Source organism: Lactuca sativa, chromosome 5 (assembly GCF_002870075.4).
Source record: "Lactuca sativa cultivar Salinas chromosome 5, Lsat_Salinas_v11, whole genome shotgun sequence".
NCBI lineage: Eukaryota > Viridiplantae > Streptophyta > Magnoliopsida > Asterales > Asteraceae > Lactuca > Lactuca sativa.
In genome coordinates, this window is record NC_056627.2 from 329587211 (window position 1) to 329659299 (window position 72089).

At 31.7% G+C, this 72089-nt stretch overlaps 2 long non-coding RNA genes across 3 annotated transcripts; both read right to left on the reverse strand.

The window, feature by feature from the left end:
* Positions 1 to 27890: 27890 nt before the first annotated feature.
* LOC128125974 (uncharacterized) lies at positions 27891 to 38822 on the reverse strand. 2 transcript variants are annotated; one of them, XR_008223464.1, is made up of 4 exons: positions 38525 to 38822; positions 35619 to 38429; positions 32223 to 33623; positions 27891 to 28197 (listed from the first exon to the last, which is right to left on the reverse strand). It is a non-coding gene; the product is annotated as an uncharacterized LOC128125974 (long non-coding RNA). The 2 variants fall into 2 exon arrangements; XR_008223463.1 differs by lacking the exon at positions 27891 to 28197 and having other exon boundaries at positions 30456 to 33623.
* Positions 38823 to 39973: 1151 nt separating this feature from the next.
* LOC111889583 (uncharacterized) lies at positions 39974 to 49885 on the reverse strand. The gene is made up of 10 exons (XR_008223465.1): positions 49723 to 49885; positions 48970 to 49064; positions 45332 to 48104; positions 44910 to 44947; positions 44754 to 44784; positions 44044 to 44135; positions 43710 to 43740; positions 43117 to 43259; positions 41779 to 41878; positions 39974 to 40981 (listed from the first exon to the last, which is right to left on the reverse strand). It is a non-coding gene; the product is annotated as an uncharacterized LOC111889583 (long non-coding RNA).
* Positions 49886 to 72089: the final 22204 nt, after the last annotated feature.

The window sequence follows — 72089 nt, forward strand, 5'->3', positions numbered from 1 at the left end:
CAGCCAAGATGCAGGAACTATCCAGTCAATTAAACAAACTGCTGAGCAAAGGGTTCATCAGACCGAGCTTCTCACCATGGGGAGCGCCAGTCCTATTCGTGAAAAAGAAGGACGGATCCTTTCGCATGTGCATCGATTATCGGGAACTGAACAAACTCACGATCAAGAACCGATATCCCTTACCGCGCATAGACGATCTCTTCGACCAACTACAGGGAGCAAGCTACTTCTCAAAGATCGATCTAAGATCTGGTTATCACCAACTGCGAGTACTGGAGGGAGACATCCCCAAAACGGCTTTCCGAACACGTTATGGTCACTACGAATTTGTAGTAATGCCCTTCGGATTGACGAATGCTCCAGCAGTGTTCATGGACTTGATGAACCGAGTATGTCGTCCCTTCCTGGATAAATTCGTGATCGTATTCATAGATGATATACTCATCTATTCAAGAAGCCAGGAAGAACACAGCAAACATCTCTGCCAAGTACTGGAAACATTAAGGGCAGAGAAACTTTACGCAAAATTTTCCAAATGCGAATTTTGGATTAGGGAAGTGGATTTCCTAGGACATGTTGTAAGCAAAGAAGGAATACACGTAGACCCTTCCAAGATAAAGGCAATAGATAATTGGACTACTCCAAGAACCCCTACAGAAATCCGGCAATTTTTGGGACTCGTCGGGTATTACCGAAGATTCATACCGAACTTTTCAAAGATTGCCAAGCCACTTACCACCCTAACCCAGAAGAATGTGACCTTCGACTGGGGAGAAAAACAAGACAGCGCATTTCAGACACTAAAGCGAGCCTTATGTAGTGCGCCCATCCTAACCTTGCCAGAGGGAACGGAGGACTTCGTGGTCTATTGTGATGCATCAAACCAAGGACTTGGGTGTGTCTTAATGCAAAGAGGGAAGGTCATCGCCTACGCCTCAAGGCAACTAAAGACGCACGGAGTAAACTACACAACGCACGATCTTGAGCTAGGAGCAGTCGTCTTCGCTCTGAAGATATGGAGACACTATCTCTACGGCACAAAATGTACCATCTTCACTGATCATAAAAGCCTCCAACATATCCTCAATCAGAAGGAACTCAACATGAGACAAAGACGATGGGTAGAACTACTAAGTGATTACGAGTGCGAAATTCAATATCACCCTGGAAAGGCTAATGTAGTGGCTGATGCACTCAGTCGGAAGGAGTACTCAGGTCGCCGAGTGAAATCCCTAACTATGACGATCCAATCACACCTGTTCACGCAAATCAAGGAAGCCCAAATAGAAGCCTTGAAATCCGAAATGTGACAGGAGAAGCCCTAAGGGGAATGGATAAGAACCTTGAGACCAAGAACAACGGAATTCGTTATTTCATGGATCGAATTTGGATACCAAAGTTTGGTGGATTCAGAAAAATCGTTATGGACGAAGCCCATAAAACACGATACTCCATACATCCCGGCTCCGATAAGATGTATCTCAATCTCAAGAAGTTGTACTGGTGGCAAAACATGAAAGCCGAAATTGCTACCTACGTGAGCAAATGCCTGACATGTGCCAAAGTCAAGGTGGAATATCAAAAGCCATCGGGTTTATTACAACAACCAGAAATACCCGAATGGAAGTGGGAGCGGATAACCATGGATTTCATAACAAAATTACCCAAGACAACAAGCGGACTCGACACCATTTGGGTAATTTTCGACAGGTTAACTAAGTCAGCGCATTTCCTACCGATCAAAGAGACGGATAAATTGGAAAAGTTAACAAGGACATACCTCAGAGAAATTGTACGATTGCATGGTGTGCCCATATCCATTATCTCGGACCGAGATAGTAGATTCACCTCAAGGTTCTGGCAGTCGCTACAAAAAGCTTTGGGGACAAGACTAGACATGAGTACCGCTTATCACCCACAAACCGACGGCCAGAGCGAGAGAACTATACAAACCCTAGAAGACATGCTGAGAGCTTGCGTAATCGATTTTGGAAAAGCATGGGACACACATCTACCATTGGTCGAGTTCTCGTACAACAATACCTACCACACCAGTATCAAAGCTGCCCCGTTCGAAGCCCTCTATGGCCGCAAATGCAGGTCACCCTTGTGCTGGGCCAAAGTGGGGGACACACAGCTAGCAAAAGGGCAAGCAACTGACAACACACTCACTGGGCCAGAAATCATACGGGAGACTACGGAGAAGATTGTTCAAATCCGAGAACGTCTAAAAGCATCAAGGGATAGACAAAAGAGTTACGCAGATAAGAGACGAAAACCCTTAGAATTCCAAGTTGGAGACCATGTCCTACTCAAGGTCTCGCCTTGGAAAGGTTTAATACGCTTCGGAGAACGTGGAAAACTGAACCCTAGATACATCGGACCATTCGAGATCCTTGCCAGGATCGGTCCAGTGGCCTACAAACTTAGACTACCTCAGGAACTCCACAACATACACCCTACCTTTCACGTATCAAATCTAAAGAAGTGCTTATCCGACAAGACCCTTGTCGTCCCTCTAGACGAAATTGCAATAAACGAAAACCTCCAGTTTGTGGAGGAACCAGTAGAGATCATGGATCGGGAAATCAAAAGGACTAAACAAAGCCGAATACCCATTGTAAAGGTCCGCTAGAACGCCAAGCGAGGACCTGAATACACCTGGGAACGCGAGGATCAGATGAAACAAAAGTACCCGCATCTTTTTCCTGAAACAGTAAACATTATTATAGATTAAATTTCGGGACGAAATTCCCTTAACAGGGGGATGATGTGACAACCCTATAATTTTCAAAAGCATTGTAACACTCGAAAGCTAAGTACAACGAAATTAACCTCGAAAATAAAGCGTTCAAGTATCAAGGTTGGGTTGCATCGAATATTAGATATCATGCCAAGGTTTCCAAAAACATAAAAAACGCTCAAAACCGAGTTATATTGAAGAAATTATAACCACTCGTATATTTATGACACAACGTTAAAACATTATTTGACATAAAAAGAAAAAATCTCAATAAAATACATTTTAGCCTTAAAAATCTAAACAAAAGTCGTAGATCTCGTTGAAAGGTGAGCGTGCATAAAAAGATCGCCCAAATTGGACCTCGTATGAAGAAGTTACGAAATTTCAAAGTTTCGTAACAGTAGTAGAGGGCTAAAAACTCGGATTTAAGATTGAGAGTTATTTAGCTATCGCCACCTAAACGGAAGTTGAAGATCTCCTCAGTGGTAATAAAACGATAAAAAGACAAACAAAAACCGACGTCGAATAAAGAACCTACGAATTTTTAACGAATTTTAGGAGGCCCGGCCTATTAAAAATATATCATTAAAAATGAAGTCAAAACTAGCCGACGGAGTCTAAATGAAAGTTGTAGAACATAATCTCACCTACGCGTGGATATAAAGAACACGAAAAACGGAGCTCATACGCGAAAGTTACGGAATTTAGAAGGGGACAGGCCAGATTACGCCCCGCGTACTCTGGGAGTACGCCCCGCGTACTAGACCCAGAGTCGAGTCCCATCGGCCCGCCCACTCTACGCTTAGCTAGCCAGGAGTCGTAAGCCATGACGCCATTTTACGCCCCGCGTAACTGAAGTACGCCCCGCGTACCGAGTACGCCCAGCGTACTCCGGAAGTACGCGCCGCGTACGAGGGTTTCCAGCCCTATAAATAGAAGGCATAAGCTCGAGTTTTTGCACACCATTCACCATTCCTCAGTCATTCTCCCACACCTCTAAGCTCTAGAGACCATTCCCTCATCCCGGTTTCCGCACTCGAGCCCCCGACGAAAGATTTACGCTGCAGAGATCCCCGAAGAGCCCGACGATGCAACCATCCGCGGTCGAAGTTCTGCTCGACCCTAGCCTCTTTCTTCAAACTTAACGAGTGATTTCATACCCCTACTCTTCAATTCTTTTCACGTTTTAGGGGTGGAATACAAGTACATTATGAATCAAAGTATCATTTTATAAACATAATTATATTATCGTTCTTATAGGGTTTCAATACAAAAATAACTTTATGTTTAAAGGGCTATTATATCACCAAGTTGTTATTACCAAATGGGAACATACTTTTGAGAAACTATAATGAGCATTGTATTCAAGTGATTCATACATTTTACATATACATCTCGACAAATGAAATACTTTCAAAAGAAGTAAAGTCTTTATTATCGTAAATCTGTTTATACCAAGTAATGTGAGACATTTAAACTTCAACGTACTCGTATATATGCATTTCAAGTCCTGTATTATATACCTTAATCTCTTGGAGAGAGAGTGTGATACTTGTGTATAGATCTATACGAGATTGACAATCCCACACCTAAGCTGTTAGCTACAGCTAGGCCGGCAGGCCTGGGGTGACAAACGTCATAACAGTTCCAACGCCTGAAGAACGTTGTTACAGGCCGTCAGGGTCAATAGTATGGTTATAAAACTCACATAAAAGTATAAAAACAAGTTTGATTTACGAGATTCATATATGCATTTCAGTTTTCCATTTTATCGTTAACACAAATTTTATCATTATTATTCAAGTATGGAAAACACAAACACACTCCAACACAGGAAACTTTTCAAATCATTTATAGAAAATATTGGATTTTCTGAAAACCTCGTTCATCGATTTACTATCAAGAAGGACATACTTTTCGATGCAAAACACTTATGAACTCACCAACTTAATTGTTGACACTTTTTCGAAACCACTTGTATTTCTCAAGGAATCAGTAATACAGGTAACCACCAGCTTTTGGAGAAGGGAACACTAAGGATGTTTTATTATTGAACATTTATCATCTCATTGTAATATTCTTTTGCTAATATGTATAACGCAACAACATACGTTTTCATTATATATGTGATGGTTGTGTTACTTTCTTTACAATATTCAATGGTTGTGATACTACGTGAAGTCATCCACCCCTGAATGTTTCCGCCATTCTGGTTTGGGGGTGTGACAAATACCACCAACACAGCCCATATTAGTTGAATCATTGACTTTTTGTGCACACGCCTCAAAATTTTGATTCATCAATTCTTCTTCAAGAAGCGACAATCAGACTTCTCTTCTTCTTCTTAGGGGCTGCTCAAAAATCGGACTTTGATTAACTATCCAAAACCGCTGGAATACACACATCACCTCCTGTTCTTCTTCTTCCTTCTCCATTCTCGGACTCTCAACTATGATTAACTTAACTGATAACTCCACTCCATTATTAAAAAAATTCTAATGAATAATGATTCAAGGCTGTTATTGAAAACGGTATGTGCAATTTTTTCACTTTTCAATTTTATTTTTCCATTATCTTTCATCTGAATCTTAGAATTTGATTATCTAATTAGGGTGTGTCACTGTCACACTCTATTGTTGTAATTGTTTATGGAATCGAGCATACTTATAATCTGAGATATCAAAACTGGTTATCTAATTTGGGTTAATAGTTAAAGTTAATTAGGGTTAATGTTTTTCAATTTTTATTTTTTCAGTTATCTGATTTTTGAGTCTCTTCTTCATTGATTACAACAAATTACAAAATACATGAATCAGGTTTAAACGAATTTCAGAATTTGAGTTTTTAGACTTGTAGTTTTCTTGATTTGAGTTTCCATTATCTTCTAAAGTTCTTTTATCAAATCTCAAGGCAGCAGGTAGAATCCTAAATTCCTAATTGGCTAATCCATATCTTCTATACTTATAGTAGTTGTCTTGGTGATTATTCATTGTTATTATTAATCAAATAATTAATAATCATGTCAAAGGGCCCCAACTTTTTGGTTCTCTTAGAGCCCCAAATTGGTTGAGTCGGCCCTGTTGCACATTTATTTCCTAATCCACTTCCCAAAACAAAGAGGGTTCCTTTATTATCCAAGATGGCTCTTCAAGACATTTTTTTGAGGGTGGATGTTGGAGGTATATACACATCAATTTGCCATGTGAGAAAAATGTTGTTATATAGTTAGATTGTACAATATATATTTACATCTTGTACTTTGTAAACAGACGATAAATAGAAATATTTCATTTTCATGTCACCATTTCCGAACTTATGTTTTTTAATCCAACATCCATCATTTTCCAATAATCCTTATGCCAATGCAACACCTCGATTTGCAGGTTGCTAGATGCATAGTTTGAGTTTCTTTCAAAAATTGCAACATAACCGTAGTATATATAAGTTTGCAATATGAGGTTAGCATTTCCCAAAATCGCTACTTCTTGATCCCAAGCAAACCCATTACGATACGATGTTAGCGTATTCCAAAGCTTTCTAATCTTTTTAGCCTCTGCTTACAAACTAATCTAGCATGAATGCATTGCTAGTGAGTCTTCATCATCTCTAAGAACATAAGTAACCTGAATGAATGCCTATCAACATCAAATAGATTACTCGATTAACATAAATTTAATCGGTTATTTATATGAATCGAAGCTTTGAATCTCTATATTTGGTTAGCATTTCAACTGCAACCTCTCCTCCAAGTGGAGCAAACCAAAGTAATGATTAATGATGCAACGTTTATGGTATATGAAGCGGTTTCTCCATAAATCCACTGGAAACATCAAAACCGGGTGATGATGAGATTAATTTCTAGGTTTGATTGTAATTTTGGTACCTTGGTGAGGATTTGGGTTAAATGTTCATAAAGAGAACTGAGAAATGGAAGAGAATGGAAAGGAAACATCTGGAACTGGCAATTTTGGTGTGGTTTTGTATTCTTATATATGGACAGAAAAATACACAATTAAAACAACCATGTGGAGGCCATGTAACCACCACATGGACATGTGCTGGTAACTTAAATGACATGGGACACACCCATTTAAATTAGTCATAATGGTTTTAATTTACATCATTTTAAAGTTCAATGTTTACAGTTTACATGTCGCATGCCCATTCAAAAATAGGTTTTACTTCCAGAAACAGTATCCTATATTGTAAAATAAAAATAAAATAAAATAAATGAGGGTTTACAACCGTTGGTAACTCCTAAATTCGCTGTTGGCACCATGATATGTCACATTTTGTATTATCTAATAAATATTTATCCAACACCCAAGGTCATATTCTTTGTTATCCTCTCAGTAGTCGGGTCTATAACAAAGAAAAGTATTAGGAATGTTCATCAAGGGAACCACTTCCAAAAATAGTGACAGAATCAAACCGATGGGTTTTTTTGGCCAATAGTAACACCGTCAAGATGAAACTCAAAAAGTCTAATCAGGGAAAATGTCTAATGTCTTGTATTTTTTTACAGCAATGGTTTTTACCCAATATCATATAGTGTTTTTGGTTGTTTTACTTGTTTCTATCATCATATCATATCATATCATATCATACAATATTATAAAGGAAGCATTTTTCCTTTCACCACATTCATTTGAAACTCCTATGACTTTTCAATTTCTTTCTAATAACTATTATAAGTTGGTTAATAAGGTTAAATAAATATCAAACCTAAAGTGTAATCATATATAAACTAAATTTCAATCTTAAAATAATACCTGATACTTCTACTTATAAAGTTATGTTTTTTTAACTTTTAACATATTATATTTAATTTATTACTTTTAGTATATTGTTGGGTGTAAACCATTATCATATTAAAGATACAATTTTGTAACAATTTGTATAACATAACTAAATTATTAATTTGAATATAACATTACTGGGTCAACATAAATATAAATTTTAGTTTAACTTAAACAACCTAAATAATATTTTGTAAATTGTTAAAATTGATTGATCCTAGTGTCTTTCTAATAATGATTATAAGTTGGTTAATAAGGTTAAATAAATATCAAACCTAAAGTGTAATCATAAATATACTAAATTTCAATTTTAAAATAATATCTTTACTTCTACTTATAAAGTTATGTCTTTAACATTTAAAACATTTTTTCCTTTCACCACATTCATTTGAAACTCCCATGCATTTTTTCCTTTCACCACATTCATTTAAACTACCTTGAATTTTCAATTTCTTTCTAATAACCATTATAAGTTGGTTAATAAGGTTAAATAAATATCAAATCTTAAGTGTAATCATATATAACCTAAATTTCAATATTAAAATAATATCTTTACTTCTACTTATAAAGTTATGTTTTTTAACTTTTAACATATTATTATACTTAATTTATTACTTTTAATATATTGTTGGGTGTAAACCATTATCATTTTAAAGATACAATTTTGTAACAATTTGTATAAAATACCTAAATTATTAATTTGAATATAACATTACAGGGTCAACTTAAATATAAATTTTAGTTTAACTTAAACAACCCAAATAATATTTTGTAAATAGTTAAACATGATTAATCTTAGTGTCTTTCTAATAATGATTATACGTTGGTTAATAAGGTTAAATAAATATCAAACCTAAAGTGTAATAACAAATATACTAAATTTAAATTTTAAAATAATATATTTACTTCTACTTATAAAGTTATATATTTAACATTTAAAGCGTTTTTCCTTTCACCACATTCATTTGAAACTCCCATGTATTTTTCCTTTCACCGCATTCACTTGAAACCCCCATGACTTTTCAATTTCTTTCTAATAACTATTATAAGTTGGTTAATAAAGTTAAATAAATATCAAACCTAAAGTGTAATCATATATAAACTAAATTTCAATATTAAAATAATATCTTTACTTCTACTTATAAAGTTATGTTTTTTAACTTTTAACATATTATTATACTTAATTTATTACTTTTAATATATTGTTGGATGTAAACCATTATCATTTTAAAGATACAATTTTGGAACATTTGTATAAAATACTTAAATTATTAATTTGAATATAACATTACAGGGTTAACTTAAATATAAATTTTAGTTTAACTTAAACACCTCAAATAATATTTTGTAGATATTTAAAAGTGATTAATCGTAGTGTCTTTCTAATAATGATTATAAGTTAGTTAATAAGGTTGAATAAATATCAAACCTAAAGTGTAATCATAAATATACTAAATTTCAATTTTAAAATAATATATTTACTTCTACTTATAAATTTATGTCTTTAACATTTAACATATTAGATTTAATATGTTGTTATATGTAAACCATTATCAGTTTAAAGTTACAACTTTTGAACAGTTTGGACAAAATATTTGAATTGCTAACTTAAATATAACATTATAATGTCAACTTAAATATAAATTTCAGTTCGACTTAAAAAACCAAAGAATATTTTGTAAATAGTTAAAAACGATAAATTGTAGTGATAAATGCAAAAACTAATTTATAATCTCAATTTAACTAAAATATTTCCTAAAGTTATTTTTAAAATCGTTAATAGTTTTCAAATAAGTAGCTTAAAATAACTTATAATAACAATTGTTTAAAATAACTCTATATAAATGATTCTATTGTTACCTTTTAAATCAAAAAAATAATGCTTGATGTTTTAAATCATTATAATGATAGAAATTAAAGCATTAAGCAAATAAAATTTAAAAAATTAATTAACAATAACAACAATTATAATTAAACCATATATTATATTTAATTTTATTCATATGTAACTCGCGGGTAAAAGTCATTCAAATGATTGAGATTATGAAGTTATAATAGATGTAAGTATTATCATATAATTCAAAATAATCAACATATTATATCAATTTAGTATACGGATTATTATATCAAATTTAACAACAACGTTATTGCTATATTTAAAAAAAACATATATTTGTAAAGATTTCAACTATTTAGGTGTTTCTGCGCAACTTATAAAGGAAACATTTTTTCTTTCACCACATTCAGTTGAAACTCCCATGTTTTTTTCCTTTCACCACATTTATTTGAAACTCCCATGACTTTTCAATTTCTTTCTAATAATAATTATAAGTTAGTTAATAAGATTAAATAAATATCAAACCTTAAGTGTAATCATATATAAACTAAATTTCAATATTAAAAGAAAATCTTTTACTTCTAATTATAAAGTTATCTTTTTTTTTTTTTTAACTTTTTACGTATTATACTTAATTTATTAGTATTAATATATTGTTGGATGTAACCCGTTATCATTTTAAAGCTACACCTTTTGAACAATTTGTATAAAATGTTTAAATTATAAACTTAAATATAACATTACAAGACTAGCTTAAATATACATTTTAGTTTAACTTAAACAATCCAAATCATATTTTGTAAATAGTTAAAAATTATAAATTGTAGTTTATTTCTAATAATGATTATAATTTGGTTAACAAGATTAAATAAATATCAAACCTAAAGTATAATCATAAATAAACTAAATTTCATTATTAAAATAATACCTTTACTTCTACTATAAAGTTATGTCTTTAACTTTTAACATATTATATTTAATTTATTAGATTTAATATGTTGTTGTATGTAAATCATTATCAATTTAAAGCTACAATTTTGGAACAGTTTGAACAAAATACTTAAACTGTTAATTTATATATAACATTACAGTGTCAACTTAAATATAAATTTCAATTCCTCTTAAAAAGTCCAATGAATATTTTGTGAATAGTTAAAGTGATAAATTGTAGTGCTAAATGCGAAAACTAAATTATAATATCAATTTAACTAAAGTATTTCCTAAAAATATTTGTATAATCGTTAAAAGTTTTCAAATAAGTAGCTTACAATAACTTATAATAACAATAGTTAAAAATAACTCTATATAAATGATTATATTGTTACATTTAAAATCAAAAAACAATATCTGATATTCTAAATAATTATAATGATAGAATCATATAATATCATCATATCATATCATATCATACTATATTATAAAGTAAGCATTTTTCTTTCACCGCATTCGTTTGAAACTCCCATATATTTTTTCTTTCACCACATTCATTTGAAACTCCCATGACTTTTCAATTTCTTTATAATAATAATTATAAGTTGGTTAATAAGATTAAATAAATATCAAACCTAAAGTGTAATCATATATAAACTAAATTTCAATATTAAAAGAATATCTTTTACTTCTAATTATAAAGTTATGTTTTTTTTTTAACTTTTGACATACTATACTTAATTTATTAGTTTTAATATATTGTTGGATGTAAACATTATCATTTTAAAACTACAACTTTTGAACAATTTGTATAAAATATTTAAATCATAAACTCAAACTCAAACATAACATTACAGGTCTAGCTTAAATATACATTTTAATTTAACTTAAACAATCCAAATCATATTTTGTAAATAGTTAAAAATGATAAATTATAGTGTATTTCTAATAATGATTATAATTTGGTTAATAAGGTTAAATAAATACCAAACCTAAAGTGTAATAATAAATAAACTAAATTTCAATATTAAAATAATATCTTTACTTCTACTATAAAATTATATCTTTAACTTTTAACATATTATATTTAATTTATTAGATTTAATATGTTGATGTATCTAAAGCATTATCAATTTAAAGTTATAATTTTGGAATAGTTTGGACAAAATACTTAAACTGTTATTTAAATATAACATTACAGTGCCAACTTAAATATAAATGTCAGTTCCTCTTAAACAATTTAATGAATATTTTGTGAATAGTTAAAAGTGATAAATTGTAGTGCTAAATGCAAATATATATATATATATATATATATATATATATATATATATATATATATATATATATATATATATATAATATAATGTAATATAAATTTAACTAAAATATTTTCTAAAGATATTTGTATAATCGTTAAAAGTTTTCAAATAATTAGCTTAAAATAACTTAGAATAACAAAGCACGTTAATCTGTCGTTAAATCACAGCCACAAATCTTGTTTTATCTATTAGGCTTGGTAAAAATTGATGAAAAAAATTTCATTCGTGTTCATTAATATGTAGTTTGTATCATCCAAAGAGAATTTTTAGTAACTTGTCAATTATTTTTACGCCCTACAACTTATAACAATAAAACACCACAACTTATAACAATTATTTTTAGTAACCCGCTGAGTACGAACTGATTTATGCACTATTATTATCGTCCAATGTTGATAAGGGTTCTATTATAGCGTATTAGTAACTTGTCAATTATTTTTACGTTCTACAATTGTTACACCCGACCGAGGCGGCGGGATATAATGTTTGATTTGAAAATCAAATATAAATGTAAGGATATTTAATGAGAATAATATATTTTATTATTTTCAAAATTCATATTATTAACGATCGACCAATTTATAACTTTATTAAAATGTTCCATCTTCGTGACATATACCCCCAATTTACGAATGACAACTGACATATCATTTCAATTATCGTATTAATACGTGTGCCAATCATTATATCGATAAAATGTAATATTACAATTTTATACCCACAATTTACGTTGTAGTTTTAGAAAAGACTCTGTATTTTATTAGTTTAAATCTTAAACCCTTAAAACTTTATTAATTTTGAAAACTAACAAATAGAAACATATTATTTATTCATAAAAGTTGTATAATTAAAATGATCTCATGAATACATTTACAAGAAGAGTAATAATGAATATTATTAAATATTAATAGAAAAAAATTAATTTGTTAAATAAGAAATATAAACTATGAAACATTAACAAAAATAGAAGAGATAAAAATAAAAATTTGGTTACAATTTCTTTCTATATATAGAGGATTGGTATTTCTTATATGTTAAACTAAAAGCCACTTGCAATTTCATTTTGAAAGTAACTTTCCTTAAAAGCAAACATATGATATTTGTTATAAATGTAGATTTTATGAAATGACAAGTTGGAAAGAATGGATGGGTGACACATATTATGAGGTATTTGTACTTAACCTTTCTTATTATTATTATTATTATTATTATTATTATTATTATTATAATGTTTTTCTCTTTGTTATGTTTAGAGAGATGATATTCATCCAATAAAGACAAATGAAGTAGATGAAAATAATAGCTTCAATGAAAGTAATTATTTATTCGACGATACATCGCCATTCGAAACGGATATTCATCCAATGGACACAAATGAAGTAGATGAAAATGAAAGTTTGAATGAAAGTCGTTATTTCTGCGATGACACATCACCATTCAAAATAGATAAGGTATAAATTCATTAGTATGTTGTTATAGTAATGTTAGCATCGAGTGGATTTGTTAGCTACCGATAATAATATAATTGTCAGGTGTTCAATTCTCGTCAAGAATTGATGGATTGGATGCAAAATATGGCAAATACTTTAGGTTATGTCATCGTCATAAAAAATTCTAAACGTAACTTTAATGTTGTATTTCAATGTGACTGTGGAGGTACATACAAAAATACACAAATCTCCAAAAAAAAACAGGGACAAAAAAATTAATTGTTCATTTAGCCTACATGGTAAATATTCGTCAGTAGAAAATTCTTGGAAGATAAAAATGATATGTGAATTTCATAACCATGAGTCGTCATTATATTTGGAAGCTCATCCTTATCCACGACGACTAACTGAATATGAATGTCAAATAGTAGAAGATTTGTTGAAAAAAAATGTCAAACCAAATGATATATTATCTGCACTAAAAAACCCAAATCCGAAAAATGTATCTACTCTCAAAACTATCTACAATGCAGACAAAAAACTTTGACGTAGGGAGAGAGAGAGAAGGTAAAACTCAAATGCAAGTTGTTATGGGATTTCTAGATCAAAATGGGTATGTTTATTATAGTCGTGCAAATGTTTTGACAAATAAGTTAGAAGATTTATTCTTTGCTCGTCCAAGATCATTAGAAATATGGCGTGGATTTTTATATGTCTTGTTAATGGATGCAACATATAAGACAAACAAATACGGGATGCCTCTATTGGAGATTGTTGATGTAACTCCAAAAAATATGACATTTTCCATTGCATTTGTGTAAATGCATGAAGAAAAACAGTCCAACTATGTTTAGGCTTTAGACTGTCTAAAATCGGTAATGGAAGGATGTATGTTGTCGCTTGTTATTGTGACTAATAGAGAAATGGCTCTCATGAAAGCATACGCTATTATATTTCCAGATGCTAAAGGATTACTGTGCACATGGCATACAAATAACAATATCATGAAGAAATGCAAATCATGTTGGGATGTTCTTTATACGTCATGGATGAGGTTGGTTAACTCTAAAACAAAGGAAGCATACAACAAGAATTTGGCACAAGTTGAAAAAATTACGAACAATTATCCAGGTATTTTTAAATATATATTATAATATGTTATGATTCATTACATCAACTGAAATTTGTTTATGTATTTCAGATGCATTTTCTTATCTAAACAAAACATGGTTGACACCACACAAAGAAAAATTTGTGTCTGCATGGACCGATAAGTTTCTTAACTTTGGCAACCACACAATTAATAGAGCTGAAAGTCAACTTGCCAAGTTAAAAAGATATGTCGAAACATCGCCATCAGATATCGCCAAATCATTGAAGCGTATTGTTGATATTGTCGAGTCACGATACACAGGTATAAAAGCGAGTCTTGCGCATAACAAAATTTTGATTGTACATCGTGTAACATACACGTTCTGAAATTGTGTATTGTTATTATTAAAAGTGAATAAAATTGAGTGTTGAGTTCTAACAACTAGTTTTTACTAGAAATGAAGTAAAACTATGTTTAGAATCACTCATAAAATATTGGAAGTCTTATGAGATTCCAATTAATAGTCAAATAATGAAAATTTAGCGAAAATATAAAATTTTAAATAAGTAAAATTTTATTATTAAAATTTGTAGATAATCTCGTTAGAAACACGTAGGCGAAAACCTCATCAAAATCCGAGTTATAACGAAGAAGTTATGACCAATCGAAGATTCGCGACAAAACCGGCACGGTGCCGAATGACGTAAAAAGTGAGTTTTTGATAAACTACTTTTTAGCCTTAGTAATCTAAATGAAAGTTGTAGTATTCGTTAAACCGAGAAGTTCAATAAAAAGAACGCCAAAATCTGACTTTGTATGAGGAAGTTATGATTTTTCGAAGTTTCAGTTTAGCGGTAGACAGCTAAAAACTCGAATTTTAAATCGAGTGATTTTTAGCCGACACAACCTAAACGAGAATTGAAGGTCTCGTCATTTGTAGTACAACGGTAAAAAGTCTGACGAAAACGGATATCGGATGAAGAAGTTATGAATTTTTAACGGATTATCCTGTCCCGGTCTGTTAAAAATAATAATATAAAAATTAGTGTCAAGATTAGCGGACGAAGTCTAAACGAAAGTTGTAGAGCATAATTTTAGCTACGCGTGCATATAAAGAACGTCAAAAACGGAGCTCGTATGCAAAAGTTATGGATTTTACAAGATTTGGCACATTTTTTATTTAATTTTCGCATGAATAGTGATAATCCACGTGGCATCTTCTAATTGGACCGCAGCCTCGCGTGGCACCCTCTGATTGGTCCGATGTCGTATCCGCCTTGTTTCCGATGTCGTGACTCGCCCTTGCCCAGATCCAACGCGTGTCGCGATGAGTCGTCCGAAGCAGCTTAGTCACCCGGTGACTCCTCGCATCCGAAGACGCCTGTCGCGTCCGAACCAAGCCACCTGGAGCCCTCGCATGCAAGCTGCGTGCCTTTGCCCCCTGCTGCCACCTGCCTTCGCTGACTCACCCCTTCTCGGCCGAACCCTCGCATCTCCTCCCTATAAATACAAGGCCTGCGAGACTTGCCGAGGAATTTTAGAAAATTGCCATTTTTGGCCCCCTTTTCCATATTTTGACTATTTTGACATCCCCCAAAGCCCCGGTGTCAATTTTAACACCCGAAACACGCCCCGAAGTGCCATGAAGCCCGAAAAATTTATCTTTTCGGTTTTGAAGCTCTACCTTTTTAGAGTCCGGTTTTTAGCTAATTCTCCCGGTTTTCAACAAATAAAGTCATATTTGGAGCCGATATGCTGCTCAAATTACTATTTTAACCCTCGATTATTTTAAGGTGAGTTCAATATATAGGAACAATTGTATGTTATGTGTTATATGTACTATATGCTTTTCAGTGTTATTATTATTCTGATTTATTTTCCCGTGTTATTTTTATTCGCTATTTTTAATAGCAAAGTTATACCTTTGACCATGTGATCAGTGAAAGGACTTAGATTCATGGTGGTACTGGTATGTAGCCTCTGGCCATGTAGAACATGTCTCGTAAGAGAATGACTTCTATTCTATGGCATTGGCAAAAGGTTAGATATGAATGGTATGTAGCCTCTAACCATGTAGAGCATGACTCCGTAAGAGAATGAACTCTATTCTATGGTATTGGAAAATGGTTAGACAGGGCTATAAGCCTGAAATCTACCAAATGTTAATCAGAAGTTTTATGTCTTCTATGTCATTTGGGCCAAAGCTTTATTAATGCATATCAAGTATTGAAATCGTTCTGTCTCAGTGATCGTGAATCTTTGAATCAAATCTTGAGTTGATATTGAAAGCCTGACATATGATGCGCATATGCTATGGTTGTTCTTGTTCCCTTTTGCTTCTGTCATATTGGTATATATAAGGCATAAGATTATGTTGTATCTATTTATTGAATTCACTAAGCGTTATCGCTTATCCCTCTCAATGTTTAACAATTGCAGGTGATGAGTATCCAATTTAGTTTTATACTGCTGAAAGATTTAGAATAGTTAATACTATTTCTCTGTATTCTAATGTTCAAGTATGTATATGAATAATAGATTCCTGGGTAGATATGAAATGTAATAAAACTTAGTCGGTTTGTATCCAATCCTTTGTAATCACTTTATCGATATAAAATATTGTTTTATAAATATGCATGTAGCATGTTTTGAGGAAGTAACCTAAGAATAATGTTGGAATAGTATGAAAGTTTGGGTCTTTCATAAATACGAAAGTTGGGGTCTTTCACATCGGTACTACGAAATACCACATCTAAAACCATTGTGTTGTTTCGTTTCAATTTATGCACTTGATATCATTTTCAAAGAATATGAGCGGTCCAAAGAATTTGGATTTGTTTATGAAAATTGTGGATGTCAAGTACGTACAAGTTATGGGCTGCCATGTGTGCATGAACAATCTATATTTGTTAAAAAAGGTCATTATGTACCGCTTCATTCAGTCGATAAGTTTTGGAAGAAACATGATTTATTAGAATGCAAATCGTTAGCAGATGACAATTTGGGTTGTGCAGTTGAGGTAAATATGTTTAATGCTCATTACGAAAAACAATCAAGACTTGTTAAGTTAAATTTAGCAAGGAAGTTGCTAAACTTAATCACGCCGTCAACAACTTCAGTTTTTGAACCTGCTACTCACAAAAATACTCGTGGGTGCCCCTCCTTAAAGAAGAAACTTTTCAAGAAAACCCATATCGATTTAAACCAGGACCCACCAACTCAAGATCCACCACCTCAAGATCAACCGACTCAAGCGCCACCAACTCAATATCCGTCTCGACGTAACATTTCTACTTATACGCCTGATTATATGCGTTCTAATTTGTTTGATCTAAACCAAGAACCGGATAGGCACACTAGGCTCTTAGGGTAAAGCTTTAAGAAACAAAAGGAGATAATGGGGATGGGTAATTTGGGTTGATTGTCTGATGATTAAATATAATTAACATAATATCTTACTGTGGGTTGATAACCCTATATGCTCACTAGGCTCCCAAGCCTGACCCACTCAGTTTTTTTTGCATTACAGGTAATGGCACAAGAGTATAAGTTGATGGACTTGATGAAAGATTTTGGATTATAGATTAGTGGTTATAAATAATTGTTGTAAGATCTATTTTATATTGTTTATGCTTTTGGTCTGTATCGAAACATGACATCCCGAGATTTTGTTATAAAATGAAAATACATTTCTTTAACGAAATGCTTTGATAAATTCTTATCATCTTTTGTTTTGGGAACAAATTCCGCAACTGTTTTCTTTAAAAGATTACTTTGATTTTAAAAACAAATCATAAACAAGTCGGTCTTTTCTGGCTGTGAAATTGGGGATGTCACAATACACATTCATCAACAGCAATGAAGACTTCACTTTTTAAATATTACTCTGAAATTATTATAAATGTATTTAGATTAAAGGTTTTCTCAATATTGGTTTTCTAATTAAGAGGATTTACTTAAATAAAAATGAAAATTTTTTGTTGTGAAAATGGGACATTACAACGAAGCTTAACGTGTTCCCCAAGATACCACATACAACACAACATACATATACAATTATGGGTTATCAGCAACCTTGAGGACTATTAACATTCCTAATGAGCTAACAACACGTCCGATCGGTTATCAGCTACCCTGGTTAGCTATCAGGCATCAGCAAGCCCAGTCACATATAAATAGCATAAAATAACAGTAACAGCTAGACCCTGCTGGTTATCATAAATACACCTAAATGAACTTGCAAGGCTCACACAGTCACCCAAACATAGGATTAGGGTTTACGGAAGGATTGGAGGCTGATAAGGATGACCAAAAGAGGACTTAATGTTCTTTATATAGGGAGAAACCCATGGAATTAGGGTTTGGAGTCTCGGTTAGTGCGCTAGGCGTACCATACGTACACCCAATGTACTATCTGGCCATCTGCGATCATACATTCTGCATGAGTACGCTGTGTGCGACCTAATCCACGAGTATTTTTCTTCAAAGGTCCAAATGTGCCATTTTTAATAAAGACTCAAGAGATAATAAATATACCTGATTTTCGGGACGTTACAGATGTAAAGTGTGAGATTATATATTACATTGATTATATTTTAAAAGATAAAAAAGAAAATCATAAATATTATGCAGAGTGGTTTTAAATTGATCTTTTTATATAATATTGTTTATATTTAATATTTAATAAATTTAAATGTCATCTCAATTTGGGTTTAGAAGTCAAAGTGGTTTTCAATTTATAAAATGTGGTTTTGATTCAAAATCAGGTGTGAATAACAACACTCGGTTTTTAAGCTTTTAGTGTTGACCATCTTCTCTTTATGGTCTATTAAATTAATATTTTATTGATTTTTTTGGGTTGTGCTATAAGTACCTTTTTTTTAATCTTTTTTATTCCCTTTAATCTCAATCTAATCAATCATTTGCCCTTTGATTTGACATCGTTTTTTGTTTTGTTTTCCTTTTTGTTTTATTGTTTTTCTTTTCTTTTATTTATTAGATTATTCTTATTATTTAAAAAAATTAAAACTTATTTTTTTTAGAATTACACTACAGATACAATTTCACATTGAAAAGTGTAATTTTACTTATTCGTAAAACTTTTATGTAAGATATTTTCATAATGGATAAAAAGCTCACTTATTATTATTATTATTATTATTATTATTATTATTATTATTATTATTATTGATAAAAAAAACTTATTTTTCATAGTGGAATTACACTATAAATGCAAATGCAAATTTATATTGGATAAAAAAGCTTCTTGTCGTCTATGGGTTCATCACATTCATTCATAAACAATCTTTCTTTCAAAAATAGATTCATATAAGTAGAAAGAGACAACTCACTACTCGTCCAATGATATTATTTACACAACATAAAAGTGAAAAAAAAACAATATAAAGAAAGTGTCGGTTGTGGATAATGGATTTGCCTTTGGAGCCAAAGGCTTAGGTATAATTTGACTTATCTTTATCTTTATCTTTTTCATTTTCTTTAATAACAAAAAAATTGATTTGGCATTTTAACATCCCAAAATTTAAGACTAAAAATTTCGTTTCTAGTTAAGTTATTATAAATCCAACAGTATAAAAACACCCCATGTCAAAACCAAAGTGTCAATAATCAAAACATGTTATCATAAAACAATATCAGAGTTATCCCAAAGATCTAATGTGCGGAAAACATAGTGTGATGCGCTGCAAGATGGCATATGACACTCCTTGATCAAACTCAATCAAAATTCCCAAGTGGTGCAATTTCCCGACATTCACCTTGTAGCAATAGAAAAGATGACATACCCGCAACATATGAAGGAATCATGATCACCTTCTCCAGAGATACTTCCACCTTGTAGCAGTAGAAGATGACTGCCCCTTCATCCGCGTAAATTTGCCACTTCATAAGAAAATTCTGAATCATTGCACCGGCTTCCTTTGCGCGACCAAGCTTTCACCCATGTGTATTTAGGCGGACAAGAACTCCACCCACACATCATTGTACGACCCATGTGTTGCTTCCGTACCGTCCTCGCGTGCCTCCACCACCTTGATCTCGGTATGATCTTTCCTTACTCCCATCCTAATTATTGAGGAAAATGCTTAATTTTAAGCTTGGGGAGAGGTGTTCTTATCTTTTATTTTTTATTGCACTTAGGTTGTATATAGTTGCATTTAAAGTAAGTCGTTTAGATCATGAGGCAATGTTTAGATTTACAATTAAAAGGTTGATAATATAATATAGATATGAAGCACAGAATGGTGAAAGTTGATTAGAATGATCTATATATGCAGGATGTATGCGAGAGTTGACAAGAGTGGAATCTGAGTAAACATGCATGGAATTTGGGGCCTCTGTAGCAACTGTAGAAAAAAGATGAAAGTTTAAGAATCTATAAATGCTCAATTGCAAAATGAAGAAAGTGCATTAACATTGCTATAAAAGGTATATGATCTAGAACCTTTGGAGCATAGATTAAATGTGGAAGCTTCATTTGCATCTTCTATGAACATCTTTTGACCAATTTAAGTAACAAAGATTCAAGCTTTATGATTACTTGTTGCTAGATCTAGGGTTTTATGCATGATTTTCTATGGTTAGATAAGTTAGAGTGTTGGGACTCCATAAAGTTAGCAACTTTATGGGTCCTTATAGTCCCTTGGTGATTATATGTTGTAGATCTAAAGTTTGGGTGATGTTTGAGCTTATGCTTGAGGTTTTGACCTCCTTTTCTTCATAAATGCCCTAATTTGAGCTCAAGTCTTGCATTGGACATGCAAGACCTTAAAGCATCGATTTTTATGGTTCTTAAGGTGTTAAGAAGCCTTCTAGGGAAGGTGTATTAGTGGATTAATGGATTAAGGGGTTTAATGCATCAAAATGTCATTCAGACGGTTCTCACGACGTGTGACTATGCCTATCACGTCGTGAGAATCGATGGACCACGACTATTTTGTCTTTTAGTGGCTCATGACATGACCAATGGATTGTCACGTCGTGAGGTCCACTTGACTTATTGACTGTTGACTTTTTGACAAGTCAAACTTAAACGATTTGGGTTATTGATTAAGATTCTTTCAAGTTTTGGTGTTAGAGGGCTCGTGGGAGCAAGCAGTGCAAAAAGGGAAACGTGTTGCAGTATTTTCTGGGTTCTTTGTTTCTGGTGAGTTTTCATCACTATACCTGTGGGTTGAAATCACCAATGTTGGACCACTAGTTTTGGTTATCATCTAGTAGACGACTGCCCTAGGGGTTGTATGTAGTCACGTAGGATAGACCAAGGAATCTTGATCTAGGCTTTCTTGCCTATTCCTCGTTTGGTTGTGGCTTTAGAGTATGATCATCTGTCTGGGTGTATATCTCACCTATGGGTGCATATGGTTATGCATTCCTTGGAGATTAGTTATGTTTTCTTGTGTTTAGGATATTATTATGTTGTAGTGATCTGGTGTGTGTGTGTGTGTGTATATATATATATATATATGTGTGTGTGTGTGTGTGTGTGTTAAGATGCAACAGTAGTGGTATGTTGGTTGGAGTACCAGTAGGTTGGTTATCATCTAGTGGAATGTCCTAGGGTTGTAGGTAGCCATGTAGGATAGCCTGAGAACTCTTGATCTAGGTTTTCTTGCATGTTCCTCGTTTGGTTGTGGCTCTAGAATAGGATCATCTATACGGGTGGCTATCTCACCTCTGGTTACTTGTGGCTATGCATTCGATAGAGATTAAATGGTAGCGGAGTAGTGTTGTGAGGGGTCTAGTAGGCGGCAGTGGGCATGTAGATTCATAGTTGTCTATGCTTATGTGCCTTCTTGATTTCTTGATTGTTTGTATGTCGACATGGTGATGTTGGGTTGAGGTGATGTTGCTTTGTGTGGAAGCCAATAAACCCTAGAGCAATCCAGTCATAAGTTGAGGGTCTGGAGTGCAATCCAGACTGAAGATGTGGGCTCGGGAGTAATCCAGACATAAGCTGAGGGTCGGGTGGGTAATCCAGATTTATGATGTGGGCTCAGGGGTAATCCAGTCTGATGAATGTGGACCCAGTGTGCAGGGCAATCCAGTCTGATGACTGAGGACCCGATATGCATGCTTATATGTTTGTTGTGTGGGGTATTTTAGGGAAACTCACTAAGGTCCTGTTTGATATATGTCTGACCGAGTCGTGTCAGACGTTTTTGGTTGACTCGGTCAGCAAAGCATGTTTGTTAATCCAACTTTGGGCATATGACTGGGTAATAAAGGTCTGATTCAGATAGAAGGGGGAAACTAGCTGACTGAGAAAATGGGGATACGCTTTCCACTTTGTGCCCTTGACATACCCTTCCTCTGTCAACGCCTTCTGCCTCTTCTCATCCAGGTACTTGTTTTGCTAAGAAAATGGGGATACGCCTTATGATTTTTCTGATTGTTTTGTTCATGCTTCTTCTCCATAGCTACGATTCTGAATTTTCTGTCCGATTTAAGTTCTGATTTATCATCAAATCAATTCTCTTTTTGTTCAATTCATTATCGATCATTTGCATAATCCTACTTTGTTTAGTAAAATCAACTGTTGAGATCAATAGTCAAGTGCTTTTGTATCGAATTGTTATGTTAAATTCAATTCTATGGTTAATTAACCCTAAAACAGCTCCAAATTTTGCAAGTTATGATTTTTTTTGGTTAAATTCAACTATTCTTTTACTTTGACTTGAAATCCAATACTTTAATATGCAAAATTGATATCAATTCCTTGCAGATTTAGAAATTAGAATAGTGTCCACTTCATTTTTATATGAATTTGTTTATGTTGAACTATTTGAAACACCTTGCCATTGTCAAACATGAGGATAGGAAATGGAAAAAGCTATAGACCAGGCAAATAAAAAAAAGAGACATGATTACTCGCTTTATGAAGCAAGCATCTCAGTTGTTTGCTTACAAGCAATGACACGATGTATTTCAACTGGAAGTTGTTAGGAGCTATTAGTATCATTAGAAAAAAGGTTGTAAGCAGAAGAAAATGGGCTGTTAGGAGCTGTACATATCTTGTCTAATATGTGTTCATATTATTGTTAATAGAATGTTGAAGTTGCATCTGTGTATATATTTGAGTTTGCCAATTTCTTTGTGCTTTGTAAACATATTTTATGTTTTTGTGATGAAGTACATTTCAACTACATAAATTTTAACTAGTGTAGTTCCAACATTTTTTTGTTTGTTTAGCGAGTTAAAAAAAGCAAACAAGTAGTTTATACTTTATAAAAAGCAAGCGAAATCTTGATTACATTTTTTAAATTTGAACAAGTTTGTATCGTTTTTTTTTTTTTTTTGCAGAAATCTTGAATTTGTTATGGGTTTGTCCTTGTCACCGTTTTCGTCCGCCTAGGAAGAAATCCTACATCATAGTTTCATAATCTGCCTTATGAACTTGATATTGGATTAAAAATCGATGGCTTCAAAATTTTAAATTCAATTCAATATCAAAGGAAATTGTTCAATCAATGGTCTTTCAGTGCTAATTGGTGTATTGTTAATTTGTTTTGTTATTTATGGCATTTTCATAAGCTGGGGTATTTTGGGTACAAAAATATTATATGTATGCTTTGTTCTAAATGTTGAATTAAATTTTTGCTTAAAATGTATGTTTTTACAACTCTTCAGCAACTTCATCCTTCACAGAAAGATAAAATGGTCAATTTTCATCAGTCAGCATATTGAGTCAGATGTACAATCAAACAACACGGTTTCTTACTTAGTCAGGATTTCTTACCCAGACAGACTTTTTTGAGTTAGCACTTTCTCAGTCAGCAACTATCAAACGGGACCTAAGTTTTGTGCTTACCCAATTGTTTACATTTTTCATCGGTCAAGGTAGGAAGGCGAATGCGTGACTGTACACATTCGTCAGGAACAATGGAGATTTTGCGTTATTATGTTACTTTGATTTTCTACAAATGTAATTTGGAACAAATGGTTTTCGTAATATGGATTTTATAATGTGGAGTTCTACCTTAATAAAAATGAAAATTTTTTGTTGTGAAAATGAGATGTTACATATTGAAGGATGAAACATACTACACAACCCACTAATCATGAATGAAGTTTTTTCTTGGACTCACTAATCATGAAAGAAGTTTTGTCTTGGGCCAGGAAATTAAAAAAAAAAGATCTTTTTATTCAAAATAGATTTCGAAAAAACATTTGATTCTATTAATTGGAATCATCTAGATTCAATTATGGAACAAAAGCGCTTCAGACTAAAATGGAGAAGGTGGATCATGGGGTGATTGTCGTCTTGCAAGGCATCCATTTAGTCAACACTAACAGTTCCCCCATAGATAAATTCTCTATCACCAAATGTGTACGTCAAGGGGATTCACTTTGCCTCTTCCATTCCTATTATTCTTGCCATGGAAGGACTGAACACCAAATCCCGTGGTGGTGTCGGCTAATGAATGAAAATGAAAGGCTTTGGAATGAAGTTATAATGAGCATACACAATCTGCATAATAAGCATGCTTCTTACATCGCCAGGAAGTCCTCTAATGGAGTGTCGTGCAACATCTCCACGGCCATTAATTATCTTTCATATGTTAACATTGATATTCATCATTTATTCACACTTGTCGATGATCTTGTGTAAAAATCCTTTTCTGGAAGGATGCATAGTGTAGTAACATTATGCTTCATCGTTTGGATTTTGATTCGATTTGACATCAAGAGGAGAATACAATCAATCTCATGAGAAGATTAATTGATGCTTAACTGATTCCTTAGAAAGGGCATACAATTTGTTGGTCAAAATTCATCCCCTTAAAAGTGGCAGAATCATTGGCTGAGGAATACATATTCCTAACCAGATGCGTTCATTATGCAACAAGTATTCAAAATCGGTTATCTCCTACTTAATTGCGAGTTTGTAAGGGTTGTAGATGCCTGGATTTTAAATGGTGCGGAGTGCAAGAAACACAATTCTAAAATGTTTTGGACTTCACTGACTAAGCAGCCTCTTGGGGGTAATTGCCCCAAAAAGAAATCGATCAAGAGCATGGAACTTTTATGTCTATCATGGAATATTTGGGAGGCCAGAAACAATAAGGTTTTCAAGAACATTAATGTCTCCAATAAAAATAGCTGATAACATTATCTCTCTTTCTTATACTCGGTGCAACACAGAAGTTGTCATGGTTGTGGTAGTTGGGCTGAATGGAGCAATTGCGCATCCTTTGCTCGTTTAAATCTTATCACTATCTAATTGTTTCCTTTTTTGTGATGCTTTCTAGATTAAGCTACAAGAAGGAAACAGTCAGATATAGTTGTCCAAATTAAGTAGTTTACCCATTAAGCTCATTAGTGGAAAAAAGAAACAATCCCTTTAGCATATATAAGTACAGGCGATATATTTTATTTGTAACCCCAAAAGAAAATACATGAAAAGATTCATGCAAGAAAATAAAACCTAAAAGTTGGACCATAGCATTTCCTTAATGAAATAGACTACAAGAGAGAAGAGTGTCCTGAGATTAACCTCAAAAGCTCATACCATCAGAGAATAAAGATATTCAACTAAGAGCAAATCCAAAAAAGGATATAAAAATGCCACATAATTCGTTTTTGGTCAATATCCAAAAGTAAGTGTTTATATAAGGGACAAAAAATTGTAATTGTTATTAATATAAAGTCGCTAGTACAAAAGTATACATCATTGTTCCTATATCATTGAATGAAGAAATTGTATTAAAAAATAATTGGTAGATTTTTAAATTGTAAATGCCTTGATAAAAAAAATTTCAAAGTAAAAATGCTCCAACATAATGAAAACTGAATAATGAAAATGCTATAATTGGGTTGATGTTTCAAAAGAAAATGAGATTACAACAATAATGAAAGTACAATGCTCTAATCGCCAGATTTTTCAAAAATAAACATTATTGATAAGAAAATTTTAGCTTGGATTTTTCAAAGTAAAATACCTTGTCAAGAAAATTTCAATAGGTACAATGCTATAGTTTGGTTGATTTTTCAAAGGGAAATGTACCTTTTATAGAAAAACTGAAAATACAGTGTTGTAACCGGTAGATATGTCAGACATAAAATGCCTTCATATTGAAAAATATATATAATAGATTTTGAAATTAAAATGCCTTAGAGAAGAAAATACTTGAAAGTTACAATGTTTTTTAACACAAATAAAACTGAAAAGTACAATGCTACAAATGGGATAATATTTTCTAAAGGGAGATATGCTTATTATATAAAAAAGAATGTACAATGCTATATAGTTGTCCAGATTCATTAGCATAATTACACTAGAGCCTCTTATTAAAACAAACATTAGACCCTACACTTAGTTTTAAGCCCTAAAATATCAATTAAATAAAAAGCTAGTAAGAAGAACTACAAAAACACATAAAAAACTAATAGGATGCCTTGGAATATGACTTGAGCAGATGATGGTGTAATGAAACAAGTAAAATAGTGAAGAAATACGTCTGAATGAGTGGATTAAGTCAAATGTTACACAACAATTATGTCATTCAAGAGGACATAAGTGTTGTGTAAACATTTATGACCAAGATACCCTTACTGTTTGAATATAGACATAAAACTAACTTGCTTAGGAGAAATCCAGTTATACTACTCTAACTGTTTGAATAAAACTTACATACTAAGACTTATGACCAAGATACCCTTATTACAGGAAGACACAAATAAATGACATTTACATCCGGATAATTCACTAAGCTTTCCTTCTTCTGTAGGAAAACAATGTAACTATCTTAGGATCTGTGTACAAAAGGTTAATAATATCGTTTCTAATTATATATAGAATGGTGAAAGCTCACTACACTTTTATTTTTAGGACGCTTCACCAAACAAATAAACAACGTAAAAAGCTGCTTAATTTGTCGTTAATGAAAACCAGAAGAAATTCATCAACAGAGTCGAACTTTTCCTCATTACAGTATAATATTAAAAAGATGAAAGGATTTCGAAGAAAGTAAAATCGATGCACATACAAGAGAAATATACAACAATATATAAAAACACTAAATATACATTCCATATAACAGATATAACCAGTCCATTTAACTGAAAACTAGTAAAAACTATAAATCAAAGAAATAATATTTATGAACAGAAGTAAGACACAGATATCTATCCGTTTATCTTCCAAACCAAAACAGAATACATATCACATTAATTAAAAACTTAGCCAACAAAATAAGGGTGAATAATAACCAAACTAAACATGTGATGTGAAAATAGTCTACAAGAGGGAAATATCAGGCAAGTAGTCGAGTCGTTTTCAGCATTGCATTTGCATAGCATCAATAAAGTTGATTCCTAATAAGACATATGGTACGATTCATGACAAGTGAAAATGGAAGTCTGGATCATTTACTTCAAAGTTCATTGTTGTGAAATAGTAAATATATTTTAAAAAAAAAATGTGGGCAATTTAGTCATTTTACATGGATTTAGTTTGGGCGTAAAGTCCAAATCCAACAGAAAATGGAACCACAAGGATAAAATTTATTTTTGGGCAATATCCGAATACAAGTGTTATATAATAGGGACTAAATTTGTAACATATTACTAATATAAAATTTTAAGTGCAAAATGATAAACTCATAGGATGCTAGCTAGTAAAATCAATTTAAACACCATGTATGAGTTGACAAGAACCAAATCAGAGTAAATATACATGCATTAAGTGCAAAATGATAAACTCATAGGATGATCCAAAATTAAAAGTTTCAATAACATAACGGTGAAAGTTCACTAGTCTTTTATAAACAGATCGGATGCCTAAAGATAGGTGGAAAAAAAAAGACAAAAAGCTCAATTGCAAGAGTTGACAAGAAGATAACCTAACCTGTGCATGAGGCAATATGTTTAGATTTACAATTAAAAGGTTGATAATATGATATAGATATGAAGCACAGAATGGTGAAAGTTGATTAGAATGATTTAAATATGCAGGATGCATGCAAGAGTTGACAAGAGTAGAATCTGAGTAAACATGCATGGACTTTGGGGCCTCTGTGGCAACTGCAGAAAAAAGATGAAAGTTTAAGAATCTATAAATGCTCAATTGCAAAATGAAGATAGTTCATAACATTGCTATAAATAGATATAATGACTAGGAGTACCAAAAAAATCCTGCATGTAAAAAAAAAACATGAGTTTACCAGAACTCAAAAAGGAAAAAACATTTAACTGAAAACTAGTAAAAACTAGAGGGAAAAAAAAAGTGAACTTAAGTTCAAATCAGTAGTTAATAATTTAGATTCCATTACACTGCTATAAACAGATAGGAAGCATTGGAATACAAGTTTTTTCTAGAGAAACCCAAAAAGAAAATTATAATAAATTACAAGTAAATTAGCACTTTGGTGAATATCATCAATCAACTAACGAAAATGTGTGATAGTTGAAAACTAACTAATCTGACAAGAACTCTTTCAATCATAGAATGGTGAAAGTTCATTACAAGTGCTTTTTTTGCTTCACCAAAAAATTAAACGGAAAACCAAAAGAAAGTCACTATAAGAGGTAGACTTCCTCATTACCAAAAAAACATTAACAAGAGATATATAAACAACTTATATTATCTCCAAATAAGAAGGCAAATACTGAATATACATACATACTATTAAATTGCATTGCTTATGTAGGAAAATAAAAACGGTAGGAGAAAAATAAGCCGAAGTATGAAGACATGAGTAACATAAAAGGAGAGAAAGAAATTCCTGACTACATTATTTACCATCATGCATAGAAATGAATGTGAGTATACATATACTATAGATGCATTAGATGCCACAATAGCAATTGTAGGAAAGAGTTCATATGATCTTAGGATTCATAATCAAAAGTTTAACAATTAATTCAAGAACATAATTTATTACATTTCTATAAATAGATAGGATACAATTTACCATCATCCAAGAGTTGAAAAAAGATCCAGCTCACTTGCAATTAATTTACCACCATGCAAGAGTTGACAGGAATAAAATAATATATGAGCATGAGGCAATCTTTAGATTTATAATCAAAAGGTGAATACTCTTATATTTATATGCTCTACTCTAGATCTACAACACAAAAAATTACATTACAACTTCTATCATTCAGATCTCTCCCAACGAAATGACTTCTCTAACAATCAAAACCTACCTCCAACTAACTCCTCTCTTCCGTATATATATCCACAAAATAGACAAGTTAATGGAGATAAAAATAAATGTGATACCCATTTATCCCCTTATTAAATTTCTACCCCAACAACAAAGTACATAAAGATAAATTGGTTGAATTTTCAAAGTAAAATGCCTTGATAAGAAAAAAATGATATAATTTTCAAAATAAAATGCCTTAGAGAAGAAAATACTTGAAAGTTACAATGTTTTTAACACAAATAAAACTGTAACGTGCAATGATACAAGTGGGATCATTTTTTACAGGGAAATATGCTTATTATATAAAAAAGAAAGTACAATGCTATTGTTTCTAGGTAGATTTTTCAAAAAAAAAAATGCCTTAATAATGAAAAATTCGATAGATTTTTCAAAAAAAAATGCCTTAATAATGAAAAATTCGATAGATTTTTAAAAGTAAAATGCCAATGTATCACTTTGAAAACAGTCGAGTAATAGAATAGTTATTTCTATGATTTTCTAGATCAAAATATCATGTAGTTGCCCATCTACTACCCCCTTAAGAACTCTATAATGACAACCCATTTAACAGATAAACAAGTAAAATGTATTAACTAGAAGCAAAATGTAATAAACATGCTAAGGATACCCACTATATAATAATAATAAAAGTTATAAAAAAATAATTATAAAAGATAAAGATGAGTTACGAAATAATATATATTTCAAGTGCAAAATGGAAAAAATTCATTTGCAATGCTATCATAGATTGGGCGAAAAATACGAATAAGAAACAACCAAAAAAACATCTCAATTGCAATTTTGCACCACAAATGAGTTGAAAAGAACCAAATCAAAGTAAACATGAATGCATGTATTATTAGGTTCCACCATAGCCACATAACCAGATAGGATTCCTAAGGTTGAAGAACACAAACATGGGCTACCTTTCCTAATGAACAAATCCAAAAGGTTATTAAACAAATGAAAATATATTAATATGGAATAGATAGGATAACACAGTGCAAGAGTTAACAAGAACTCAACATGAGTAAACATACATGCTTCATAATCAAAAGGTTAATAATTTATAACCACAGAAAAACGATGAGTTGTTATCAAGCTTCATAATCAATTGGACTGAAAAAAAAATTTGTTTGAAAAACAATGAGATGTTATCAAACACTAACTAGAAGGTTATTAATATAAATTCCTAAATGCAAAATGATAAAAGTTCATTGCACTGCTTCATAGATAGGATGGTAGTAAAATGAATAGAGTGGGCGAATAAGAAACAACAAACTATCTCAATTGCAATTTAACACCATTTATGAATCGACAAGAACAAAATCCACATGCATTGAAGAAAAAAGCACAAATGATCTTAGCATTCATAATTAAAAGTTTAACAATCAAGATTTCGAGAAAAATGATACACATTCAAGAGAAGTGAACAATTTCCATCTCCAGATAAGAAGGCAGATATATTACTGCATAGCTCATGTATAACAACATAAACAAGGTCATGGAAAGAACTCAAAAAGGGAAAATAATAAACTGGAAACTAGTAAAAACTATTAAATATGTGAGCACATAAAACTTTATAGAGAGACCCGAAAAAAGAAGGGAAAACAAGGTCAAATCAAAAGGTTACTTATAATCTTAAATTCCAAGAACTGAATTGTAATTTACCAGTATGCAAGAGTTGACAAGAACTGAATCTAAGTAAACAGATGATGTACATTTGGTATAGCAACCATAGAAAAAGATGAATATTTTTCAAAGTAAAATGCATCGAGAGTTGCAACGTTTTAACACAAATAAAACTAAAAAGTGCAATGCTATAAATGGGTTGAGTTTTTAAAGGGAAGTGTGCTTATTATGTAAAAAATGAAGATATGATGTCATGTTTGGTTTGATTTTTCAAAAGAAAATGCCTTCATGTTGAAAAATATGATAGATTTTTAAAAGCAAAAAGCCTTATATGAAATACATAGACATGGGTTGAAGACACATTTTTTGGGCTTGCTTACTCATCAACAAATCTAAAAGTTGACAAGAACTGACTTTCAGTGAGCATATATGTGTGTTTTCCTCCACTATAGACTCTGTATAAATAAATTAGATGTTATTAAGATTCATAATGAAAAGGTTAATAATGGAAATTTTCATTAAATAAAGAAAAAGACCCCAACATCTCAATTGGATGGAAGAGATGTAGGTGAATAAAAAAGGACAAACCATCTATCTCAATTGCAATTTTCCACCATTCATTCACGAGATGCTCTTAAGATTAAAAATGAAAAGTTTAATATAATAATCTATACACTGCTATGAATCGAGTGTCTGAATAAAGAGTTGATGAGAAGACTAAATATGAGTAGAACATACATGCATTTAGTCATCATAGAAACTATAAAAAACGAGGTGATATGATCTTAATAGAAAGGTTAAAAATCAAAAGGAAGAGGAAAGAGCAAACAACCTAAACCACACCACATTAATTAAGGTTGTATAACAAGAAACAAAAGAAGAAACAGTTTTCACCATGAAACTTACCAGCCATAGTAGTTTTGTCAAGACTTTTGAGTTAAAAAAACACACTTTAATAAGTATATGAGGAACTCATATGTAGATAGAATACCAGATATGGAAATCAAAAACTTTAATAGTAAAAAAAGAGGTAAAATAATGTTTTTAAAATATGGGAAAACTTATCTTGATGTTAAAACTTTATCATTTTGTGGGACAAAAAAGACAATAAAGTTCACCTACAAATACAATTCATGACAAATCCAACTATTGAGGGATATTCCCAAACCAAACCTTGAACCATAAATAAGAAACATCACTGAAATCAAACACTACCATTCAAAAGAAATTTCTTATAATTAAAACTGAGGGGAGCATCAATACCTCTCCACATGCTTTGGAGGATAGGATAGGAATCCCTTTCTGCACAAATGAAACCAATCATTTTGATCATTGAGCATTACTGAATTAATAATCACAAAGAAAGGGAAATCTCCAGAAAAGTCCTAAAATTTTACCCTAATTTACGAAGAAAGTCCCAAACTAAAATTTGCTTCAAAGTTCATTGTTGTGAAATATACTACTAAATAGTGTACAACAGACAAATAGTTGGAAAAAAAAACAGTGTAAATACTACACACCTCATGAGAAGTAAAAATCATTTGCTTCAAAGTTCATTGTTGTGACTTCTTGTACAGAATTAGTAAAAATATTAAAATGGTGACAAAATAGTCATTTAACATGGATTTAATGGCTAACTTTAGGCAGCATGAAGCGTAAAAAAAACAAGTGGTTATATATATATAATAGGGACAAAATTTGTAATTTAGTAGTATAAGGCTATTGATATAAATTTCTAAGTACAAAAATGATTAAAGTTGATAGGTAAGGATGGTAGTAAATTGAATAGAGTGGGTGAATAAGAAACAACAAACTATCTCAATTGCAATTTAACACCATGTAACTGTAGAAAAAAAAAAAACCAGCTCCATTGTGATTTGAGAAAGTTAATAAGTTGAAGCATAGAATGATGAAAGTTCATTAGATTGCTCTAAAAATGCAGGATGCCTCCTAGCTTGCTTAATCAAAAACATCATATATTAATAGTGCATAACTTGTGTACAGAAAATAACCATGCAAAGAAGAGTTGACAATAAGTTAAGCTCAACCATGAATTAGTGCCACCATAACAGCTGTAGAAAAAAGACCAGATGATTTCAAAATCATCATAATCAATTAAACATGTGGATACACTTAGTGCCAATTATGCTTCAAAGTTCATTGTTGTGGATACACTTAGTGCAAAATAGTCATTCTACATGGATTTAACAGCTAACTTATATTAAAAAAAAAAATGAAACTACAACAATCAAATATGCAAGAAAAATCATTTTTGGTCAATATTCGAAAACAAAGTGCAAACTAGAGGTTGGAAAATGAAAATAGTCAATCAAAAAAGATCATTAAGGTGAAAATGAGCTATAAAAATAAGCTAAGACATTAAATATATTTTTATAATTATATAAGAGAGTTTTTTTAATGTATTAAGAAAGCAATTTAGAATTTGGATGAAAGCAAACCAGCTGCTTTGGGCTTTTAAAAGTCATATTATCCTCATCCTGCTCTGAGTTTAAACCTACAGTAAGTAACAAGGATCCATAAAAATTAGCATAAGATTAAGGGCTTAAAAGGGTCCTTATATTTTTTTATTTTTTTTTTAAAAAGGAAAGTTTGGAGAGGTTGATATGGTCTCTTTCGCCTTTGCTATGATCAGTGGTATCAATTCTGCATCAGATATATAATTCTCAATTAGGTTGACTCAATGTTGTTGAATGATATACTTTCAATAGAAAATTATGTACTTTTGAGCTTTAAAATCTCTCATCACATCAAGAAACATGTAACATCATGATCAAAAACAACATTTTTCACATGAGACATGAAATAACCAAGGCATCACGACCAAATATGCATGCATTAAGTGCTACTAAGGATTAATATTGTAACAAAAAATCTCACATGATCTTAGGATTCATAATTAAAAGTTTAACAATCAAGATTTCAAGAACATAATGGTGAAAACATCTTGTCAAAACAGAAACACTTATTGATGAATAAATCTAAAATTTTATCAAACAAATGATATTATATTAATTTTATATATAAATGTAAAAGCTGTAAAATAGAAAGGGAAAAGTTAATGATACCGAAACAACCTAAAAAGGCACCATTGTCACCAAAAGATTGTTATCAATAGAGTTGTTGAAATTCTTGATTACATTTTTAGAAAGTAAACTCGTTTCCAGACAAGAAAACCTAACTTCTATCTCCACATAAGAAGACAAAGTATAAAAGCATGAATATAATATACTACCTAAATAGCTCATCTAAATAAACATAATCTAGACAAAAAAACAAGTCCCTGAACACACACATTACATACATCAAAACCATGATAATAAAAAAGTAAATGTAATAAAAAAGAATTGGTAGATTTTTAAAAGTTGAATGCCTTGATAAGAAGCTTTTTTGAAAGTTAAAATGCTCTAACATACAGAAAAGTGAATACTGCAATTGGGTTGATTTTTCAAAAGAAAATGAGCTTACAACAATAATTATTGAAAATAAAACTTTTGCTTGGATTTTTTAAAGTAAAATGGCTTGTTAAGGAAATTTTAATAGGTACAATTTGGTTGATTTTTCAAAGGTAAATGTGCTTTTTTATAGGGAAACTAAAAATACAGTGCTATAATTGATTAGTAGATTTGTCAACATAAAATGCCTTCATGTTGAAAAATAAGATAGATTTTTCATAGTAAAATGCCTTGATAAGCAAATACTTGGAAGTTACAATGTTTTAACACAAATAAAACTGAACAGTGCAATGCTATAACAGGAATGATTTTTTTAAGGGAAATGTTATAAATTATGAAAATACAATGTTATAACTGGCTATTTTTTTCAAAAGAAAATGCCTTGATATTGAAAAATATGATAAATTTTAAAAAATGAAATGCTTTGTTAAGAAAACATTTGAAAGTTTTAATGTTGTACCAGAAAGAAAACAAAAAAAAAAAGTGTGATGCTATAAATGGGTTGATTCTTCAAAGTAAAATGCCTTGATAATGAAAAGTATGATAGATTTTTAAAAGTAAAATGCCAAGATAAGATATAATTTAAAAGTTATAATGTTGTTACAGAATGAAAATGCCTTGAGAAGAGAACATTTGAAAGTTACAATGTTTTAACACAAATAAAACTGAAAAGTGCAATGCTAAAAATGGGTTGATTTTTTAAAGTGAAATATGTTTATTATAAATAAAAAATGAGGCTATAATGCTATTATTGATAGATTTTTAAAAGTAAAATGCTAAGATAACTTAAATCAAAACAAGAAACCGATAAAATCATCAAACCCTCACTATGATAGACATTTCGACTATCAAAAACAATTACAAATAGATAAAACCAAAATATTAAAAGATTCTTCTATGTATAAAATAACAGAACATGATGAAAAACAAGAAACTCAATGACCTTAATTTTCAAGTAGGAAAGAATTATATAAGGGAACATCTGCCATTCAAAAATCAAAATCCTATGAAAAGATCCATCAAAGAAGAATCAAGAACAAGGCAATTGACAGATGAAAAAACAAAATATGATAAACAAAGACACGAGTTGAATAGACAGATGAAAATTAAGATCATTAAGCAAATGAAAATATATTAACATGGGATAAAATAAGAATGGACAAACCAGACACAAACTGCAATTTACCACAAATTAAGCATCGGTTGAGAAGAGCTAACTTTCAGTATTTTGCTCCACTATATATAGCACACCTGTATAATAAATAAATTAGATTTTATTAATTAAGATTCATAATGAAAATCTAAAGGCGATGTAAGAGAAGTAGGTGAATAAGAAAGGATAAACCATCTCAATTACAAATTTACCACCACACACAAGTTAACAAAAACAGAATATTTGGATGCATAAACCTGTTGCCACCATAGAAACTGTAGAAAAAGAATGAGATTCTCTTTAGATTAAAAATCAAAAGGTTAATATAATAATCTACACAGCTATGAACCGAGTGTCTGAATAGAGAGTTGATGAGAAGGAAATATGAGTAAAACATACCTGCATTTAGTCATCATAGCAACTATAAAGACTGTATAAAAACAAAGACACTTCAATATCATCATCATGCCTAAGCTTATCAATTTCATGTAACTTATAAACAACATAAACATGCTAACAGAGGTAGACATAGAATGGGTAGAGAAGTTTGTATGGATAAAATGTTGTATACATAAGGCATGTTTCCTTTTTAGACTGAATAAACTGTCTAAATGAGACTAAATGACAATTTTACCCTCAATTTCCGACAAATTAATAGATATTCAACATTGTAACAAAAGACAGATATGTAAAATGTTAGTGTCTTAATACATTAAGTTAAGTTGATTCATTCTGTCTGGGTATTAAACACTAAAAAAGAAACAGTCATCTATATAGCTGTCCGGATTAAGTAGTTAAACCATTAGGCTTATTAAGTCAAAACATAAAAATAATTGAGTTTAAAAAAATAAAATTGGTACACATTCAAGAGAAGTGAACAATTTCCATCTCCAAATAAGAAGGCAAATATACTACAGCATAGCTCATGTGCAACTACATAAAAAAGCTCATTGACAGAACTCAAAAGGGGAAAAAAAATAAAGTGGAAACTAGTAAAAACTATAAAAAGGTGAGAACATAAAAAACTTATAGAGGGACCCGAAAAAGAAGGGTAAAAACAAATGAACTTATACTCGAATGAAAAGGTTAATTATTTTAGATTTCAAGTAGTATAACGTGAAACTTAATTACACCGTTATAAAAAGGTTAATAATCTAAATATGAGAAGAAAATCACCATCCATAGCTTGAAATAACTAAATATGAGTAGAAAATTTTGATACGATCTTAAGATTCATAATCAAAAGGTTAATAATCTAGATTGCAATTTAGCAACATACAGGAGTTGACAAGAGCTGAATCTGAGTGAGTAAACATATATGCATTTTGTGTCACCATCAAAACTGTAGAAAAAAGATGACATGATCTTAATATTAATATCAAAAGGTAAATAATATAGTTTTTAATTATATATAGAATGCTGAAAGCTCACTACACTTTTATTTTTAGGATGCTTCATAAAACAAATAAACAACATAAAAAGCTGCTTAATTTGCCGTTAAGGAAAACCAGAAGAAAGTCATAAACAGAGTTGAACTTCCTCATTACAGTAAAATATTAAAAAGATGAAAGGATTTCGAAGAAAGTAAATCGATTTAACTGATATAACCAGTCCCTTTAACTGCAAACTAGTAAAAACTACAAATCAGAGAATTAATATTTTTGAATAGAAAGTAAAACTCATAGAAGTGACAATGATATCCCTTTATCTTTCAAACCACAACAGAATACATTAATTAAAAGCTTAGCCAACAAAATAAAAAGATGAATAATAAATATATACCTGAAAGTGGTACTATTAGAGATTAGAAAGATTCAACCAACAAATATGAGCAAGATAGAAAAGACCAAAACATGAAACATGTTGAAATAAGAAAAAACAAACGTTAAGAGAGTTGATTTAACATCAATAAAGTTGATTCCTAATAAGAAATACGATACAGTTCATGAGAAGTATAAATGGAAGTCTGGATCAGTCGATTCAAAGTTCATTGTTATGAGTTCATGTACAGAAGAATTAGTAAAAATAAAAAAAAAATGTGGCAAAATAGTCATTTTACATGGATTTAACAGGTATCTCAGTTGCAATTTAACACCATTTATGAGTTGACAAGAACCAAATCAGAGTAAATATATGTGCATTAAGTGAGCTACAATAGGAATTGTAGAAAAAAAACTCAGATGATCTTACGATTCATAATTAAAAGTTGAACAATCAAGATTTCAAGAACATAATGATGGAAGTTCACTAGTCTGCAATAAATAGATAGGATGCCTATAGATATGAAAAGATCAGGTGAAAAGAAGAGAAAACCAGCTAAAATGAAATTCACCAATGTGCAAGAGTTGACAAGAACATAATCTGTGCATGAGCAATCTTTAGATTTACAATCAAAAGGTAAATAATCTAGATTTCACCACAAAATTTGAACTATCTAAAATGCTCCATTGTTAAGGAAAAGCAAAAGAAAGTCCTCGATTATGATACAATATTTAAAAAAAAAAAAAAAAAAAAAATTGGTACACATTCAAGAGAAGTGAACAATTGCAAATATACAACTGCATAGCTCATGTATAACAACATAAAAAAGGTCATGGAAAGAACTCAATAAGGGAAAATAATAAACTGGAAACTAGTAAAAACTATAAATAGGTGAGCACATAAATCTTTATAGAGAGACCCGAAAAAAGAAGGGAAAACAAGTGAACTTAAGGTCAAATCAAAAGGTTACTTACTAATAAGAAAGGACAACCTAACTCAATTGTAATTTACCAGCATGCAAGAGTTGACAAGAACTGAATCTAAGTAAACAGATGATGTACATTTGGTGTGTCATCATAGAAACTACAGAAAAAATATGAGAGGATCTTAGATTCCAAGAACAGAATCATTACATTGCAATAAAAGAGAGAAAGAAAGAACTGAAATCAGACACTTACTTGAAGGGAATATCCACATTGAGAAAACATCTCACCAAAATGGAAGAGAACTCTCATGCTTATGCTCCCCAACTATCTATCAACTGGAAACCTAAAAAAGGAAACACATTGAAGAAAAATAAATGTTATATAAGTGATACCCATATCCCTTTATCAAACCCCCCTCCCTATGATACACATATCTGAATTCTGATAGTTAAAATGAAATTGCATGACCCCAAAAAAAACTCACTATGTTTCATTCTGTATCTTCTTTATTCTAAATGATCGACCAAGAAACTCAAACAATGAACTTAAAAAGAATAGAAAGTAGGATCAATCAACTATTAAATATATTACAATAAAATAAAACCAAAAAATTAAAAGATTATCTATGTATAAAATGAAGAACATGATGAAAAACAAGAAACCCAATGACCTTAATTTTCAAGTAGGAAAGAATTATATAAGGAACCTCTGCCAATAAAAATTAAAAACCCTTCAAAAAAAACAAGATGTGGTATTAAGATTCATAACAAAATTAAAGAGCTAATAAAGGAAAAAGTTCATTCTTTAGGATTTGCTTCTACAGCAACTTAAACAACCTCCATGTTCACCAAAAGACTGTTATCAACAATAAACAAAATCCAAATAAATTTTAAAAAAAAATACAGACATGGTAAAGTGGCTGAATGGGTGAAATGGTTTGTATGGAGAAAAATACTGTATAGATAAAGCATGTTTCTTTCTGAATGAGAATAAATGACCTATTACCCTCACTTTCCAAAAAAGTATAGTAAATGTCATCATAAAGAATTGGTAGTTTGTCAAAATAAAATAACTCATTTTGAAAAATACGATAGATTTTTAAAAGTAAAATGCCTTGACAAGCTAAATTTAAAAAGTTATAATGTTGTAACAGAAAGAAAACTAAAATGCACGATGTTATAAAAACGAGGTGATATGATCTTAAGACTCATAATAGAAAGGTTAAAATGGAAGCATCAAAGAAAAGATTACATTTTTAAAGAGGAATCAACAATTATCAAGCACAAAACAGAATATAGCAGAAACTCAGTATCAGTTATTATCAATGATCAAAAGTAAGAGGAAAGAGCAAATAACCTAAACCACCATAAACACTGTATTCAATCAAAATAAATATATTAATATGGAATAGATAGGATAACACAATGCAAGATTTAACAAGAACTCAACATGAGTAAACATACATGCTTCATAATCAAAAGGTTAATAATTTATAACCACAGAAAAACGATGAGTTGTTATCAAGCTTCATAATCAATTGGACTGAAAAAATATATATATATTGTTTGAAAAACAATGAGATGTTATCAAACACTAACTAGAAGGTTATTAATATAAATTCCTAAATGCAAAATGATAAAAGTTCATTGCACTGCTTCATAGATAGGATGGTAGTAAAATGAATAGAGTGGGCGAATAAGAAACAACAAACTATCTCAATTGCAATTTAACACCATTTATGAATCGACAAGAAAAAAATCCACATGCATTAAGCAGTACAATATGAATTAAAGAAAAAAGCACAAATGATCTTAGCATTCATAATTAAAAGTTTAACAATCAAGATTTCAAGAAAAATGATACACATTCAAGAGAAGTGAACAATTTCCATCTCCAGATAAGAAGGCAAATAATATATTACTGCATAGCTCATGTATAACAACATAAAAAAGGTCATGGAAAGAACTCAAAAAGGGAAAATAATAAACTGGAAACTAGTAAAAACTATAAATAGGTGAGCACGTAAAACCTTATAGAGAGACACGAAAAAGAAGGGAAAACAAAGTGAACTTAAGATTCACAATCAACAGGTTAATTAATTATAATCTTAAAATCCAAGAACTGAATTGTAATTTACCAGTATGCAAGAGTTGACAAGAACTGAATCTAAGTAAACAGATGATGTACATTTGGTATAGCAACCATAGAAAAAGATGAATATTTTTCAAAGTAAAATGCATCGAGAGTTGCAACGTTTTAACACAAATAAAACTAAAAAGTGCAATGCTATAAATGGGTTGAGTTTTTAAAGGGAAGTGTGCTTATTATGTAAAAAATGAAGATATGATGTCATGTTTGGTTTGATTTTTCAAAAGAAAATGCCTTCATGTTGAAAAATATGATAGATTTTTAAAAGCAAAAAGCCTTATATGAAATACATAGACATGGGTTGAAGACACATTTTTTGGGCTTGCTTACTCATCAACAAATCTAAAAGGTTATTTAGCAAATGAAGATATATTAATATGGGGTTAGATCATAAACCGTTTAAAGAAGATTAATTTGAAGGAAAAAAAAATGTAAAATCTATAAAATAGAGGTAAATAAGAATGGACAAACCAGACAAACTGCAATTTATACCAGCAAGCATCAGTTGACAAGAACTGACTTTCAGTGAGCATATATGTGTGTTTTCCTCCACTATAGACTCTGTATAAATAAATTAGATGTTATTAAGATTCATAATGAAAAGGTTAATAATGGAAATTTTCATTAAATAAAGAAAAACACCCCAAGCATCTCAATTGGATGGAAGAGAAGTAGGTGAATAAAAAAGGACAGACCATCTATCTCAATTGCAATTTTCCACCATTCATTCACGTTAAGCTTAAAAATCAAAAGTTTAATATAATAATCTATACACTGCTATGAATCGAGTGTCTGAATAAAGAGTTGATGAGAAGACTAAATATGAGTAGAACATACATGCATTTAGTCATCATAGAAACTATTAAAAACGAGGTGATATGATCTTAATAGAAAGGTTAAAAATCAAAAGGAAGAGGAAAGAGCAAACAACCTAAACCACACCACATTAATTAAGGTTGTATAACAAGAAACAAAAGAAGAAACAGTTTTCACCATGAAACTTACCACCTATAGTAGTTTTGTCAAGACTTTTAAGTTTTAAAAAAATTACATTTTAAAAAGTATAGACATTCCTTTATACTGAGAAATTCATATGAAGATGGAATACCAGATATGGATATCAAAAACTTTAATAGTAAAAAAAGAGGTAAAATAATGTTTTTAAAATATGGGAAAACTTATCTTGATGTTAAAACTTTATCATTTTGTGGGACAAAAAAGACAATAAAGTCTACCTACCTACAAATCCAACTATTGAGGGATATTCCCAAACCAAACCTTGAACCACAAATATAAACATCACTCAAATCAAACACTAGCATTCAAAAGAAATTTCTTATAATTAAAAACATCAATACCTCTCAACCTTGCATTTTTGCTATATACATAATAACATGTATGTGCTCCCCAGTTGTGTTGCTCCTATCAAATTATTCTTCATGAGAGCTTAGAAACAACCTATTAGAGAAAAAAAGTTAAAACAAAAAGACAGATTCTTGAAATCAACATACCAATCAGGCAATGGGCTAAAAGCATGACTTTCAGGAGTCATTAAAGCACCTCCTTATACACACTTTGAGTAAACCCACAAATCATCATTCACAAAAACACCATTATATTCATATTTCATATAATCAAGTAACATACAGTTCCTGATCCATAGAGTATAAGCAGAAATACACACATACACACAAACAGAGTAAAATGAACAATATTAACAATCTGTAGTCGATTCCTCTGAGATCATACAAATAACTGATTTAGGTTAAAAGAAGAGGGATATTGCTAATTCCACAACCAGAGAAAAACTATGAATAAAACATTTGGCACCACCATATCAACAACAGAAAAAAGATGAGATGATCTTAAGATTCATAATCAATTAAGTTTTCATAAATTTATTCTCAGTTATATAGAATGGTAAAAGTTCATTACATATACTAACATAGGATAGTAAAGCCATTCAAATAAGCCCTCTCTCTCTCTTGACATGAGACACAAACAAACTAATTTAAAAGAAAATCAAGGATAAACATGTGTGAAAGAAATGGGACAAAGGTTAATAATGGGGGGAAAAAAAGTCATGAACTAAAGAAAAAGACCCCAGGCATCTGAAGATGATGGAAAGAAAAATAGGTGAATAAGAAAGGACAAACATGCATTTGTTGCCACCATAGTTACTGTAGAACAAGAATAAGATGATTCTAAGATTCAAAACTAAAAGGCTGATATAATCTAAAGTGGTGTTTGTTTTTTGACAAAAGCTCTTTTTGACCTCTTATGTCTACGGGAGGAAAGACATTTGTGAAAAAGACTGTTTGCTTTTCAGAAGACAAAGGATATATAAAAAGGTCTTTTTGACATCTTTTTCCGGAAGACAAAAAAAAAGCTTCTAACTTTGGAAGACATTAATTTTTAAGTTCTAATCCTAATTTAATATTTCTTTTTCCACCTATTTTAAGATTCAAAACTAAAATTTGAATAATCTACAGACACTGCTATGAACCGAGTGTCTGAATAGAGAGTTGATGAGAAGTAAATATGAGTAAAACATAGCTGCATTTAGTCATCATAGCAACTATATAAAAAGCTCAGATGATCTTATGATTCAATAACAGAATCAGTACACTGCAATAAAAGAGAGAAAGAGAGAGAGAGCTGAAATCAGACACATCCACACTGAGAAAATATCTCACCATAATGGAAGGAGAAGTCTCATGCTTGTGCTTGTGCTCCACAACTTTCAGCCAGAAACCCAAAAAAGCAAAACACATTAAGACCATTATAGAAAAGAAGATGCTTTAAATTCATTAGATTTAGTCAGACTCCCATCTGTCTCCTGTAAGGTATATATCCACATACAGAGAGAGCATCAGAAAAATCACCATATCCATAGCTTCAAATAACTAAATATGAGTAGAAAATTTTGACATTAATATGATCTTATGATTCATAAACAAAAAGATTAATAATCTAGAGGGAAATTGTTAGAAAAGTCTCAATATTTACGGAAAAGTTACGGTTAAGTCCCAATTTTTTTTAACATAAAAGCCCCGATTATTTCATTTTGGCTCAAATTAACAAAAAAGTCCTTTTTTTCTTTTAACAGGAAATGACATATTACCATGTAAAATCAACTAACTGGGACTTGTCTGTTCAAAAAAAATAAATTGGGACTAAAGTGTAACTTTTCCGAAAATATTGGGACTTTTCTGACAATTTCCCTCTAGATTGCAACTTAGCAACATACAGGAGTTGACAAGAACTGAATCTGAGTGAGTAAACATACATGCATTTTGTGTCACCATGCATCATCACAACTGTAGAAAAAAGATGAGATGATCTTAATATTAATATCAAAAGGAAAAGGTTAATGATATCATTTTTAATTAAACAATGTAAAAAGCTCCTTCATTTCTCATCGAGGAAAACCAGAACAATTAGACAGAGTTGAACTTTTCCTCATTACAGTAAAAACTACAAATCAGAGAATTAATATTTATGAACAGAAATAAAACTCATATAAGTGACACTGATATATCCCTTTATCTTTCAAACCACAACAGAATACATACATTAATTAAAAGTTTAGCCAACAAAATAAAAAGATGAATAATATATACCTGAAAGTGGTACCTAAACACATGAAAATAGTCTACAAGAGGGACATCATATTCAGGCTATTAGTCGAGTTGTTTTGAACATAATGTCCTTCCTGCAAATATGAGCATCAATCAAGTTGATTCCTAATAAGAAATACGATACAGTTCATGAGAAGTAAAAAATGGAAGTCTGGATCATTCAATTCAAAGTTCATTGTTGTAAGTTCATGTACAGAAGAATTAGTAAAAATACAAAAATGTGGGCAAAATAGTCATTTTACATGGATTTAATGGATATCTCAGTTGCAATTTAACATCATGTATGAGTTGACAAGAACCAAATCAGAGTAAATATGTGTGCATTAATTAAGTAAGTGCTACAATAGTAATATTGTAATAAAAAGCTCAGATTCAAAATTAAAAGTTTAACAATGAAGATTTCAAGAACATGATGATGATGATGATGGAAGTTCACTAGTAGTCTGCAATGAATAAATAGATAGGATGCCTAGAGATATGAAAAAAAGATCAGGTGAAAAAAGAAAAGACAAACCAGCTAAAATGAAATTTACCACTGTGCAAGAGTTGACAAGAGCATAATCAATCTTTAGATTCACAAACAAAAGGTTGATGATATAGATTTCAAGCACAGAATGTTGTGAATATGCCTAGGAGTATGAATATGAAGGTGAATAAGGAAAGGCAAACAAGCTTAATTAATTGCAATTTACCAGCATCACAGGAATGGGGCCTCTATAGCAACTGCAAAAAAAAAAAAAAAAATATGAAAGTTTCAATAATCGAAATTCCAAGTGCAAAAAATGAAGAAAGTTCATAACATTGCTATAAATAGATATGATGACTATATAAGAAGTGAAGAACTAAACTTGAATAAACATATGTGTAATTGGTGCCCCCATAGCAACTGTAAAAAAACAATGAAACTATCTTAATTAGGATCCGCACAAAAGGTAAATAATCTCGATTTCACCATAAAATTTGAACCATCTAAAATACTCCCTTGTTAAGGAAAAGCAAAAAAGGAACCTCTGACATTCAAAAATCAAAACCCATCAAAGAAGAATCAAGAACAAGACAAGTGACAGATGAAAAAACAACATATGATAAACAAAGACATGAGTTGAATAGACATTTCTTGGGCTTGCTTCCTAATGAACAGATCCAAAAGGTCATTAATAAGCAGATGAAAATATATTAACATGAAATAGGTAATCCATTTAAAGAAGATTAATTTTACTGGAAATAAATGGAAAACCCATAAAATAGAAATGAATAAGAATGGACAAACCAGACAAACTGCAGTTGACAAGAGCTGACTTTCAGTATTTTCCTCCACTATATATAGCACACCTGTATTATAATAAATAAGTTACAAGTTATTAAGATTCATAATGAAAAAAACCCCAGACAAGAATTGAATCTTTGGATCCATACATGCATTTGTTGCCACCATAGGAACTGTAGAAAAAGAATGAGATGCTCTTAATATTAAAATTCAAAAGGCTAACAATCTACACTGCTTAATTCTGAATGAAGACTTGATGAGAACTAAATATGAGTAAAAAACATTTAGTCATCATAAGATTCAAAATAAAAAGGTTAATAATGGAAGAGAAGTCGCAAATAACTTACCTATATAATTAAACCACCATAAAGACACTTCAATATCACCACCATGCCTAAGCTTATCAATCTCATGCTAATATTTTAAATGAAAATATCACCCTCAATTTTTAAAAAACGAATACATATTCAACATTTTAACAAAATATAAATATGTATAGTGTTAGTGTCTTAATATATTAAGTTAGGTTTTCTTGGCTTTATCAGTTAAGTCATTCTGTCCAGATTAAACTAAAAAACAAACAATCATATATAGCTCTCCAGATTAAGTGCTTAGCCCATTAAGCCAAAAAGAAACACTAAATATACATTCCATAGCATGAATATGGTACTAAATAGTGACACTGATGTCCCTTTATCTTTTAAACAACAACAGAATACATTAAAAGCTTAGCCAACAAAATAAAGATAATTAATAACCTAAACACGTGAAAATAGTCTACAAACATATATGAGCAACACAGAAAGAACTCGGAAAGGAAAAACATTTAACTGGAAACTATAAAAAGGTGACCACACAAAAGCTTGCATAATAAGGGAAAAGAAAGTGAACTTAAGTTCAAATCAGTAGTGAATAACTTAGACTTCATTACACTGTTATAAACAGATAATCTAGATCTGAAACATGTAAAAATAGAGAAGAAATATGACTGAATGAGATGATCTTAAGATTCACAATCAAAAGGTTGTTAATAATCTCAGATTTCAAGAACAGAATCTTTACACTGCAACAAAAGAGAGAAAACATGCACATAAAGACCAAAATGGAAACAAAGATACTTCAATCCTGTAAGGTATATATATAATATCCACAAAATAAACAGGTTAATTAGTGGAGATAATCACTGAACCTATATCATTGAAGAAAAATAACTGTTATATATGTGATATCCCTTTATTTCTACTCCTACAACAAAGCACATAAAAATAACTTGGAATTGCTCATCTAGAGAAACCCATGAAGAAAACACGCTTGTAGATGAATAAATTCAAAAAATAATATATTTATATGGGACAGATAAGCCATCTAACAAAGCATTACGAAACAAGACACATCTCTCAACTATTTTCAGAAATATTCATCAAACCCTCCCTACGATAGAAGGGGAAAACCCCCAAAAAATTTATTCTGATTCATTCTATCTTCTTGTTCTTAATGATTGACCAAGAAACCCAAACAATGAACTTAAGAAGATTAAAGAGCAGGATCAATCGACTATCAAAAACTATTTCAAATAAACAAAACCAAAAGATTCTAAAGATTATCTATGCATAACATGATGAAAAACAAGAAACTGATCGATAACCAAGAAGTGGAAAAACCCCAATTTTCAAGTAGGAAAAAACTGTATAAGAACCTGTTAGCCTTTCAAAATGAAAACCCTCGGAAAAAATCTGTCAAAGAAGAATCAAGCTTAATTAATTGCAATTTACCACCATCACAGGAATGGATTCCGAGTAAACATCCATGGACTTTGGGTGGGGGCCTCTATAGCAACTGCCAAAAAAAAAAAAAAGGTGAGCACATAAAAGCTTATAAAGAGACCCAAAAAAGAAGGGAAAACAAGTGAATTTAAGGTCAAATCAAAAGGTTACTTACTAATAAGAAAGGACAACCTAACTCAATTGTAATTTACCAGCATGCAAGAATTGAAAAGAATTGAATCTAAGTAAACAGATGTATATTTGGTGTCATCATAGCAAGTATATAAAAAAAGATGAGAGGATGTTAGATTCCAAGAACAGGATCATTGCATTGCAATAAAAGAGAGAAAGAAAGAGCTGAAATCAGACACCTACTTGAATGGAATATCCACATTGAGAAAACATCTCACCAAATTAAAAAAAAAAAAGGAAGCACATAAAGACCCTTATAGAAAAGAAGATGCTTCAAAAGCATCATCATTAGTTATCCTGTATCAAACCATGTCTGAATTCTGATAGTTAAATGAAACTACACAAAAAATGAAATTGACCCCAAAAAGTTAGAAGGATATATAAAAGCCCCCAAAATTTCACTATGCTTCATTTTGTATCTTCTTTGTTCTTAATGATTGACCAAGAAACACAAACAATAAACTTTAAAGGAAAAGAGCAGGATCACTCGACTATCAGAAACAATGACAAATAAAAAATAAAAGATTATCTCTGTATAAAATGAAGAACATGATGAAAAAAAAGAACCCAATAACCAAGAAACTCAATGACCTTAATTTTCAAGTTGGAAAGAATTATATAAGGAACCTCTGACATTCAAAAATCAAAACCCTTCAAAGAAGATTAATTTTACTGGAAATAAATGGAAAACCCATAAAATAGAATGCACATGAATATATGAATAAAAATGGACAAACCAGACAAACTGCAATTTACAACAAACCAAACATTGGTTGACAAGAGCTGACTTTCAGTATTTTCCTCCACTATATATAGCACACCTGTATTATAATAAATAAATTACAAGTTATTAAGATTCATAATGAAAAAAAAAAAACCAGACAAGAATTGAATCTTTAGATCCATACATGCATTTGTTGCCACCATAGGAACTGTAGAAAAAGAATGAGATGCTCTTAATATTAAAATTCAAAATGCTAACAATCTACACACACTGCTATGAATCGAGGGTCTGAATGAAGACTTGATGAGAACTAAATATGAGTAAAAAACATTTCGTCATCATAAGATTCAAAATAGAAACAGTCATATATAGCTCTCCAGATTAAGTGCTTAATCCATTAAGTCAAAAAGAAACTAAATATACATTCCATAGCATGAATATGGTACTAATTAAATAGTGTAGAACACACAAACAGTTGGAAAAAAAACATAGCATCAAAGAAAGAAATTCCTGACCACACTACTCATGATTCATATAAGCATTTAACTGGAAACTAGTAAAAACTACAAGTGACACTGATGTCCCTTTATCTTTTAAACAACAACAGAATACATTAAAAGCTTAGCCAACAAAACAAAGATAATTAATAACCTAAACACATGAAAATAGTCTACAAACATATATGAGCAACACAGAAAGAACTTGAAAAGGAAAAACATTTAACTGGAAACTATAAAAAGGTGACCAAAACAAAAGCTTGCATAATAAGGGAAAAGAAAGTGAACTTAAGTTCAAATCAGTAGTTAATAATTTAGACATCATTACACTAGTACTGTTATAAACAGATAATCTAGATCTGAAACATGTAAAAATAGAGAAGAAATATGACTGAATGAGATGATCTTAAGATTCACAATCAAAAGGTTGTTAATAATCTCAGATTTCAAGAACAGAATCATTACACTGCAATAAAAGAGAGAAAACATGCACATAAAGACCAATATGGAAACAAAGATACTTCAAAATCATCATCATTAGTCAGCCTCCAATCTGTCTCCTGTAAGGTATATATAATATCCACAAAATAAACAGGTTAGTGGAGATAATCACTGAACCTATATCATCGAAGAAAAATAACTGTTATATATGTGATATCCCTTTATTAAGCACATAAAAATAACTTGGAATTGCTCATCTAGAGAAACCCAGAAAGAAAACACGTTTGTAGATGAACAAATTCAAAAAATAATATATTTATATGGAACAGATAACCCATCTAACAAAGCATTACGAAACAAGACACATCTCTCAACTATTTTCAGAAATATTCATCAAACCCTCCCTACGATAGAAGGGGAAAACCCCCAAAAAATTTATTATGATTCATTCTATCTTCTTGTTCTTAATGATTGACAAAGAAACCCAAACAATGAACTTAAGAAGATTAAAGAGCAGGATCAATCGACTATCAAAAACTATTTCAAAGAAACAAAACCAAAAGATTCTAAAGATTATCTATGCATAAAATAAAGAACATGATGAAAAACAAGAAACTGATCGATAACCAAGAAGTAGAAAAACCCCCAATTTTCAAGTAGGAAAAAACTGTATAAGAAACTGTTAGCCTTTCAAAATGAAAACCCTCTGTCAAAGAAGAATCAAGAACAAGACAATCGACAGAAGAGAAAATTAAAAGATGCAAAATACAGACATACATGGGTACTTGAAGAGACATATCATGGGTAGCTTGCTAATGCTGTTGGAGAAGAACGATCGAAGGGAGTGCAGATTGATTACTGATATATGTAGGTTTCTAAAGGCGGTTTATGTGGCAACGGTAACATATTTTATTTCCTTATTTCGCGTATCCAACTAACGATTCTACTTCTTCATGGTTTTTAAGACGAATCTTAAAGATACCTGATTTAAAACCACTTTGACTTTAAGTAAACCCAAATCAATTTGATGGAACTTACATCATTATTACGTATTAAATTTTGACTTTGACTAAGAATATACGAATTTATTAAAAATTTTATTTATAACCCTTTAGGATATACTAAAATTTTAATTTATACCTTCAAATATTAAATATTTTATAATTTATAATATCTCAATTTTATTTTGTATACTTACATAATCAAGTTTATTTTATATAATTACACAATCATTTTTATTTTGTATAATGTCTCAATTTTATTATAGGGATTTTTATATAATATTTCAATTTTAAAATTGTCTTTAAATTTTAATATTAACAGTCGTATTTTAAGATGAACCTAACAAACATGAATAGAGATTTGTCCAAATTCTTTCATTTAACCTTAAACGATAAACAACAAAACACGAATAACTAAAAACATAATATGATATTTTTTTCATATCAATAATAAATAAAAATAACAAGTTTCATTTACAGTTGTTTTGTCAAATACTATCAAAATTTAATGTTATTGATTACCAAGGACATCAACTACATGAATATTATAATTGTTAAGTGGTGCAATCGGTGGAATATATGCATTAAGTCGAACATTATACAATATTTCTTATCTAGTAAAACATTCTGATATGTTGTCACTTCAAACTGGCAAAACTATAAACATTGGGTGTGATTCTTGTAAATCAACTTTCATGTAATGGCCATTTATAGTGAAATATAGGGTAAGTTAGAGGATGATTATACACATTCATCAGCCTCACTAAGCTTGTATATTGGCATTCCAACCTAGGGTATTCCATCCTGATGATGACTAGACCATAGGTTGACTAGGTCTGGGGTATTCCAACCCGATGGTCGATTGGACCCGACATGCATGTTTGTATGTTTTATCGTATGGTGTATTTTGGGGGAAACGCACTAAACTTCGTGCTTTCCCAGTTGCTTATTGTTACAAGTATCATTAATTTTCTCGGGAAGGCGAAGGCGTGAATGTACACATTCATCAGCAGCAATGAAGACTTTGCGTTTTAAATATTACTCTGAAATTATTATAAATGTATTTGGAATAAACCTTTTCTCAATATTTGTTTTCTAATTTGGAGGATTTCCTTAAATAAAAATGAAATTTTTTTGTTGTGAAAATGGGACTTGACAACGAAGCTTAGCGTGTTCCCCAAGATACCACATACAGCACAACATATATATACAATTATGGGTTATCAGCAACCTTGAGGACTATTAACAGTCTCAATGAGCTAACAACACGCCCGATGGGTTATCAGCAACCCTGTTAGCTATCAGGCATCACCAGGCCCAGTCACATATAAATAGCATAACATAACCACAATAGCTAGACCATGTTGGTTATCATAAGTACAACTATCCTACCACCCAGGTAAGAGTAAGTGAGGAGACTCACCAGATACTGACGACACGAAAATCTAGCACCTGAACTTTCGGATCTACACTCCGCCTATATAACAAAATAATTAACTCTAATTAATAATTAAGGTCCAAAAACTCACTTGCAAATCCAAATCCCACGACTAATCCTTCTAAGGGTAAAAGGACCATTTTACCCTTCACATGGTCTAAAAACCCTAAATATTGACCAAAGGTCAAAGCCAACGAAATTCAACGCTCAACGAGTACCCTGAGTGTACCAATCTTTACGCAGGGTGTACAACAGGGCCAACTTTCATCAGGGAAGTATCAAGCTACGTTGCACGTAGCCAATAGTACGCCCGACGTACTCTGTTTGCCTCTATTTCTCTAGTTTCCTTCTTTAACTAAAAGCACCAAAAACACCTAAATGAACTTGCAAGGCTCACACAATCACCCAAACTTAGGATTAGTGTTTAGGGAAGGTTTGGAGGCTGATAAGGGTAACCAAAAGAGGACTTAATGTTCTTTATATAGGGAGCAACCCATGGAATTAAGGTTTGGAGTCTGGGCTAGTACGCCAAGCGTACCACACGTTTGCCCAATGTACTAGTTGGCTATTCGCGATCATGCATTCTGCATGAGTACGCTGCACATACTCATAAGTACGCGCTGCGTACGACCTAATCCGCAAGTCTTTTTCTTCAAAGGTCCAAATGTGCCATTTTTGATAAAGTTTCAAGAGATAATAAATATACCTGATTTTCGGGATGTTACATATGTAAAGGGTGAGATTATATATTACATTGATTATATTTTAAAAGATAAAAAAGACAAATCATAAGTATTATGCAAAGTGGTTTTAAATTGATCTTTTAATATAATATTGTTTATATTTAATATTAAATAAATTGAAATGTCATCTCAATTTGGGTTTAGAAGTTAAAGTGGTTTTCAATTTATATTTAATATTAAATAAATTGAAATATCATCTCAATTTGGGTTTAGAAGTTAAAGTGGTTTTCAATTTATAAAATGTGGTTTTGATTCAAAATCGGGTGTGAATAACAACACTCGGTTTTTAAGCTTTTTATGTTGACCCTTTTCTCTTTCTGGTTTATTAAATTAATATTTTATCAATTTTTTTTTTTGCGTTGTGCTATAAATACCTTTTTTTTTCTTTTTTATCCCCTCTAATCTCAATCTAATCAATCATTTACCCTTTGATTTGACATCATTTTTTTTGTTTTGTTTTCCTTTTTGTTTTTTATTGTTTTTTCCTTTTTTTATTTATTAGATTATTCTTATTATTTAAAAAAATTAAAACTTGTTTTTTTTTAGAATTACATTATAGATACAATTTCACATTGAAAAATGTAATTTTACTTATTCGTAAAACTTTTATGTATGATATTTTCATATTGGATAAAAAGCTTACTTATTATTATTATTATTATTGATAAAAAAAAACTTATTTTTCATAATGGAATTACACTATAAATGCAAATGCAATTTTATATTGGATAAAAAAGTTTTTTGTCCTCTATGGGTCCATCACATTCATTCATAAACAATCTTTCTTTCAAAAATAGATTCATATAAGTAGAAAGAGACAACTCACTACTCGTCTAATGATATTATTTACACAACACAAAAGTGAAAAAAAAACATATAAAGAAAGTAAGTATCCGTTGTAGATAATGGATTTGCCTTTGGAGCCAAAGGCTTGGGTATAATTTGATTTATCTTTATCTTTATCTTTAACTTTTTCTTTAATAATAAAGAAACTGATTTGACATAACTTTAAATTTATACAATATATGAACGATTCGTTCGATTAAAATCAATACAACATTTCTCAATTCAATTTATATCAAAATTCACGAAATTGTCGATCGTTCATTCTTATAAAAAGTTTTCAAACTAACCTGGTATGTATTTTTGATAGATAATTTTAGTTTATTCGTAAGTTGTTATATGTTATAATTTTCGTGGAATTTTTTTAAACTGACCAAGTATATATTTATATTTGTTAGGTGTTTAGCAATTGTAAAAATTTAACAAAGTAAGTGCAAGAAACAGCACGGTCTCTTGGATGTGTGGTTGTTATTAAAAGATCAAAGACAAAAGGAAGTTGATATGTTTCAAAAATTATTTTTATGTATGATCAGGGTGGTGTACCTAGAGGTCCGGAGACGTCCACGAAAAATACAGGTCCAGAAAAACAAATTGTCCATTCGAAATTTTGTTCTTGTTACTATAAGTTGGATGATGTTTGGGGGTTAAAGGTTAAAAATGATGAAAATAATCATGAACCTACAATGTATATGGAGAGTTATGCTTTCATTTGTAGGCAGAGATAAAATATGAGAGCATCGAGTGTTTTACGTCACTGCTGACCAAATCATCTACTAACTACATTATTGTGTAGTGGCTTATCTTTGAGGGTCCTCTCTTATTTGGTGCTTGTCGAGGAATCTTGTTTAATAATAGTTTTGTCATTATTATTTTTGGTAGTGGAGGCCACCTTGATGGTTGAGCATCTTTAACAGTTGTATATGTTAGTGCTTTTGTGGAGTGTCTTACGGATGTCTGCCACGTGTTCGCCGATTAAGTTTATCTTTAGCAGAGAGTTATGGAAGGCTAAGCATAGTTGTTCATCGGCCGGAGAAATATCTTTGTTATACTTGTTGTATATTAAGGTCTTCTCATTGGCATCATATTCATTAACAAAGATCTTGTCATCTGCTGAAAAACTGAAAACCTTGTTGATAAAGATTTTAATTCTGGCGAACAACCTTCAGATCCATGTTATGGATTTATCCTTAAAAAATAAAGGTAGAGGAGATTCTGAAGAACAACCTTCAGATCATTCGTTAAGCTTCGTTGAAAATGAAGATGGTTTTCAAGGAAGACTAATGATTAAACAAGAACTTCTTTCAAAAAATTGAGATAACAGATCTTAAAATAAAGAAAGAAAATATATTCAGAAACGTTCATTCAAGATTTAATATTTTGAATACGTTAAAAAGAAAAATGAAATATTTTACTTCATTGGTACAAAAGAAATTTATGTCGACATAAAATATACTACATTACTTGTTTATCTACCACTATTAACCAAAGAACAGATAAACTGTAACCTAAAAGATACTCCTACATAAATAAGATCTAAAATTAGAATGGTCCACATCGGAGCAGTAAAAATTCTAATCACATCTCAATTTCAAGAAGGAATTAATTCTCCAATAAAAATGGCCTTGATTGATGATAGAATTAAGCATCGACAAGATTGTATTCTTGGTGTAGCCTGAGGAAATCTAGCTTACCAAAAATTCATGTTTTCATTTTATCCTAAATTTGCCTTAGATCTGAAATCAACAAAATTAAATAAGGTTTTATCTTTTATTCATCACTTTGAAAGAAGTGATCTCATGAATCCAGGAGATAAACCCTTCACAATAACCTACCTCATAGGATATGCATTAACAAATAGTCATCATAGCATAGATTATATAAAAAGAAGAATACATAGAACTTGAAGATGTATTATCATAAATAAGACATGTCAAAGATAAACAACTTTGTGACATAGATCCTCAAGATAGCTCTTGGGCTTTAAACATAGCCAGAAACAAAAAAGACAAAAAGATTTAGGAGAAAAGCTACCACCTAGAATCTCAATAGATTCTCATCATATAGGTGATATATCCAAATCCCTAGAACCTACTCCAAGTGATATACTCAAAAGCATAAGAAGTGTAACATCCCAAATTTCGAGTCCAGAAATTTCTTTTAAAACATTACTAATTCATAACATTAAGTCATTCAAACATACAAAAAGGGTTTATATGATAAATCATAGTTTAATTTCCAAAACACTTGCTTAATTATCAGAGTAAACATCCCATGCTAACTTGTCATGGTGTGTGCACTGCAACCCTCCCGAGCTCCTCTTCTGAAAACTGAATACCTGAAACTAAAACTGAAAACCGTAAGCACGAAGCATAGTGAGTTTCCCTAACCTACCGCATACCACACATATCTACTGATCCATACATGCCATACATTACATTGTGCACATAACCACATACTGGGCTCCTGTCCGCTGCATTGGGCCTCGCCCGCTATCGGACCTTGTCCGTTACCAGGCCCCGCCTGGCTTCGAGCCCCGCTTGGCATACAGATCTGTTTTCCTTAGGCCCCACCTGTTTTCGGGCCCCGCCCACTAACATATACTAACATACAATCATATCACAACACATAACTAACATACTCTACTGGATTACTATACTAAGGCCTCACCTATCTTGGACTTCTCCCCTGTCCTACTACTCAAGAATCATGGAACCCCGTCCACGCCCCTACTGACAGTGAGATACGGGCCCAACCCACACTCACTCTTTTCCTCACTTGGGCCTCGCCCCTGCTCTATTGCTAATGAGGTATGGAACATCGTCCACACTCTATTATTGGTGAGATACAGGACCTCGCCCACACTCACCTCCCTACCAGGCACATACATGTAACACACAGACAACAAGTATAATTATCATACAAACCATTCCTTGGGCACCCGCCTGCTAACATTGGACCTTAGTCTCGAATGTCATACTAGCATATTGTGCCTAGCGCTAACCCCCGGGTCTTCCTACTCATAACTACATGGGCCGGTATTGTGGCCGTAGACCCATTCACACAAAGGGAAACTCACCTGCACTGCTGAACGTTGCTGATAACCCTCTTGCTGCTGTCCGACAACTTTCTGAACCACTGCTCCACTAGCTCCTCGAGCTACTATTATCAATATAACATTTAGTTCTAAACTAAACTCTAGAAGTCAAACTAAGTCAACTCTGGTCAAAGTCAAAGTACTGGTCAAAGTCAACCTTCCAGTTGACTCGACTCACCAAGTCAACTCATAGACTCGCCGAGTCCCTAAGCTCAAAAACTCACCAAATACGACTCAACTCGCCGAGTCACCCAAAGACTCGTCGAGTTCAACAATCTTTGAGTACCATCCTGTCTAACTCGCTGAGTCACCACTCAACTCACTGATCTGCGTCTTAACCAGAAAAGGTTGAGATTCTACAGCCAGACTCGCCGAGTCCAAGGCAATCTTCAACAAACTCGCTGAGTCATTCTTCCAACTCGCCGAGTCCACACTCATATATATAAAACTCGCCGAGTATCTTCATATCTCAATCCATACAGCGGATTTTCGATCCATGCAGGGGCTCCAATCCATAGATCCATTCTTCTACAGTCTATCCCCTACGTAAAGTTGCATACTTTACGTGAAACCAAGGAGCTAAAGGCCCAAAACACACTAGGGCTAGGGTTTAAGACAAAGGGGCTTCACCAACAACTTATTGACATAAACTTTATGACCTTCTGGACCATCCCAAGTCTAGATCTGAGGTAGCAACCTCAAATCTAGGCCTCTAACTTGACATGGATCTCAATCATGCCCAAAATGCCCCAAATCTCAAACATAAGATAGATCTAATTGCAATAAAGCCAAAGCAACAACTTATTGCCTCCAAAATATGCTCCAACTGAAGTAGATCCCGGATCTATACCACTCCCTTGTAGCAAGCCTCTTGATCTTCAAGCCCCTTTCCACCAAAATCACTTATCTAGGCTCCAAATTGCTTCCAAGGACTCTCACTCATGATTTAGGGTTTATGGATCTCAAAAAGGGAGTAAAGAGGTTGGGGAAAGGGTGTAATGTTCTTTAAATAGGGCACAACCCCTAGAATTAGGGTTTTTCTCGTCCAGACCAGACTCGTCGAGCCGGTCACTTACTCAATACCGCGGATCCCGCTCCGACTCGTCGAGTTCCTCCCTGGACTCGACGAGTTGAATCATGACTTAGAGCTTTTCCTTTCTTTTCTTGATCTTTCAGATTCTGGGTGTTACAAGAAGTGTCTTCTAGAGTTGATAATTTAAATCTAACGATCACCCAACTAAGCGAAAGTAATAAATGAGTAAGATAGACCTTCCTCATATTTACAAAAAGGGTTAATCATTGAGACTTAAAAATCTTGATGATCCTACTCAGAAAAAAAAAAGAATATGCTTTTTCTTATTCAGGAAAAGTAGGCGTTCAAACCCTAGCTAACCTTTGTAACAATATAAATCAGATTGTCGCAAGATGTTGGTTAAATACACTCAAAATAGATCATTATTTTGTAATTCAAAAAGATATTTCTAAAGATATATCAAAAAATAATAAACCTTTCAATCAATTTAAGAAAGATTTAATTGCCTTTCAAAATGGAGGAGAAATTGATAACAATTTGTTTGAAAAAAAAATAACTCCGTTAGAAAAAATGAACAACATAATAGAACATAACTCAAAACTACTAGAAACTTTTAATAAAATTTCTAAAAAATTCGATGATCTACTAAAAGAAGTTGCCCATAACTCATCGAATTTTTTAGAAATTTTATTAAAAGTTTATAGTAGTTTTGAGTTATGTTCTATTATGTTGTTCACTTTTTCTAACAGAGTAAATTTTTTTTCAAACTGATTGTTATCAATTTCTCCTCCATTTTGAAGGGCAACACTTAAATCTTTCTTAAATTTATTGAAAGGTTTATTATTTTTTAATATATCTTTTTGAATTCCAAAATAATGATTTATTTTGAGTATATTTAACCAACATCTTGCGAAAATCTGATTTATATTGTTACAAAGGTTAGCTAGGGTTTGAACACCTATTTTTCCTAAAGAAGAAAAAGCTATTCTTTTTTCTGAGTAGGATCATCAAGATTTTTAAGTCTCAATGCTTTTACCCTTTTTATAAATATAAGGAAGGTCTATCATACTCATTTATTACTTTGCTTAGTTGGCTAATCGTTTGATTCAAATTATCAACTCTAGAAGACATACTTCTTATGCTTTTGAGTATATCTCTTGGAGTAGGTTCCAGAGATTTGGATATTTCACCTATATGAAGAGAACCTATTGAGATTCTAAGCGGTAGCTTTTCTCCGAAAGCTTTTTTGTTTCTTGCTATGTCTAAAGCCAAAGAGCTATCTTGAGGATCTATGTCACAAAATTATTTATCTTTGATATCTCCTATTTCTGAGAATACATCTTCAAGTTCTATGTATTCTTCTTTTTTATAGTCTATGATATGATGATTATTTGTTAATGTATATCCTATGAAGTAGGTTATTGTGAAGGGTTTATCTCCTGGATTCATGAGATCACTTCTTTCAAAGTGATGAATAAAAGATAAAACCTTATTTAATTTTGCTGATTTCAGATCTAAGGCAAATTTAGGAGAAACTGAAAACATGAATTTTTGGTAAGCTAGATTTCCTCAGGCTACACCAAGAATACAATCTTGTCGATGCTTAATTTTATCATCAATCAAGGCCATTTTTATTGGAGAATTAATTCATTCTTGAAATTGAGATGTGATTAAAATTTTTACTGCTCCGATGTGGACCATTCTAATTTTAGATCTTATTTATGTAGGAATATCTTTTAGGTTACAGTTTATCTGTTCTTTGGTTAATAGTGGTAGATAAACATATAATGTAGTATATTTTATGTCGACATAAATTTCTTTTGTACTAACGAAGTTAAATATTTCATTTTTCTTTTTAACGTATTCAGAATATTAAATCTTGAGGGAACGTTTCTGAATATATTTTCTTTCTTTATTTTAAGATCTGTTTTCTACCTTTATTTTTTAAGGATAAATCCATAACATGGCTCTATATGCAAAGCGCTTAACCCCAAATGAATAAAAAATGATTAAAGAAATGAAGATAAACAATGTCCCCTTACGAGATATTCTATCGGTGCTGAAGAGACAAAATTCCAAAAATGTTTCTATAGTAAAAACAGGTTATAATGAGTGTTACAAACTTTGAATAGATGATTGTGGAGACCGAAGTCAAATGCATGTTGTCTTCGGATTTTTGCATTCAAAAGGATATATATTTAACCATCGTGCAAATGATACAACCAATTCCTTGGAAGATCTGTTCTTTTTTCACCCAATGTCATTGGAGATATGGCGTGCATTTCCAATTTTCCATAGGTTATGATGATGGATGCCACCTACAAGACTAACAAGTACAAATATTTGATTCTTAATTGTTTTGTATTTATTAATAGAAGTTACATGCCTTTTATGTTTTGTTATACTAATTTTTTTTTTTATTAATAGGTATAACATGCCTTTTTTGGAGATTGTTGGTTTTACTTCAACAAACATGAAATTTTTCATTGGTTTTGGGTTCATGGATAAAGAAAAAGAATCCAATTACATTTGGGCTTTAAATTGTCTTAAGTCCATAATCGACAGATATGATAGCTCATGTGTGACCGTTACTGACAATGAGATAGCATTGATGAATGCCTGTGAAAAGGTATTCCCATCGGCCATTCAGATACTTTGTAAATTGCACATATCTCAAAGTATATTTACTAATTGTAGAGGATGTTGATGATGAATGAAATTCTTTTTTAAAAGATTGGGATACTTTAATTAACTCATTAACATTAGCAATGCATTTAAGAAATTATGCAAAACTTGAATCAAAAGCGACATATCATCTAAGTATTAAACAAGTTCTCGATTATCTCAATCAAGTATGGTTGGATAAATACAAAGAAAATTTTGTATCCGCTTGGACTAAACAAGTTTTAAACATTCATAACGACACTAATAATAGAGTTGAGAGACAACGTGCGAAGTTGAAAAAATTCTTGCAGACACACCATGCTAACTTAGATAAATTTTTAAACCGAATAGTAAAGGTAGGCGCATCACAACACACAACGATAAAATATATTTTAGAAACAAACCAAACTAAGTTGATGTGTCGATACAACATACCTCATTTTAATGGTTTGTGTGGAAATGTTTCACACCATGCATTGGAAAAATCAGACAAGAGTTGGAACGGCCTGACGCACATCAAATAACTAAGGACGATTGTTGTTGCCAATTGCACCATAGTTGTGGGTTACCTTTTACCCACAAAATTGCAATTTACTCACATGCGAACCTAGCGACACCATTATCATCTATTGATAAATTTTGGCGTAAGCTTGATTTAATCAATGTCAACATTACTAATGATGCTAATTTTGGTTTCGAAGAGGGCATGGAATTTTTAAATGAGCGGAAATGTAGTTATGCCATAAAATTGTGGGACATATTTTCACCATCAACAACTATAGTTGTTGATTCAGGTACTATTTTCTTTAATATAGTAATTTGTATAAAAATATGCTAACAATTTACTTGTTTATTCAGATTTTCATAAAAATACTCGTGGATGACCACGATTGAGCAAAAAAAAGTCCAAAAAGGTAGACCACAACACCCCACCCATACCAAGATCAACCATTTAGCACGTACTCGTTTTGAGAACCTCCAATGTCCAACTCATACTTTAACCAAGATCAACCATTTAGCACGTACTCGTTTCAAGAACCTTCAATGTCCAACTCATACTTTAACCAACATCAATCATTTTATACTTCAAACCCACCTATGAATGAAATTCCACATCAATTTCATCCATATGTCTAGAACATTACAGATGTCGAAGGAGATGGAAATTGTGGATTTCAGTCTACAACAGTTGCTCTTGGTTTTAGTGAACATGATTGGCTTCAAATTAGGTACGATCTATACAACGAGTTATTATCACACTATCAAGAGTATGTTATGACTTATGATTTATGGTGATGTTGGTTTTTTAAATCTAATAAGTCACTCGTTGAATTACTTTGGATTGGGCTTTGTAGTATTGGAGTATTGGTTGGTTATGCCAAACACTGCTATACTCATTGCTAATAGATATGGTGTTATCGTTGTTTATCTAAGCAAGCAAGGTTCTTCAACATGGTTCCTACATTAATATGGCCCACAAAACATACCAAATCATGCATATGTTGTTATCACCCACGTTCACCCTAACCATTATGTAATGTTTGATTTACTGGGAGCATATCCAATGTCTGATGTTTTTTCCATGCTTCTCCGTACATATAGACCAGAATATTTGGTTACATGGGAAACATTGTATAGTGTTCGACTAAATGCTTTCAATCTGCATAACACACCACACAATTCTAATATCGAACCAATTAATATATGTGATAAATAAAGACAAACTATGTTTTTATTCCATTTTATATAGTCATTTGAATTTTATAATGTCGTCTGAATTTATAATGTCGTCCAAATTTAAAATGTCATTCTAATTTTAAAATATTGTCTGAATTTTATACGGTTATCGAAATTTATAATAATAATAATAATAATAATAAATATAATAATAAGATTAAAATATAAAACGAAGAAGAATTTAAAACAACAAAAAAACAAAATAGGGAAAAAAAAACAAAAACAAAAGAAAAAACAACAAAAGACAAAAAAACACATAGCGGGTGGAATTGGAAAATAAGGGAGGTACTTATAGCATTAGCCTTTTTTTTTTCCACAGTTTTTATTAGGGCGATTTCTATACGTGCCCCCACCCAATGTTGTATACCCCTTACATGTGAGTGTAATAGTGCTTGTGCACCCCCTGATGCAACACTGTATGTGAGTGAAGGAGGGGTACTTATAGCACAATCCTTTACTAGCCTCTTGAAGATTTGTTAAATTAATTAAAGGGAAAAAAACTAAAATGTTAAGATATTTTTCAATTTGTATACATTAAGTCACTGGATTTTTTTTGTCAATATTTACCCCCTTCAACTTGTATATATTGTACACATTCAATCACTATTAACAGTTGATTCAATATTTCTCATGTGACTACCTACATGGACAATCATTAAAAAGAGGCATATGTGGTATAACACGAACAAAACCCCCAAAATTGTCCAAAACTATTCCAACCCTAGCCAAAATTGGAGAAGAAAATACGATGGGTTCATCTAGCTCCATCGCAAATAAGGAGGATCTTTGTGATTTTCGTCTCCCATATTAAGTATGCAAGTCCAAGACTAAAGATAATGTAACATCCTAAAATTCAAGATTGATTTTTTAAATTAATGAAGTGAATAAAGGAAAGATGATTTGTATAGGTAAAGCATCTAGGGATAATTATAACATTAGTTGATATAAAGCTTAGAAGGTTAAAGTGAAAATAATGACATTTTAAAAGTTCGAGGACCAAAAGTGTCAAACTGGAAAAGTGAGTTGACCAAAGGGCTGACTCAATTAATGGAATGGACTAATAAAGTTTTATAATGGATGGATGAGGACTTATTGTGTCAAAACTTAAGTTGAAATGACAAATATTAAGGTTTGGTGGGTTTTGGCAAAAACAAGTAAACCTGAGGGACCAAATGTGAGCAAGTGGAAAATAAGATGAACACCCCTTTCATTTCTCTTCCAGTTATGTATTGAGCATGCTAGAGATCTTCAAATGGTGATTTTCTTTTCCTTTCCATCTAAGGTTCGATCCAAGTGAAGAATGAAACAATCAAAAAATGGAGAGAAGGAATCAAGGCTTGAAAGGTAAAATATTCTCATCATTTAGCTTAGAGTTCGGATTTGTGGAGTGGTTCTAACCCCAATGTTGATTTTAGCTTGTTAGGATGGTTAGGGTTTGGTTTTCTAACCTCCCTGAGTTGTTTTGATGATCCCAATCTCAATCCAATCATCCCATTGATGGATTTGAGTATTTGCGGTGAAAACCCTCACGAACCCTAGAAATCTAAAATCATGGATTTCTTGTTTATATGTTAATTGGAATATACTATATGACATAGATGTTTTTTGATGACAATGAATCCAATTGGAATACTAAAACACATTAATGATGGTAGAATCGTGTATAAGTTAGCATTGAAATGCATTTGAGGACAATATGACGAAACCAATGGACTCCTTTCTAGTTGAGAAATTGATGAGTAAAAGAAATTCATAATCATGAATGGATACTATCATAATTATTATAATTCAAAACATAAGGTGTTGCTTGATTCCTAGATGGATAAATGGAGTTATTGGCCATAAGGGCATTTTGGGAAATGTATTAATAATTACATGATGATTGGAATATTAGAAGTGAATGGCATTCGTGAACATGGATTGACACTCTTGAGATGATATTGGAACATAAACATGAAGGAATGTTAGTTAACTTCTAGCTGTAGTGATTGTTTTAGCCCAAAGGGAAATTTAGGAAACTTTGAATGGAATTGAGAATTCCATAATTGGATTATGTACTTGCAATGAAATTAATGATGGTTTTATGTTCCCAACAACTTTCATATGAGTATTAAATGATTAAAGAACAAACTATGTGAGTTTTGGAATGTTCAATTTCAAAATAGGCTAGTTAACCTTTATTTTTTCAACTTGAAGGTCATATATTCTTAAATGGTTTCAATAAGCAATTAATGGATTAAATGGAGTGTTTTAAGATGATAAAACGCCTCCTAAACATGTGTGAGAACCTAATTAAATGGCACAAAGTGAATGGGAAAAATGTCTTCAAAAACTATGCAAAGTAGAGAGTTATATTGAGAAAATCAAGATTTTTGTGTGTACAGACCTCAAAACACGACCGTCTACTGGCAAGGCATCATTACACTGGGGCGTGTTTCATTTTAAGCAATACAACATGATTTTATCGTAACTTTTGTGTTCGAACTCGAATTTACATGTGGTTTTCACCTACGTTCCTATTTTTACATGAGGAATAGTTTGAAACAATAAAATTTACTAATGGAACCTATGAGGAGTATTTTTGTCAATTTAATGACTTATGTATATGTTATATAGGTGATGTTTGAGAGTGTTGGTCTAATGAAAGGAACTCAAACAGGACTAGCTAACCTAAGTGGGATTAAGGTGAGTATTGTTAGATTAATGTCTAAGTCAATAACTATATTTGGTATGTACTTGACCCGACCCGGCATGGTCCATTTGGGTTGCACTTCACCGACACAATTTATATGGATAGTCTTTTGAGAATAGTATACTTATGATTTATATTAATATATTATAAGTTCTAATATATTAATATATAATCATATTATTTAATTAGTATTGATCAAGAATTAATTTATAATTAATTAAGTGATCAAAATGAACTAATTAAATATGGACTCTTATATATATATGGAATGGGCCAAGTTCATTTAGGTTGGGCTAAGATTTCATGGATAGTCCATGGAGTGTTTAACCCATGGATCATATGAAATGAAAGGTCATGGGTTTAACCCTAGTTTCCATACTATATAAAGATGTCCTTGGTTGGTGAAACTGGCACTAGTGTGGGTACACTAAGAGGGCTAGCCGATTTCACTAGAGAGAACCAAAGTATTCTTATTCTCAAAGTCTTCCAATGTGTTTTGGTGATTTGTGATTCCACTTGAGGCTTCCACACTATTGGGGCTAAGCTCTTAAAGCTTGAAGACATCAAGTTACATCAAAAGGTATGTCATCTAACTAGTACTTTGTAGTATAAGAGCTTCATAATATGCTAGTTAGGATTAAAGCCTTGGAAAATTCTTATTTTGCATGTATAATAGAGAAAACATAGATCCAAGGTTTATAGGGTTGCATGCACACCATAGGAGTGTTAGAATGCTCAAAACCCAACAGTGGTATCAGCGCCTAGGCTTGTTTTCTTGTTATTCTTGCAAAATTGGCTAAAAAATCAAGTTTTTATGCTGTCTGCTCAGCAGACTCGCCGAGTCCAAGACAAAATGCATCCAACTCGCCAAGTTGGTTCGTGCATTCGACGAGTTGGACCCCCATACAACATATATTTGATTGTTTTGGCTGGAATTGGACTAGGAACATTACCATAAGATGTTTTTGGACTTATAAACTTGTTTTTAATGTGGTAATGTTCATGCTAATCCAATTTCAAAGATAATTGTCAATAGATTCATGTTTGGTATTAGTTTAAAGTTTAGACTAATTACATGAAAAAGTTTGATTTGAATTATCTTTGTTCATATGAGTTGCTTAGATTAATAAAAAAGTTAATTGAATAGTTGTTTTCAATCCATTTTAATCTAAAAGTTGATTCTAAAAAGTGTTTGTGTAACTTGTCCTCAAGTTACATGAAAAGTCACATTTAAGTTTCTTAAAACTCATAAAAATTATCATAGGTTACAAAATGAAGAGTCTTGTTCTCATTAAATGGTTTTATGACTCCATAACTTGTCCTCAAGTTGTGGAGGTTCAAGAGTCTCTTCATTAAATAAAATATGTGTAACCTTAGTTAAACTCATAAAGCTTCCATAAGTTATGAATTATGAAGAGTCACTTTCTTAATTAGTTTAAAGTCTTCTATAACTTGTCCTCAAGTTATGGAACTTGAAGAGTTTTTTACTTAAAACTACTTTAAACACATAAGTTATGGAATTAATTAGTTTTGAATAGTTTCGAAACTTGCCCTCAAGTTTTGGAATTTGGAAAAGTTTGCACTTATGAATACTTTAATTCCATGTTAGCCCTTAGAATTTTAAAAGTTAAAATTCAACTCTTATACTTTATAATATTGTAAGTTAATAATATTTATATATATATATATATATATATATATATATATATATATATATATATGTATAAGAGTAAAGTCAGTCTTACCATTAGTAGGCCTCATTCACGAAACTGGTCTATAAGGGGGTATAAGGTTACTGCCTATAAAATGGAAGTTTAATAGGTGTCCACTCTCACCCACCGCTTCCTTGACTGGTGGAGGGTCGTTAGCCAAACGGGTAGGACAAAGACTATAAATTATCCCTTCATTAAAAGTATTAATGATAAATACTACGTAACTAAACCTTTTATAAATACCCAATCTTAGTTACTTAGGAAAATGTGGAGCGTGTGTGGTTAACCGGCACACTAACTCGTATTTCACAAGGTAGGAAAAGGGTAACTTAATTTTTAACATAGTATCGATGGAGCATGTGTGGTTAACCAGCACATCGATTGAGGGGTAAACACTTAAGGGTACCAAGTAATTTGCATGGTTACTTCACACCTTGTTTTGTGATCCTCGGCATCCCAGTCACAAAACCTGAAGGGCACACTCGAGATTGAAACATACCTTTGAAAAGTTCAGTGAATCTCAAAAGATCTAGGAGTTTCAAATCCATTTAAAAACCTAATAATTTATTTTGTTTTTCATGGTGGAAGTTGGTGAATCGTCATTCACCTACCTTCAAATATTATATAGCTTGGATTATTGGATCCCTCTTCCAAGTTATAAAATAGTTTGTTTGGTCCTAGCCTTAATATTTCATATTGGGTGTTATATTAAGGACTTTAGATCAACTGTACTTGAATTTCTCCCATTGTAGATGTCTAGTTCAGACATCTATGGTCTTCCCAAATCTCTTGGAACTTTACTTCCTCCACCTCCTGCAATTATTCTCCCTAACCCACAAGTTCAAGGTCACTCAAGCCCTATTGGCAAGGCAAGGTTTAGGTGTGATCACATCTTGGAGATGAAGTCACACATTGACAAACCGGGAGAGTTAGGTGTCAAAGTCTTGAGAAAGTTAGTGGTTCAGTTACTTTCTAAGTCACATAGTAAGTTCCTTTGGGACTCCTATGAAACAGACTATGACAAGACCCTTAATGATCTTATCTATTTGCTTGGTGCTGCTGAATCAACAATGATTTGGAAGGCTAGTAAACCAAATTTGATTAGAAGATCGGCTTCCCAAAACTTTATGGACATTGAAAATGGTGACACTGGAAATCCAGAAAAAGCATTCTTTACCCAATGGAAAGGGATCAGCCATAGTTAACTCGGTTGACCAAATAGTAAAGAGAAGGCTAAGTCTGTGATAGTCTCATGTACCATTCCCAAATAATCCCTATGTTTCTCTTGCCAAAGGAAGGGGCATTGGTTGCAAAGCTGCCAAATTTACCTGAAAGATCATAAGGCTGGTAATGTCAAGAAGTTTGACTCTACTTTAGGTAAAGTCCACTATCTAACTCGATTAAGCTTCTATTCTTAGATTCTTATTACATGATGTGCCTGGGTCACATGTTGATGTTTTAAGAATCAAAGGAAAAGTGAAGGAAACTTAAAAAAGAGTATGTTGAATCTAACCGCGAAGATGGATTTCTATCGCTTGGTTGAAGATCAAATTCATGAGCTATTTCATAGGAGCTATGATAGATTGCTAGGACACATGTAATAACATACTTTTCATTTCAAATTACATTGTAAGGAAAAAGTTCTTCCGCATTTTAAAATAAATAAAAGTTTGTTTTACTTTATTTTATTTCCTTATAATGACATTTATGAAAACTTGATGTTTGTATGTTTATAGAAATATTTGAAATATGAATTTGATTCTTTCATTTGTGGTAGTGTCTAAATTTACCAAATAAGGAAATATTCTCATCGCCCAAGTTTCAGTTGGACCGAAACTTGGAATCATACAAGGTGTTGAGTGTGATGTGTGAGAATTTTCAACTTTGGAAAATTAATACTAGTTTCGTGTTCACATGTATTTGTGACTCAAGAGAAGGACTAAGTGATCAAGTACACTTTCTTGTGCACTTGTCAAAGTCCACCACAAAAGATGGATAAGTCTATTCGTCATGATTTACTAAGGTTTAGTAAATATGGTTACACTTACAAGTTTAAATGTAATTCTGATACATTGGAAAATTTTCGATGTATGGAAGAACGAATAAGAAGAATCAAATTAGACAGAAGGATAAAAGTTTCTCAAATATGAAAATATGGGAGAGTACTTTAGTATCATGTTTTAAGATCATCTTAATGATTTTGAGACCTTGTCATAATTCATCCTCTAAGTGCATTATGATAGTTAAGAAGAGGAGTTATGAATTGTTGAAGTGGTTAAATCAAGAAGATGATTCATACTTCGTTCCAAAAACAATTCATAGAGTTATACTCTAAGATTGTAACTTGAGTGACATGTCTTAAAGAAGGTTTAAAACACTTGTCAAATGTAAGAGTAAAATTTTTCTACTCTTGTACATTTGAAATTGGTAAGTTGTGATGTTTTGGATAAAACAAAGACCAACTAAGGCTAATTGTGTTAAGTGACTGTCTTGATTAGAATCCACACTATCTCTTGAATATTTGGCAAGAAAGTCTTATAGGTCAAGGAGACAGTGGGAGTCTAAAAAATCCTGAAAAGGTTTCAAGAAGTAATCAAGAATAAAAACCCGTATTTCATCACTAGCACACAACTAGAGGTTCATAACCTATCGTGTTGACATATTATGTGCCCATTCCAGTTAGAGTTGGCTATACATTTGAAGTTCTGTATGTTCTCAATTATTTGCATAACTACTTGGAAGCAATGGCTGGCTCTGTACTGCCAGGTGGCAAGAAGTTAAGATTGCATAAGTTCAGTCCATATGAGTTTGGATTTGTCACTAACCTAGTCTCGTGATTATGTTTTTGACAAATTCACATGGATAGGAACACTTACACCATAAAATCTAAGTGTCATAAGGTTTCTCTTCGATTCATGAAAATGATGGTAAGGAAACTCTTTCACTGAGTAGATTTTAAGTAGATAGCAATTGTGACTTTTGCAGTTCTGAAAGTCGTTAGTGGAGCGTGTGTGGTTAACCGACACCCTAACATTGACTTATGAGAAATGGCAAAAGGTCTAAACAATTTAGACTATGATTACGGCATACCTTTTCATAGTTCTGAAATTGTTTAGACACACCTGTGAGCTATCTAAGATGCGGTGTATAATTTTGATAAAGCCTTATCAAAGCAATCTAGTATCAAAAACTGAACTTTGGTAAGAATGTCAATAAAGTATTGACTTCTAGAGGTCCAGCTGTTTTCTGGATACATGTCAAAGCTAGTGGGAGCAAAAGTGTTATGTTGTTAACGGGGGCATGATAATTATGATAAGAAATGCAAGTTAGCAATGTTAATTATAGAAAACAAAAGTTTCAATTCGTGAGGTTGCAGGGGTTGAAAAAGTTGTTTTGCTATAATTAAGAGAGAGGAAATTATACTTCATTTCAAATCTAAAAGCTTAGATTGAGGTTTTAATCATATTTAGTCAAGGATATATATATATATATATATATATATATATATATATATATATATATATATATATATATATATGAATTTCATGTTAGAATGGCTCAACATAAGGAAATTCTATATATGGGTCTATTATTTGCGTTTTAAAATTCGATTATGATTACGACATCCCTTTTCATAATCTGAATTATGAGAACTTGGCAAATCATGTGCTATAATATTCATCATTTCTAAATTTTTCAAAAATGCTCGGAGCATTAAGAGGGAAAATTTTAGAATTGGATATGACTAAATTGATTAAGAAATTGTCGAGGACAATCTAAGGTTTAGCAAAGATTGGTTGCTCAAGAGCAGTTGGAAGTATATTGTTAATATTGGATGGACCATATTGACATAATCTGAAAAGAGGCATCTCTTTTTCAGAAGTGATAGTCAAAATGAGAGTATGGAGTTGTCTCCATAAGTGGAAGTTATATGTGTAAGATTAGAAAACTTAATGCAAGAAGCATGTTCAAAGCAATGCGCTTTGAATCGGAGACATCGTTTCCATGGAATTGCTCTCCATTGGGATACTCTGTAATGATTGTTGCCAAGCCTTTGTGGCTTTGTGCATAATCATTACAAGAGGAACCGTGCATATAAGTTTAAAATCTAAACAGATTTCGATAAATGATAGGAAATTGGAATTCTTACATTTAAGACAAGGAATTGGGAGTGTGAAAAGAGGATCATCGAAATTATGTTCATCTGATCTAGTTCACAAAGAAAAAGATCATAGATAAACATATAGATCATACTTTATGTATGTCAAAGCTATTGTTTAGAAAATATAGTGTACATGCTTGGAGCATGGGACACCTAGTGTTTTGTTTTTACGTATAAAGTTGATAAAACCGAAAAAATGAATAATGAGTAATCAGTATGGTGATAAATAGAAAGTGTTTTATTTATATTCATAGGTTTTGATACCATATTAGATTCATTTATTCTTGTGTTTCACTTTGCATGTTTTGACTTCCATAATAAATAGGTTTTTCTTCCGGAATGACTAAGTTATTCAAACCATCCACAGTCGGTCATATGTTGTAAGTAGATATGAATCAAGACTGTCATGGGTTGGCTTGTAGAGGTCCAAGTTGGTGGACAAAGTTGTGCTACAACACTCATGAGTGCTCATAAGTTCTGAGTATTGGATTCAACCCGCGCTCATCTGAATCACTTCATGGATTTTATCATGAGTGATCATGAGATGATAATATCTTATATTCTTCAAACCTAGATATATGAGTTGTTACTATGAGTTGATAGTACATTGATTGCACGAAAACGCATTGGTAACTCGATGTTATAAAATGTGCCTTTGTGTATGATTCAACAAGTAGCAAAACAAGCCATATGAGTCAAAGTTTATCCATTCCTTTTACCTTCGGGATAAAAGTGATATTTGTGGGCCCCTCGATGATTTAATGATGACACATGTGAGTGCTTGGCCAAACCAGGACTGATTTGATTTGTTCAATCAGTCAGTCGTCATGAATCGGAAATCGGGAAACAACAAATGGACAGAGAGAATGATTATAATCCATGTCTCAGTCCATATGATATCTAGAATGGAGGAATATATGATCCCTTATCTAATGGACAAGTCATTGACAAAAGGTCAGAGTTCGTTGACAAGATCAGAGTTCGACAGCGACTTTAAGAGCTACAATTGCCAGTTGATTTTTGAAGTCATACTTAATAATAGTTTTAGACTTATCCAAGTGGGAGACTGTTGGATTAATGTCTAAGTCAATAACTATATTTGGTATGTACTTGACCCGACCCGGCATGGTCCATTTGGGTTGCACTTCACCGACACAATTTATATGGATAGTCTTTTGAGAATAGTATATTTATGATTTATATTAATATATTATAAGTTCTAATATGTTAATATATAATCATATTATTTAATTAGAATTGATCAAGAATTAATTTATAATTAATTAAGTGATCAAAATGAAATAATTAAATATGGACTCTTATATATATATATATATATATATATATATATATATATATATGGAATGGGCCAAGTTCATTTAGGTTGGGCTAAGCTTTCATGGATAGTCCATGGAGTGTTTAACCCATGGATCATATGAAATGAAAGGTCATGGGTTTAACCCTAGTTTCCATACTATATAGAGATGTCTTTGGTTGGTGAAATTGGCACTAGTGTGGGTACACTAAGAGGGCTAGCCGATTTCACTAGAGAGAACCAAAGTATTCTTATTCTCAAAGTCTTCTAATGTGTTTTGGTGATTTGTGATTCCACTTGAGGCTTACACACTATTGGGGCTAAGCTCTTAAAGCTTGAAGACATCAAGTTACATCAAAAGGTATGTCATCTAACTAGTACTTTGTAGTATAAGAGCTTCATAATATGCTAGTTAGGATTAAAGCCTTGGAAAATTCTTATTTGCATGTATAATAGAGAAAACATAGATCCAAGGTTTATAGGGTTGCATGCACACCATAGGAGTGTTAGAATGCTCAAAACCCAACAAGTATATGTTGGTATTTCCCACTTTAGGGTACATGGAAAAATGATTTTATGATAATGAAATCTCATGAACAATAGATCTATAGACAACACCTATAACTGGGGATGGTCCAATGGCTATCCCACCGGAGAAAAATCTCCTTCATGGTCTGATGTCGAACACCCTATGTCCCATCTGACAGGAG